We start from the raw sequence: 72,089 nt of genomic DNA on the forward strand, positions 1-72,089 counted from the left end.
ACATCGTAGAATGAATTCCAGGTGAGTGCAGCTGAAAATAGTGAGCCAATACTTTCATCCTTCTGCTCGCAGTAGGTTTCCCACTAGTCCTTGACGTGGGGGGCTGCTTTGGGAAGAGAAAAAACAATCTTTTCCCGACTCGAAAATTCATGAACAGAAAAATAACCCTCTAGCAGATTTAACCATTTATCTACGGCATCTGCGTCTATCTTACCCTTGAATATGGGGATTTCAAAATTAACTTGTACCTTAAAGGGTGTTGCGTTTCCAGAGTAGCTGTTGGAAGACGATGCGTCGCTTCTGGGTAGTTGCTGAAAGATCTGGGCAAAGTTGTCCATCATCGCGTTCCGTTGTCGCTCGAGGGCTTCTTCAAGCAAGATTTTGATAGGATCTCCTTCCCCCTCCTCTTTCTTTTCATCCACCATGGGAGGCCGTCGGGATTTGCAAGGCTAGTCTTGCAAAGGTTCGACCAGTTCAAGCCCTAACTCCTTATATCCCAACCTTGTTGGGGACATGCAAAGAAAAATAGAGAAAAGGAAGACCGCTCTAATACCACTGATCCAGATTTGAACAGGAATGCAACAAATTACAGAGATAACCATAAACACAGATATGCGACTGAAATAATACTTCATTTCATTAATGTAAAATACTGAAATATGCTTACAAACAGTAATGGAAATAAACTAGCGAGGGCGATGGTAGCTTATCTCTGAGAAGAGATGTGGTGGCTACCTGCCTCTGAACTGTCCTACAAAGACGTTCGAAGGCCTATTTGTTGTTGAGAAACAATGGAAAACCCTTAACATTCAAAAACCTAACCCTAGAAGATGAAACGCCAAATTGTGGGCCCCGTTTGGGTAAATTGGTACACCAACTTCCCGGGGTCGTAACTTTGGCATACGATCTTCGTTTGACACGTACAATAGCTCGTTAGAAAGATCTATACAAGCACTACCAAAAAACATCGTTTAGGGCCTCAAAACAGCTCCGGAAGTTCAGGACCTGAAAAATTGCTAAAAATAGTAAGTTGTGCTATAATTAAGGAAACTGAAAATGCTGAGAGAAACAATGTTGGGGGTCTAGGTGGACTTGGCAGGTGGCCACCAATATCCACCTAGATCAGGATTCGTTAAGGAATTGTAGTTCCTTGAGAGATGGCATGGATGTGTTCAGTTTCAAGATAGTATGCTTGGCACAAAAAGGTAAGGTAACCATTGTATTGCTATGTTTATTTATGCACTCACAATTTTGTGTTGATGGAAGTATGATGAAAGGGATTTCATGGAAAAGAGATTGTCATGAAAACTTGAAGAAGGCTTAAGTTGAGATTCCCTTTGGAAGCATTGGAAACCCATGGGGATTTAGTCATGGTGTTTGTTGGTAGTTTTATTTTTATGGTATTTACACTTTGTTTGTGACTGATTTATAGTTTTATTATGTCTAGCCCATGATCATACCACTTTGTTTGTGGTGTCAAATTTTTATTGGTTTTCATGGTTTTCTCTTATTTCTTCTGAATGTTGTCGTTATTGTTTTGATAGTCTTGGTAATTTGTTGGGAAAGAAGGAAGTTAATGGAGCTTGAGAGGAGCTGAATGAAATCCAATATGTGATGTAAGACCCAGATAAATCTTAGTAGATCTATAAGGGAAGTTGAAGGCAAGAATATGATAGCTAGTTGGATTGGTTTGGTCCATTGAGGTAAATGGACGATAATGAGAAAATCATGAGAAAGGTAATAGAAAGGGTAATGTAAATGGATTTGAGGTTTCATATGCCTTGGATATGTTGATAACTGTTGTTATTGATATTGTGCATGTGTTGCATGCATAAATGGAGTTCTTTTATCCTCAACCTTATGATATCTAGTAGTTATGTGTTGATCATGATTATGTTGATGTCTATATGTCTATACATCTATGTATGTATGTATGTATGTCATGTCTAACAAGGTGATTATCGATCATGATTAATAATGCTAATATGTATATCTATATATGTGTATGTATGTTGTTGTCTCATAAGGTTGTTAGGAATCATTCTTGTGGAGTAATGGTTGCTACAATGGTGGATGAGATGAAGAGGTTCCTAGTTTATGAGGAATCAAGTGGAAGACTAGTCATGACAAATATATGAGATCAGTATCATGTGGTTATGAGTTGATATTATGTGCTTATATCATGTCTATGTTATGGGTAGGCTATACGAAGGGATACATCATCGAAATGAAAGAAATGTGGTGTGCGGGATGTGGGGATAAGCATCAATGAGAGAGAGACACTAGAAGCATGGTTGCTTAGTAGAGACAATGTGGTTTTGGATGTGTGGTATTACTATGGTGCACACATTGTATATGTTGTACATGTTGCATCTATGATGTTGTTCACATGCAGTGTTGTGTATATATACCATGTGTACATGTTGTTCATTCACTTTTATGTATAGGGTTGTACATATGGTGTTGTACGAATATTTCATAATCAGTGTTGGGTATAGATGGCCATATGTACATGTTGCATATGTGGTGTTGTGTACATATTGTATTGTGTGAATGATGGATATGTGGTGCTGTTTGCATATGGTTTTGTGCACATGTTGGATATTTAGTCTTTTATACATAGGGTGCTATGTACTTATGGTGTTGTGTGCATGTTTTACATCTGGTACAATGTACATGTGGTGGTGTGTGCATGATTGTACATGTGGCCGTATGTGCATGTGGTGTTGTGTACATGTTGTACATGTGGTGTTGTATACATGGCATGCATATGGTGTTGTGTGCATGATTGTACATGTGGCACTATGTGCATTTCGTGATGTGTACATGTTGTACATATGGTCTTGTGCGCATGTGATGTTATGTACATGTCGTTGTTTGGTCAATTTAGTTTGTCCTAAATTGCTACATTAATTATCAATCCGGGAGTCATACACTGATGAAGTGTGGCCCACTATATGTGCAAGACAGCCTCTTTGTTATCTTTTTGTCATTTTCAATTTTTATTTTGTTTTGGGGGTTTTTATCTTTGTTTATCTCCTAATGTGAATGGAATTCGTATTCCTGAGTTTTAAGAATACTCTAGAAGGCAAGTATAGATATATATTTTAAGGCAATTCTGTCCTCTATAATGATTTCTAGAACTTAACACTTCAAAGGGTCTTAGAACATACTAGTGATGAAATTAATACATGAACAAGAATAACAATGTGCTACTATTTAAATCAAGCAAATAATGAACTACTGATCACGAAACCATTATCTCTGCTACTGTCTAAATACAGAAAAATGAATTAAGCTACTGCAGTCAAATACATAAAAAATTGCAATCTAGTAAAAGTAAAATCAATTCACATCATTCATATTCCAATACCTTGCCAGGTAGTCTAAGCTATGGCTTTCAAAGATAATGTCAGTGATATGAGCAAGTTGATGTCTAGTTGCAGAAAAGTAAAACCAAAATCGAATCACATCATTCATAATCTGATTCCTCGCCAGTTAGTCTAAGCTATGGCTTTTGGAGATAATCATCAATGATATGAGCAAGTAGATTTCTAATTGCAGAAAAGAAAAACTAAAATCAAATCACATCATTCATAATACAATTCCTCACCAGGTACTCTAAGCTATGGATTTCGGAGATAATCATCAATAATATGAGCAAGTTGATATCTAATTGTAGAAAAGTAAAACTAAAATCAAATCACATCAATCATGGTCTGATACCTCGCCAGGTAGTCTAAGCTATGGCTTTCAGAGATAACATCAATGACATGAGCAATATGATATCTAAACTAACTACTAGAGCAAGTGAACAAAACTGGAATCAAAGCATAACTAGAATTAAAAAAACTAAGAAAAGCAAAGCTAGTAGAGAGGCTAATTCCATGTCACTAGTTATTATGAAAATTGCATGAAAAATGCCCGAGCCTACTCTGTCCTAAAACATACACACACTGATCAGAATTAATACAAAGCTTGTAAAATCATAAACAAGAATGAAATAATTGATATCATAACAAATGAAATATATACACAGGTGGATAACTATGAAACATGTGAAATGGAAATAAGGAAACAATACATAAAAACTGCACAACAACAAGGAAATTGAAACCTCAGCGTACAGGGGCCCTCTGCGCAGCCTCGGTCAATAGGTTATCAATCCAAAATTATGCTCACACAATCATATAGAAACAGAGTCTTCTTTATATATCAAAACAGAGGAAGAAATCCTCCCATTGCCACAATGGAACTAGTGACACAACACAGTAACTTTAACAGCAAGATTACATTAAGATTACATTAACAAAGACTAACTCTATGCGTATAGAAACGTGTTATTTATAACAAAAACGTCATAATTGTTTTCCTATGAAACTATGTCAACAGAAGAAACGTAAAATACATCATCCATGGATTTAGCATAATGGTTGCCAAGATTATTAAATCTATCAACTGTGGTTGTTGGATTCGCATCGTGGGGCAGTCTATAGTTGTCAGCATGTCCCCTTTGACCACATCTTTCTTTGATGAATCCGGCTGAACCAATAGGACCTGATCCTTGTCCAGGTCATTCCTGATCTACACACGTGTCCCATTTTTCCTGATGACACCTGCAACTTGGAGTTTAACAAAAAAAACTGCGGAAAGTTGAATCAACTGCGGAAAGTGGCTGCATTCTGCAGCTCATGAGAAAAATCTAAGTCAAATAGCAAACACAAAAACATAGTAAGAAAACCACTTATGTGCTCTTTTAGAATCAATATGCAATGATTTTGATAGCTTATGAGGTTCCAGGTGAGGGGAAAAAGTCTAGGAAAGTGTGTGGCAGATATGTAGTTTAAGGACTCACCATACCCCCACTGTGAAGGTGTTGCATGTCCCCATGCAACCAAAACTTTGACCATCCTCCTTTTAGTTCATGTATTCTGAGACCTCTGCCAATACATCCAACCTTCTTCTCTTCTTTCTTGGGACCACTGTCATCCTTGGCTTCCTCATTAGACACCTGAATTTGAGGTTGATGAGAGTCCTGCTCAACCTCCTATTATTTTTCTTTAATTTTATGTTTTTCTTCTACCATAGCCCAAGATGAAATAGGGTGTTGTCATGAATAATCTTATCTAACATGCCCTGTTCTTTCAATGTTTCATTTTCTTTTTCGATGTGTCTATTTAAGACCTCCAGCTCAAAAGCTTCCTATTTTAGTGATTGAATTTGAGCTTCTTGAGCTATATTAGGCTGGGCAGATGAAGTGCCTTGGTCTGTGGTTGTTTTCTCCAAGGTCTCTATATAGTCATACATTTCTAGCTAGAATGGATCTATCTCAGGTGTAGTCTTCCTTGGGTTGTCCCCAAAATCTGGTTCAAAAGGACTGATTTCAAACTCCGGCCGAGAAGGACTATTTTCAAAATCTGGCTGAGGAATAGGAGTATGGTGTGGGCCACAACCAGGAGGGATTGTTGAAGGTTGTTCTGGTGTTTCCCCTCCTAAATCAATAAATTAGGGCCCTTTCATTTGTACCTTCCTTAGTTTTCCTTTAAGTCTGAAGCTCCTTCTTAAGTTTTGTGAACTAGTGTCTTCTTTCTCCACACTCTGTTTTTCTTTCCCTTTTCTCTTTATTGTAGCTGACTGTTCCTGAAGGTAAACTAGTGTTTCAGATAGTATTTTGTGGTCCTCTTCTGAGGAAGGTTTTGGGGTTTGATAGACAGCCTCAATATTTCTTTTCCCTTCTGATTTTCTTGGCTTCTTGCCCTCAGTTTTTTCCTTCCTACTTTTAGACAGTTTTTCTTCCCTACTAGTTTCTTTAACTATGTTAGTAGGAGTTTCCTGAATTCTATCACTTGTTTTCTTTCTTCTACTTCTCCTTGATGAGTTGCTTTTGGGGGTTTCTTGTGGATCTTGAAAGAAATTTCTAACTAAAAACTGCTCGCAGGTGTCCTTCTTTTCCTTTAATTGTCTTTCAATCAAAATTTTCATAAGGCCGTGATGATATAAATGGGGTTCTACATCCCCCAGATTCTTTTGGACGGGGATTGGAATTTTCTTTAGGCTATTTAACAAGAAATAGGGCAAATTAATTGTTTGGTTTTCTTGAAAATTCATCAACAAAGAAGTGTGGTACATGTACATTGACCCGAATCGTCCCTCAGAGGAAATGAATTTTTGGATTATCAATAATAGACTAGCCCATTTTTCTTCTAAAGCAGAGACAAGGATTCCATGATTAAAGATGGTTACATCCATACCTGGATTTCATGGGATAACCCTCCATGCTCTCTCGTCAAAGCTTTTATTTTTGAACCAACGTTCTCCCTCTTGTGGGAGTTTGGCTGCAGCTGCTATGGACGCCTCTATTACTGAGAATTTAAGGTCTCCTATCTCAGCTTCCATGCCATCAAAATCCCTTGCAAAAGTATTTGTAACTTCCTTGTTCTAGGCTCTGAATTTCTGAAGGAATTGTAGCCACCGTGCCTTCCTTACATGCTTTTTAATTGCAGATACCCTTCCATAAATTTGGGCCCTTCTGGCTCTTCCCTCAACAAAAGACCCATTCCTTCCTCCTACCTTAAACATGTCTACGTGGGTATTGGATGAACGGAGGTGAGAAAACTGGGTTAGCGGGGAATGGACAAGATTTATGGAGAAAAACTAGTGACTGTAAATGGAAAACAGAGAACAGGTAGTGGGAGTGAGCTCATGGAGTGGAGTGGAGGCTTATGTGAAGAGGGTAGGAATGAAAGTGTGACTTCAATAGAATAGTAGGGAGTAAAGTGAGCCCGATAGAGTTTTAAACTTGATGGCTATGAAGTAGACGTAAATATGCTCACGAAATGGCTGTGGAATTTGTGCGGCAGAGAAGGTTCGTGATCAAATCGACCATGTCCCCGTAATTACAGGTGGAGTTTCAAAGTACAGCCAAACACGAGTTAAATCCAGAGGCTTGATCATGAGGCCATTTGAAAAATAAATGCAAGGTTCGTGGAGGAATCATATAAAGTTTGTGGAACGGTTATGGACGCTATCGATGCCAATCATTGCATATAGTGGAGCCGTGGTTTCATAACTATATAAATTGTGCTCTAAATGCTATTTGAGATAAATCTTACTCATACCTTAGAATTTTTCTCACTTTTCGTCCCTTAATCTTTGATCAGCTGTTGATGCTTTTAGGTGCCTCATATATTCAAAATAGGTACTTGGTCACACTTGCATTTGATTTTCATCATCACTTAACTAGCATCTGACTGTCAGTGTTGAAAAATAGAGTCATGGCTGCGGAATCAGCTTCTAGCTGTGGAAACTAGGTTCAGCTGCAGAAACTGACACAATGATCATACGACTGAATGGAGATGGATAAATAATGACTGAATAAATGAAAATGGTCATAAAAGGAATTTTATTGGCGGAATGAGATGATGAAATGAAAATGAAATGGAGTGAAGTGAAATGAGGTGAAATGAATTGAAGTGAGATGTCATGAAACTATGAATATAATGAGAGAATATTTTTTTGGAAAATATAGGGTGTCAGGAGTTCCTGATTTTTGCCCTATATTTTCTGTATAAGACTTCCAATCAGTAATTGGTTTTCAGACTTATAAAGATTTTTATTTTTTTTGATATAAAAAAATAAAAGAAAAAAGGCTAGGCTGGTAGAGAAGAAGGATTCTTCTTCACCGGCCTTATTGCAGAACTATCTTGAAAGATTTTGACAAATTCCTCTTTTGAGAGTGGCTTATGATAGGTCTTTAACCTGTGTCCATTCACAATAAGAGGAGTTTGATGTTCATCAATGGTTTTGATTCTTACTGCTCAATTACTAAAGATTTTGTTATCTCGTATGGCCCAAGCCAATGAGTCTGAAATTTTCCTTTAAAATATTTAAACCTGGAATCAAATAGTAATGCCCAATCTCCTTCTTGAAACTATTTCTCCTTGATGTATTTTTCATGCCACTTAGCTCTTTGATATTGGACTAGATCAGTTCTTAGGATTTTCTCTTGTTTGATCTCATATAACTCATTCAACCACTCCATTCTATGCTTTCTGGCTTCTGATAGATCCATTCCCAACTGAACTGCCATCTTGAAAGTTTTGACTTGGAAGTCAATGGGGAGCAGGACTTCTTTCCCATTAACAAGTTCATAGGGAGAATGTCCTGTTGTATTTCAAAATGGGGAGCAGGACTTCTTTCCCATAAACAAGTTCATAGGGGGAATGTCCTGTTGTATTTCTCCATGTAGTTCTGTAGGCCCACAAGGCTTAAGGAATCCTTTCTGCCCAATCTCTTTTGTGTAGATGAACAGTCTTGGTGATGATGCCTTCAATAACTTTGTTTGTAGACTCCACTTGTCAATTTGCTTGCGGATGGTAAGGAGTAGATTTGCTGTGCTTTATTTTGTATTCTTCCATCATCTTTTCCTCCAGGTTGGATATAAATTAACTTCCATGATCTCTCACAATTTCTCTTGGGACACCAAAGCGAGTAAAAATATCGTCATAAAGAAAACTAACAACTGAATGCTCAGTAGCAGAAAATAATGCTTTGGCTTCTACTCATTTAGTGACATAATTAGTAGATACCAATATATACTTTATTTGTTTAGATGGTGGGTTAATAGGTCCAATGAAATCTAAAGCCCATTTTTCAAAGGGTTCGATGAGTACCAGTGGCTGCAATGGCATTTCATTTGAAAGGGTAGGTTTCCCTACTCTTTGGCAGCTGTCACAACTTTTGACATATTGTTTTGCATCTTTGAAGAGGGATGGCCAATAATATCCTAAAGAGAGGATTTTATAGGCTGTCATTTTGTCAGCAAAGTGTTCGCCGCATGGTTCATCATGATATGCTTTGAGGATATCATGCATTTCATCTCCTCTAACACATCTTCTGATCACAAGATCTGGCCCTGTTTTTAACAATTCGTTAGAAATCCATGAATATTTTGAACTCTCCTAAATAATCTTTCTTCTTTCACCAGGAAATAAATGTGGAGGTAGTTTCCCTGTAACCAAATAGTTAGCTATATCTACATACCAAGGGGTCTTAGTAGTTACTGCAAATAAATATTCATTAGTAAACTTATCCTCTATAGGAAAATCTTCTTTAGTATTCTGAATCCTAGACAAGAAATCAGCTATTGTATTTTGTTTCCCTGGTCTATCCAGCACAGTAATATTGAATTCCTGTAAAACTAGGATCCACCTTGTAACTCTTCCATTAGTAATAGGTTTATTCATTAGATATCTAATTGCAGAATGATCAGTATGGATAAAAGTTTCACATCCTGTTATATAATGTCTGAACTTATTGATTGCATGAACTGTTAGATGATCCAAAAATACTTTATTATCATAGGCTACAAAATTGAAATAAAATAATTATTAATTTAAGAAATTAAATTAATAATTATTCTAGAATGATTAATTATTTTAGAGACAATTAGAATTAGTATATTGTTGTAACAAGATATGACTCTCCAAATGAGTCGTATCTTAGGCTCTATTATAGGAGATTAGTTAGCTAGTTGGTTTGAATAGCATTTATTGTAAATGGACACTTGTAAGTGATCCATAATTAGAGGTAGTTAGGACATGGAGCTTATAAATAGCTCATTGCAAGAGTGTTTTGTTGTTCGGGTGTAAACTCTTGCAAATCAATTATGTAATTGTTTTTTCTGATTAATAAAATTACGTGTCTGAGGACACTTCTGCCATTATTGTGGTATCAGAGCTCCAGTAATGTTGCAGTGGATTTGAGGAGATTTCAGCTTAAAAAAGTCCTGGAAAACTCCATTCAATTGGCCAGCAAATCATTGGTATGGAAATTGTACAGTTTTGTTTAAAAGGAAAATAAATTTTATCATTGATTTTAGATTTTTTTTAAAAAATCTAAAATTCATTTTTTATTATAAAAAATTTGCCTCTGTATCTTGGAATTTTGTATGATTGTTTCAAATTGTTTGAGTAAATTGAAAAAAAAGAAAAAAAAGAGGACAACGCTAAAGTTTCTATTTGAACGAGGTTACTTTGAGTAATTGTAGTCGCTGGGCAGAAAGGATAAGTGGATCGCTGGGATTGTTCTAGCTCTTCCAGCAATCGAAAATTTCTTGGAACAACAACAGTTGCGTGGTTGGCTCATTCTTCTCACCTCTCTATTAGTGGTAAGCAGTAAGTACCAGTTTTATAGTTATTAGTTAACAACAACAATGAGCAACGACAGAGTCGCTTGTTATCAGCCGGGAAGAGGAAGACGATGAAAGCATTTGCAGGTGCAACCCCATTCTATGCTATTGCTCCACTTGCCAAGCAACAGCCCAAATATAAACCCTTCGCCCGCTGCTAATTTTCATTGCCAAATTATTAGTCTCTCCTCCTCATTCTTCATCGGCCATTCGGAAATGGACGTGCTCACACTACTCTAAAGGTAAAGGCTTTTCTGCAGCGTTCGAACAACTGCCCACAAGTTACCATCAAGGAGGCCTGAATCAACGATTTTTGTTTTTTAGGAAACGCTGGAACAAAAGCAGAGTTTTTTGAGGAAACCGTTGGTTCGTATAATTGAAGGTGAAACCGCTGGTCCGTATAATTGAAGGTGAAACCGTTGGTCCGTATAGCTGAAGGTGAAACCGCTGGTCCGTATAATTGAAGGTGAAACCGCTGGTTCGTATAATTGAAGGTGAAACCGCTGGTCCGTATAGCTGAAGTGCCACCGTCATCGTTGCAGATGACCTTTGCGCAACCGAGTTTGGAAAAATTCTTCCACACTCATTTTTCAAACTGGTGGCCCGTAGGCACTACCGTGAGAGCATAAAAATGTCACTTTTACATACATACATGTTTTAAAAACTTTAACGCTGGTTAAATTACTTTTATAAAGTAATTTAATAAAAAAAATATTAATTTGTTTTCATGGGGAGTATATAAAAGTGATTATAAAGGTTTTTTAATGGAGCGATAAGGTGTGAAGAAATTGGGGAGTATGTAAGGTGTGGAAAAATAAGGTGTGGAGAAAAGTGTTTTTTAAAAGCTTTGTAATAGAGTGATAAGTGAGGTTTTTAAAAGTATTTTTTTAAAGTCATGTCATGGAGGTTTTTAAAAGTATTTTTTTTTAAAGTCATGTCATGGAGTAATAAGGATGGTGTTGTGAAATTTATGAGTTTTGGAGTAATAAGGAGTTTTATTTGTAACTTGGAGAGATAAGGTGTGTTTGATAATTTGTTTTCAAGAAGCTATTTTTTTAATTGGGATCATCATATTTGTAACTCAAAGTAATTTTACTTTGAGGGTGGGTAAATTTTTTTTTACCAGATTGTGCAAAAGCACCCTTGTAAAAATCAAATTTTGAAAGTTGCCTTGTAAATATTTGAGAAATTGACTAGAGCCAAGTGCAAAACTCAGTCAATATTCTCCTGTTTTGATGACTATTCGAGGGTCAAGGCCAAGCCCCGATAGATCATGTTTTTTGCGTGGTGTGTTGTGTTGACTATTTTGTCCTTTCTGTTCTGCTTCTTGGTGCGTCTCTTCATCGCTAAAATGTCTAAGTTTATTAACTTATTTTCTGATTCCGACAAACTTGAGGGCACTAAATCTTATAAAAAGTGGCATCGTCTTATTGAAAGCACACTCATTTACAATGAATTATGGCAAGGAATATGTGATGGAGATGTAAAGCCGAATAAACCCACAGATGCAGATCCACTGGCAAAATGGGAAATCAAGAATGCTAAAGCCTTAGCTCTTATTAAATCGTCTGTAAATGATGAAATGTATGTACATATAGAGAATGCCACAGATGCATGGATTGCCTTGAAAACTTTTAAAGATCTCTTTGATACTCAGCCAGAATCAAAGAAGGTTGATCTACAGTTAAAATTGTTGCAACAAAAATTAACTGAAGATGGTGATATTCTTGAATATCTCTCCAGACTTAAGAATATTAAGCAGGAAATTATTAATGCTGGTTTTCCCGCAATTGATGATAGCTTTATGGTCACAATTGTAATTGCTGGGATTCCTTCTTCCTATACACATTTTTCAGAAACTTTACAAGTAACTGGGAAATTAGAAAAACTAAAGTTTGATGAACTTTGTGAAATGTTAAGTCAGCATGATAAAACTTTTGGGAAGAAGAAGAAAGTTGGTGAAGATGTTTTTCTCACAGAAGCCAGCACAAGTAAGTCTTCAGTAGATAGTTCTCGAGGAAGAGGCCGATGGAATCAGAATCAAGCAACACATAATCGAGGTCGAAGCCAAAGTAGAGGCAACAATTTTAACAGAGGAGGAAGAAATAATTTTCAAGGTAGAGGAAATAACCAAGGAAGAGGAAATTTTCAAGGACAAGGCTACAATAGTCAAGGTAGAGGACAATCTCCAAATATAGGTCAAAGCAGAGGCAGAGGACAATCTTCAGGACGAGGAAGAGACTTTAGTCAAATTGTGTGTCGAAGATGCAACAAAGTTGGCCATTATGCTGAAGATTGTCGAACTTCACTTAATAAAATTCCCAAGTTTCAGCAGCATTCATCACAATTTGCAAATGATCAAGATGAAGATACTTCAGAATATGTGTTTACTTCCTCACCAGCATCATAAATTTCATCTCATCTTAGAAGTGACTATGAAGATGCCTGGATCTTGGATTCCGGGACAACTCAGCACATGACTTGTCGACGTGATTTTTTCTGGAATTTTCAAGAATGCCAACTTAATTCAATTTTTCTTGTTGATGATACAAAACATACTCATGGAAAAGGAGTCGTAAAAGTTTTTCTCCCTGACATTGGAGAAAAATTGATTTCCAATGTATGTTATGTACCTAGTTTCAAGAAAAATTTTCTCTCTTTAGTCACGATTCGACAAGCAGGACATAAAGTTATTATGGAAGATGGTTTAGTGAAGATTAATTCAGTGAAACAAAACTTGAAAACAGTTATGACAGGTTATGAAGATGGAAAACTGTTACGGATGAAAGGGACAGTTATTCCAAGGCATTCTGATTTTGCAGGGGCAGTGACTATAGGTATTTCACCTATTAGACTATGGCATGTAAGATATGGACATTTGAATTTTGAGAGTCTTTCACAATTGCAGAAACAAGGAATGGTTAAAGGACTTCCCACATTCAAAAGGGAAAATGCAAAATGTGAAGCTTGCATTTATGTAAAACAAAACCAAGAAAGTTTTCCAACAAGTTCATGGCGAGCAAACAGGCAGCTACAACTAGTTCACAGTGATGTTTGTGGTCCACTACAAACTTCATTTGGTGGTTGCAAATATTTCTTACTATTCATTGATGATTTCAGCAGAATGACATGGGTTTACTTCTTGAAGAACAAGTCAGAAGCATTTGATAAGTTTAAAATTTTTTGCCAACTTGTTGAAAATGAAGTCACAGAAAAGATAGGTACTCTCAGGACGGATAATGGGGGAGAGTTCACTTCAAATGAATTCAAAACTTATTGCAGTGAAAATGGCATAAGATGACATCTCACTAATGTTTACACTCCACAGCAAAATGGAGTAGTCGAAAGAATGAACCGCACTTTGTTAAGAATAGCGAGATCCATGTTAACCTTCAAGAGGTTAAGTCCAACATATTGGGCGGAAGCAATACATACAGCTGTCTACTTAAGAAATAGATCTCCAACTGCTTCTTTAGATGGAATCACAGCTTATGAAGCTTGGTTTGGTTTCAAACCTCGAGTTAAACATCTTAGAGTTTTTGGGTCAGTGTGTTATGCCTTAGTTCCGAAAGAAAAACGAACTAAGCTTGACTCAAGAAGTTTAAAATGCACAATGATTGGCTATTCTGATGAGAAGAAAGGGTGTCGTCTTTTGACCAATGGAAAATTCATTGTGAGCAGGGATGTCATTTTTGATGAAACAGAGAGTAAGAGTGCTGAAGAAATTGAAAATCTTCTTCACAAATTAGAAACTAAGGGAAGTAAAAGAAATGGACAAATGCAAAGTCAACCAACTTCACCAAATTGGTATGAACTCGATTTTCCTTCCTCCGAAGATGAGTCATCCAGTCCATCTACATCAACAACATCATCCGGGTCTTCTAGCAGTTCATCCGCATCTCCAAGCAGTAGCAGTTCTTCAAACAGTGAGTCTCCACATTCTTCACCTGAACGATGTACATCAGTTTATATTAATCCTCTTTATAATGATGGGGACTTTACAGAAGCACAAAAAAGTGAGCATCAACTTCCGAAATGGGCAGTTCAACTTTTGAAAGATGTAAAGCCCGATGAATAGAATAAAACTGGCACTAGAAGGGCACATAGAAGTGAAGGCAACTTTGCCTTGATAGCAAATGATTTTACTGAACCTTCCACATACAAAGAGGCAGTAAAACATAAAGAATGGCAACAGGCTATGGTTGAAGAATATAAAGCAGTAATTGATAACAACACTTGGAAACTTGTTGAATGTACAACGAATGTTAAACCCATAGGATGAAAATGGGTTTACAGAATTAAGTATAATCAGAAGGGTGAACTTGACAAGTATAAAGCATGACTTGTCGCAAAAGGTTTTGCGCAGCAGGAAGGCATTGATTATGAAGAAACTTTTGCTCCAACAACTAAATGGAACACCATCCGATTAACACTTGCATTGGCCGCTCAAAAAGGATGGAAAGTTCATCAAATGGATGTGAAAAGTGCTTTTCTCAACGGGGATTTACAGGAGGACGTGTATATGACCCAACCGCCAGGTTTTGAAGTGGAAGGACAAGAACATAAAGTCTGCAAATTGATCAAGGCTTTATATGGGTTGAAACAAGCTCCCCGAGCCTGGTATGCCAGGATGGATGATTACCTTAAGAAAGTTGGTTTTCAGCGAAGTGAATCTGATGATACTTTATATGTGCGACAACAAGGCAAATATCTGGTAATTCTTGTTATGTATGTAGATGATTTGGTCATCACTGGCAATCATGATGATCATATTGCACAGGTAAAAAAGGAGTTACATGCAGGTTTTAAGATGACAGATTTGGGATTACTTCACTACTATCTTGGAGTTGAAGTCTTCCAACGTCCACATCATATTTTCATTTCTCAGAGTAAGTATGCCGCTGAGGTTCTTCAGCGATTTGGCATGCAAGATTGCAAGCCCGTTCTCACCCCCATGGAGCAAAACTTGAAACTTTCAAAATTTGAAGAGGGGGAAAGGTGGACAGTACAACTTACAGACAGTTGATTGGCAGCTTGATTTATTTGACAAATACTCATCCTGATCTATCTTATGCAGTCAGTATTCTTTCACGTTTTATGCAGGAACCACGAGATAGCCACTGGAATGCAGCCAAAAGAGTTCTTCGATATATCCAAGGAACAAAATATTTTGGTCTTCTTTACACAAAGACTAATAATTTTGTACTTGGTGGATATTCTGATGCCGACTTTGCTGGGAGTATTGATGATCGAGCATCAACATCAGGTTATTTAATGAATATGGGGTCAACAGCAGTATCTTGGAGTTGTAAAAAACAAGCTACAGTGGTCACTTATTCAGCAGAAGCAGAGTACATTTTAACATGGGAAGCAGCATGTGAAATTGTTTGGTTGCGCCGAATTTTGCAGGGCTTGGGCATTTCTCAGGGAGAAGCTACATAATTGTTCATTGACAGCCAGTCAGCCATCAAACTTGCCAAGAACCCAGTTTTTCATTCAAATACAAAGCATGTGGACACCAAGTATCATCATATCAGGTCTCTCATTGCCAAAGATGTCCTCAAACCAGTTTATTGTCCTTTCGAAGATCAGATCTCCGACATTTTCACCAAACCTCTTGGCAGAATAAAATTTACTAAGTTCAGGGATGAACTTGGTATCTATTGTAATGTATCTTTGGATCATAGGGGGGAATGTTAGATGATCCAAAAATACTTTATTATCATAGGCTATAAAATTGAAATAAAATAATTATTAATTTAAGAAATTAAATTAATAATTATTTTAGAATGATTAATTATTTTACAGACAATTAGAATTAGTATATTGTTGTAACAAGATATGAATCTCCAAATGAGTCGTATCTTAGGCTCTATTATAGGAGATTAGTTAGCTAGTTGGTTTGAATAGCATTTATTGTAAATGCGCACTTGTAAGTGATCCATAATTAGAGGTAGTTAGGACATGGAGCTTATAAATAGCTCATTGCAAGAGTGTTTTTTTGTTCGGGTGTAAACTCTTGCAAATCAATTATGTAATTGTTTTTTCTGATTAATAAAATTACGTGTAATAGCTAAGAATGCTTTTTCAGTCGTAGTATAGTTCGACTCAGTGGGAGTTAAATTTTTACTGCTATAGCAAATGGCATAAGGAACTAAATCTTTTTGACCCAACACAGCTCCTAAAGTTGTATCTGAAGCATCTGTAGAAATATGGAAAAGATGTTTCCAATTTGGTCCTCTCAAGATAGGCGCTTCAGATATTCTTGTTTTGAAAGTTTCAAACGTTGATTGGAAATCAGGATCCCATTTGAATTCACAGCCTTTTGTAAGCAATTTGAAGAGTGGAGATGCTATTTTAGTGAAGTTTTCTATAAATCTTATATAATATCCAGTAAATCCTAGAAAACTTCTAACATCTTTTTGACAATTTGGAATAGGCAATTTGGAGATGACTTCAACTTTTGATCTATCAACTTTAATCCCATCCCCTAAAATATGATGTCCTAAAACAATACCTTCAGTAAACATTATAAATAATTTTTCATGGCTTAATGAAAGGTTTGTCTCTTTACATCTTATAAGGACTTTTTCCAAATTTTCTAATGCCTCTTCAAATGAATCACCATAAACTGTAAAGTCATCCATATAAACCTCTACATAATCATGAATTAGATCAGAAACAATTCCTAGTACTACTCTTTGGAATGTTGCGGGTGCTTTACATAATCCGAAAGGAGCACTCGATAAGCAAAATTTCCCCATGGATAGGTAAATGTGGTCTTATCCTGATCCTCAGGTGCTACCTGAATTTGATTATAACCAGTAAAACCATACAGAAATGTAAGGTACATTTTTCCTGCTAATGTATCTAATACTTGATCGATAAAGGGCAAGGGAAAGTGATCCTTCAAAGTTGCTTTGTTCAATTCCCTGTAATCAATGCATACCCTCCATTTACCATTCTTTTTTAGTACTATAACCAAAGGATAAACCCATGGGCTCTCTAAAATTGGATAAATGAAGTTTACATTGAGTAGTTTTTGGAGCTCTTCTTTCACTATCTCCCTAAGATTTGGATTCATCCATCTCTGAGGTTGTCTGATTGGTCTACTGTTTTCCTCGATATAGATATGACGGATGCAATTCTTAGGGTCAATACCTTTCATATTAGTATACTCCCATGCAAAGGTAGTAGAATGTTTTTGCAAGATTTTGGTTAGCTATTCCTGTTGTGATTTTTCCAAATTTTTGTTGATATTCAATGTTTTACTTGGAAGAATCTCAATGGTAGAACTATTGAACTCTTCCATGGAGTAAAGAGACATTTTTCTTGATGATAATTACTCAATATCAGAATCTAACTGAAATTGTGTGTGGTCATATTCTGAAGGTGTTTCAAAATTTTCTAATGTGTTCAGAATTTGACTATCTTCGCTAATTTCAGAAATGGTAAAGACAGGTTGTATACTGTCCTCATCATCGACCCATTCATTGTCTCCTACTTCTATAACTGCTTTTGCTGGAGGATACAGATTGAATTTATTTGTCGAACTACCATAAAAAATATACATATCTCCATATCTACAACTAGCGAAAATTTTAAGAACCCCCTCTAAATTTATAAATATAATAAATGGGTGAATCTCCATGGTATATAGGAAAAATGGAAGGAAATTTTATCAATAATATAATATGTATATATAATTTTTTGACGAATCTCTCATGAGGCATGGCGAATATTTTACTCAATTATAAAATCTTGTAAGATCTTGGCGAGTCTTTCACTAAATAATAAAACTTTGTAAAGTCCTAGTGAATCTTAGCATAGGCTACATGCTGGTTTAATTCCCCCATTTAAATAGGCTACATTCCAAGTGAATACCATGGGTCAGTACCATGTGCCATTTTGGTGAATACCATGGGTCAATACCATGTGCCATTTTTATTTTTATTAATTCTAATATTAGGGTTAATAATGGTTTTCTGCATGGTATTAATAACAATCTAGTCCATGGTATTTTTTGCATAGTATTTTGGCCATAGGTTTAACCTAAATATAACCCATTTTTTGAGTGTTCGTAAATATAAGGTGACTTATGGAGTAAATATAAAAAAACGTTTTATTTGTTTACCATACCTCTCATTTATTTATATTTTTGTTAGTTTACCATACCTCTTTTACAAATATGGTATTTGGCCCATAGGATTCACTTAAATAAAACCTCTTTCTTGAGCCTTCGTAAATAGAACGATGGTTATGGACTAAATATAAAAAGAGGTTTTATTTATTTACGATACGTCTAGTTTATTTATATTTTTATTTATTTACCATACCAAGTAAGTATAAAAAGACGTTTTATTTATTTACCATACCTCCACTTTACTTATATTTTTATTTGTTTACACCCTTACATGTATATAAGGTGACATATGGAGTAAATATAAAAAATGTTTTATTTATTTACCATACCTCTCATTTATTTATATTTTTATTAATTTATCATACCTCTTTTATAAATATGTTATTTGGCCCATAGGATTCACTTAAATAAAACATATTCTTGAAAATGGGCGAATGGATTCACTTAAATAAAACCTATTCTTGAAAATGGGTGAATGGAAGGTTGTAAGTCCTAATTTCAAGGGCTAAATTTACCTTTTTTACCCTCTGCCTTAAAATAAGGTGGGCTATTTGAGGTGATTTGTAAAAATGTACTATGATACAAAATATTCGCCCACTAAAAATTTAAAACCCCTTAATTTCGCCAAAGAAGGTTGTAAGTCCTAATTTCAAGGGCTAAATTTACCTTTTTTACCCTCTCCCTTAAAATAAGGTGGCCTATTTGAGGTGATTTGTAAAATTGTACTATGATACAAAATATTCGCCCACTAAAAATTTAAAACCCCTTAATTTCGCCAAAGGGCGAACATTCGCCCCTAAAATTATCCTTGTCTACAACTAATGAAAGCATCAAATGTCGCTAGCCAAGGTCTTCCTAAGGTAAGTGGATGCCCTCCTAAATTACTCTTGGGAGTCAAAATCATGAAATCTACTGGATATTCCCAAGAATCTAAGGAGACTGAAATATCTTTTAATACACCATCTCATTTGATTATTGATCTACCTGCAAGTTGCAGTAAGGTGGGTGTAAAAGGAAGATTAGGTAGTTTAAGCTGCTCCATAGTCTGTCTACTCATAATTTTGATAGCATCCCCTAAGCCAATCAAAGTGTTTGGAATTTCTATCCCATTTATATGGGTCTTGACAATTGGACTACCTGGATCTGCATATTTCTGCATGGTAATTTCTCCCATCATGATATCTACAATTTTTCCTACCAGGTGGATTCTTCTTGTATCTCTTTGTTTCCTTCCTAGTCTTTTGACACTCAACTCCTTTATTGTTTTTTCTAGAATAGGAATCTCTCTAATGGCCTGTAGCAAGGGAATCTTGATGCAGACATTCTTTAGTTCATCTAGAAAATTGTAGTTAGGCAACAAGATTTGTTTTTCCACCCCTTTGTCAATTTGTAATCTTTCAGGGAAAGGAGGTGTGAATGAAGATGTAGGTTTATCAACTATAGGAGTTGTGGGGGTTGATTCTTGTTCTTTTTCTTTTTGAATGTTTGGGTTTTGAAGAGATGCTTCCTCAAAACCTTTATTGGTTTTAAGAGAATCCTCCTTAGAGGTATCTTGCTCTTGAACATCTATAGAAGGTTTTTCTAAAACTCTACCAGACTTGAGTTGTACATCATTGAGGGGAACAATCATATAGGTAGGAAATTGTTGTCCTTCTACCATGTAAGAATTTTGAGGATTTTTGTTATTGGGATTCAGCAATCACTGGGCTGGTAGTTGACTTGTATTTTTTTGAATTGGAAGCAAGAGTTGAGAATTTGGATTTTTTTGAGAATGTTGTTGTTGTGGAAATGGTAATAAAAGTTGTGGGTTTAGATTTGGAATTTGTGTATTATTTTTTATTTTGAAAAGATGGAGGATATTGATAAAATTGAGCAAATCTCCCATAAGGATTTTGCATCCCTTGTGCCCATGATTGGTATGAATTTTGAGATTGGGGCCAGGGTTGTTTCCAAGAATTCGAATTTGGTGGGTGCTAAAAGTTCATAGGATTGTTAAATCCTTGATTTTGTGGCCCCTGCCATGGTATTCTTGAAACAAAAAAAAGGGATTCTACTGAATTTGGAAGTTCTTGAAAGACAACTTTGAGCCCAAGAATTGAAGGACAATATTTGATCTCATGGCTTTCTGAGAAAATCACACATGTTTCTACAACTTTTGCATCCAAGGGACATTTCCTTAAAGCATGTTTCTTTCTACATTTTGGACAAAAGATAGCTAAGGCTTCGGCTTCTGCTTTCTATTTTTTTTGTATTTTAAGGGTGTCTAGTTGTTCACTAAGGCTCCCTAGAATATCAGTTTTGAACTCATCAAGAATATTTCCAATCTCTACCCTACTTACTGATCCAGTTGCAGACTTGTTTGCTCTAATAATAGAAGGATCTCTAGGCCCTTTTCTAGTTTTAGATTTTCCCCTTGAGAGATGGACACATAGTTCTGCTATGTCATTGAGTGGAAGTTGAGAAATATTTCCCTTCCCCGTCATGTTTAAAATATCTATCCATTCATCTCTAATGGCTTTTAATAGAACAAATTTCAAGGTTTCCTCATCTAAATTACTCATTTTTTCTCTCTTTAAGTTGTATTGAAATCTTCCAAGTAAATCCTCCAAGTTTTCATCTTCTTTTTGCATCATCTTGAATACCTCATCCTTATGATTGGTGGGCATGCAATAATCCAAGTATCTATCCAAAAATGTTTGTTTCATATCATTCCAAGTCCTAATAGATTGAGTGACTAATCCCATGAACCATTTCAAAGTAGCTCCTTTCAATGTTGAAGGAAACAGTTTGAGCTTTTGAGAGTCTTCCATATAGTCATAGGTTTGGCACAAGACTTCAAACACAAATAGAAATGTTTCAGGATCCTCACTTCGCAACCCATAAAAGTTTGGGAGGACACATGGTGAAATGTTTCTCATTGTTGTATGGGTTTCCTCATTGGCTATAGGGAATCCAAATGAGTTATCTCCATCCCTATTTCCCCCATTGTTACCTCTACCTCCTCCATTGTTTCATCTTCCTCTACCTCGACCCCCTCCTCCAAATCCATTTACTACTTCCTCTGTCATGATAGTTTCCTTAGAGTTCTCAGAGTCCTCTGGTTCTTCTATTAATGGTGAATGAGGAAGAATTTCTCCCTCCTCTTCTTCAGGTGGTTCTACTTCTTTGATTACAATATGTTCCCCTGTAGAAGTGAAGAAAGGTTCTTCCCCTAGGTCAAATTTAATGGATAGTGTGGGAGAGTCTCCTAATTCAGTTGCTGCCCCTTGAATTCCATGAATCCTAAGGCTGGGAGTGTGAGTTCGAGATGATGGAGGTGTATCCTGTTTATGCCTTGAAGTAGCTGGAGTTGTGAAAATCAAAATTTTGGCCTTGGCTATAAACCTTCCCTTAGAATCTCTTGCTCTATGCATGTCCTTTATTTTTATTTTTATTTTTTCAAGTCATGCTAATAATTCTCTTTCTGATCTTCTAGGTCACTCTAGGTGCAAGAAGAAAGCATAATCAAGAAATTATTGAACTAACAACTCTCTTTTTTGATCCTCCAAATCACACTAGGTGCAAGAGGAGAGCATACTTCAAGAGGTTATCATTTTTTCCCTTCTTTTATTTTTTTTAAGAGTTTGGCTACCTAGTTACACTTCCCCGGCAACGGCGCTAAAATGTTTGGTCAATTTAGTGTGTCCTAAATTGCTACATTAATTATCAATCTGGGAGTCGTAGACTGATGAAGTGTGGCGCACTATATGTGCAAGACAACCTCTCTCTTATAGTTTTGTCGTTTTCAATTTTTATTTCGTTTTGGGGGTTTTGATCTTCATTTACATCCTAATATGAAAGGAAATCCTATTCTTGAGTTTTAAGAATACTCTAGAAGGAAAGTATGGATACAGATTTTAAGGCAATTGTGTCCTCTATAATGATTTCCAGAACTTAACACTTCAGACGGTCTTAGAACATACTAGTGATGAAATTAATAATTGAACAAGAATAACAGTGTGCTGCTATTTAAATCAATCAAATAATGAACTACTGATCATGAAACCATTATCTCCGCTATTGTCTAAATACAGAAAAATGAATTAAGCTACTGCACTCAAATAAATAAAAAAATTGCAATCTGGTAAAAGTAAAATCAATTCACATCATTCATAGTCCAATACCTCGCCAGGTAGTCTAAGCTATGGCTTTCAAAGATAATGTCAATGATATGAGCAAGTTGATGTCTAATTGCAGAAAAGTAAAACTAAAATGAAATCACATCATTCATAATCCGATTCCTCGCCAGTTAGTCTAAGCTATGGCTTTCGAAGATAATCGTCAATGATATCAGCAAGTTGATGTGTAATTGCAGAAAAGTAAAACTAAAATCAAATCACATCATTCATAATCTGATTCCTTGCCAATTAGTCTAAGCTATGGCTTTCAGAGATAATCGTCAATTATATGAGCAATTTGATATCTAATTGTAGAAAAGTAAAACTAAAATCAAATCACATCAATCATGGTCTGATACCTCGCCAGGTAGTATAAGCTATGGCTTTCATAGATAACATCAATGATATGAGCAACCTGATATCTAAACTAACTACTAAAGCAAGTGAACAAAACTAGAATCAAAGCATAACTGGAATTAAAAAAACTAAGAAAAGCAAAGTCAGCAGAGAGGCTAATTCCATGTCACTAGTTATTACGAAAATTGCATGAAAAATGCCCGGGCCTACTCTAACCTGAAACATACACACACTGATCAGCATTAATACAAAGCTTTTAAAACCATAAACAAGAATGAAATGTTAACACCATAACAGATGAAATATATACACAGGTGGATAACTATGAAACATGTGCAATGGAAATAAGGAAAGAATACGTAAAAATTGTACATCAATAAGGAAAACGAAGCCTCATTGTACAGGGGCCCTCTGCATAGCCTCGGTCAACAGGCTATCAATCCAAAAAAAAAATCATGCAATCATATAGAAACAGAGTCTTCTTTATATATCGAAACAGAGGAAGAAATCCTCTCGTTACCATAGTGGAACTAGTGTCATGGCACAGTAACATTGACAACAAGTTTACATTAACAAAGAATAACTCTATGCATATAGAAACGTGTTATTTATAACAAAAACTTCATAACTGTTTTCCTATGAAACTACGTCAAGAGAAGGCACGTAAAAGATAACGTCCATAGATTTAGCATAATGGTTGTCGAGATTATTAAATCTATCAATTGTGGCTATTGTATTAGCATTGTGGGGCAATCTACAACTATCAATGTGTCCCCAGGGATCTAGGAACAACCATGAATCCTTCACGTGCTTGAAGACAGAGTCCTGTTGCTGTAGGATTCCTCTGTTTGACCACCGCTTGACCACCTTTGACCAAGACTTTCTTTGATGAATCTGGCTAAACCAATAGGACCTGATCCATGTACAGGTCATTCCTGATCTACCCACGTGTCCCGTTTTGCCTGATGACACCTGAAACTTGGAGTTTAACAAAAATAGCTGCGGAAAGTTGAATCAGCTGTGGAAAGTGGCTGCATATGAGAAAAATCTAAGTCAAACAACAAACACAAAAACATAGTCAGAAAACCACTTAAGTGCTCTTTTAGAATCAATATGCAATGATTTTGATAGCTTATGAGGTTCCAGGTGAGGGGAAAATGTCTAGGAAAGTGTGTAGAAGATATGCAGTTTCTGGACTCAACAGTCGTGCATATGGTGTTGAGTACATGTGGTTTCATGTACATGTCGTGTATGTTGTCATGTGTACATTGGGCATTTTGTACACATTGTACAGGTGGTACGATGTACATGTCGCATTGTGTACACATTTTCAGGTGGTTCCATGTACATGTGATGAAGTGCACACATTTTGCAGGTGGTGATTTGTACAGGTGGTATTGTGTAAGTGTTGTACATATGGTACTTGTGTACATGTCGTATTGTGTGCATGTCGTACATGTTGTTTTGCGAGCATGCAGTACTATTTATGTACATTGTGTAGGCATGGTACTGTGATATGTGTATTTTTTATGTTGTACTTTGTGTATGTGTCTGTATCGTGTGGCGTTGTACATTGGATATAGATGTATGTATTGTGTTATACATCGGGTGTAGGTGTATGTATTTTGTGTTGGTGTACACTAGGTGTAGGTGCATATATTGTGATGTGTTGTACGCTAGGTGTAGATGTATGTATTTTTTGGTGGTGTATGCCGGGTGTAGGTTCATGTATTGTGTTGTGTTGTACACTACGTGTAGGTGTACGTGTTGTTTTTCAGGTGTAGATGCATGTATTGCATGGTGTTGTATGTCGTGTGTGGTTCTATGATAGTTTGAGGAAAGGATATGGCTTGGTTTTCGGACCATCCCTTACGAGGACACTTTGCCCAGGGATGGACTACCTAGGATGGGGGTGCTAATGGACCTTGGAAGGTGTCTGACTACGTGGAAGGGGGTGACCAGATTTCCTAATGGAATCATATGCAAATTGGCAGTGTGTCATGGAAAAATGAGATGGTAAATTTTCACTGAGAGGACAAGTGTCATAGGATTGTAGCACCAGACATTAGATGCAGCTTTGAATTTGACAGCGGATTCTGTGCTTTCTCGGAAGGAGGTGAATCTGAGTACTAATTTTGAGGGTGGAGGTGTGAGCCTTTCGATTCCCTTGTTAATTGATATGGGCATTGTATCCTTTTTTTAATGGTTGAGAAAATGTTCATATGTGTATATGTGTGTATTATTCTAAATACTGTATCAAGTTGGATTTAAAAAGATCCATAGACAGTATGATTATTTTTTGGGTGAAAAGGGAGTTTACGTTTGTATATGTGGTTATTATTGTATATACCATAATGATTTGTTTTATAAATCTCTTGTAAATGATATGTTTGTCATGTTTTAGGAGATGGTGATTGCAAATACTGCAATAACCTGTGTTATAAAGAAGCATGGGCAATATGTTTCGTTATTAGTAGTATTATTGGTTATATGTGTTAGTGAACACCAAGGATGGTGTTCCCCCAAGGGCGAGGGTTTTGTAACAACCCTATTTAAAAATTCATGTAAAATATATAAGACCACATCTTGGAAATGGCAAGAAGAAATGCTAAAAATAGAAGTGCTAAAAATAGCACTACTATAAATAGGAGTTTGGGTACCAGTGTTGGATTGAGCAACAAGGAATCAAAAATCGAAGTGCTAAAAATAGATTTGCTATTTTTAGCAGTTCGGGATGGATTCCTATTTTAGTGAGTCCCTGGACTAAAATTGAGAAGAAAAAATCGAATTTGAACTTAACAACCGTTTGAAAATAAATTAATTAATTCACCATGAGTTAATTAGTTGTGAAAAAACAAACATGAAGTCTATGTGAGGACATGCAACAGTTTCTCTATTAATTGAGTAATTTATCCATCAGTTATAGAAATAAGGATCATTTCTAATTTGAGTTGTAATTAGTTGGCTCAGTTAACTGAGTTAACTCCAGTTAGGTTAATTTAAATAGTTTGTTTAAATTAATGTAAGTTTAGTTAGTTAATTCATGCCTACATATAACTGATGCACTTCATATAACTGAATATTCTCTCATGAATAACTCATGCATGTCAGTTCAGACAAATAACCAGTTGAGATCAGATGGAGGGACGGTGTATTATCAGTTGCTAGGATATTCCTTGGTGAATATTCATTGCATGTAGAAGGATTTCTTTCCAAGAGAATTGCATTGTTACTTCTTCTTGTTCAGTGAGTGTGATGAGGCCAATTCACCCATGTGGCTTCACTTGACCCCAAGAAAAATTGCAAAAAGAAATAGGGGCTTGGAGGAAATGAGGAGGATATATACCTGTCTATTAAGTATGTGAGCTTCATTGTTTGATTACAGAGAGAGCATGATAGAATTTGAGCTGATTATTTTTGTAACTTGGACAAGATTTCCACTCGTGTGATAATACAGAGTTGGGGTTCTATGCTTAAGATTTCCCCTGGTTATATCTTTTTTGTTATGTGTGATTGATTTCTTCTTATCAGTTATATGTATTCAATTGATCTTTCTCAATTCGATTAGGCTTCCACATAATTCTTTATACAAGTAGATCAAGTATTTTTCTTTAGTATATTGCATTAACAAGTGATCTATAGCTAGGAATTTCTAGATGGCATTAGAGCGAGGTTTTGTAGAAAAATTTCTACATGGTATCAGAGAAAAGGTGATCAAGCAAGAACAATATACAGGAAGGGATAAATTTGAAGTTTGTGTCTCCTGAATATAGAAATTGAGTTCTTATCACATCTCTATTTAGCCTGTGGAGTTCAATGGTTTAGGACTTGAGTATGCCCTTGATGGAAGCTTGAATTATATAGCCTAGAAGGATCACATGGAGGTACTATTAGAGGATAACGGTATAAAGGACTTCATTGATCAAGAAATCTGCAAGCCAACTGATGCTACTAAATTGGCAGAATGGAAGAAATGAGTGACTACAGCAAGGAGACTCCTTCTTGAGGGAGTTCGAGATCACATAGTCTCGAGTCTCCATGGGAAGGCGACACTATTTTCAATGTGGAAAACATTGAAAGATCTATATCAGAATAATAGTGATCAGAGGAAGCTGGCACTGAATGACAAGCTTCTAAAAATCAAGTGTGAAAAAGGCGACACAATCTCTATGTATCTGTTCAAGCTCACCACATGTAGGGATGAGCTTGGAAGTGTAGGTATCGCAACAACTGATGATGACATGGTGAGTCTTGCACTCCTCGGTATTCCTAAGGGCTGGCATAGCTACCAGGACTCGGTTAATGGAAGAGAGAAACTGCCAGATTGGGAATGACTTTGGTCAGATCTAATGCAGGAGGAGATAAGAAGAAGCACCAGAGATGGTTCTTCATCCATGGAGGATGAAGAAAATTTCACCTTATCGAGTAAGGTGAAGAATTCGAAGGAGAAGGACTCTCATTTCATATCCAGTTCTTCCCATGGTGGGAAGGAGTTTGACAAATAGAAAGTGTCATGCTTTCGTTGTCATGAGGTGGGCGATTTTGCTATAAATTGTCCATTGAGGAAATCCAACAAGGGATCTGTGAAATGATCAGAAGGTGAGGCACTAGCCTCATAATTCGAGTTGGATTTCACACTGTTTGCATGCATGGTTTCATCCATGGTGGGAAGTGGTTGGCTTCTTGACAGTGGAGCTTCTTTCTAAATGACCAGCGACAAGAGTTTGTTTAGTACTTTGGAGGAGAAATATCTCTAGATACTCATAGTGATGGTTAATGATGAAAATTATAGTGTCTCAGGTGTAGGCATGGTTGTTTTTCAGAAGGAGCATGGAGCTCGCATTACCTTGATTGATGTCAAGTATGTACCAAGAATGAAGAGAAATTTTATGTCGATCATCCTTCGACATATCACCACTAGACAAGTGAAGCAGATCAGTTCACGGGTCAAGAACTTGTATGGTCTTAAGTTTCAAGATGCATGCAAAGCCTTGAGGAGCAAGGCAAATGATGGAGACTTGGAGGTTGAGAGGGATCACATGCATCCATACCTTCAGGTAGGAGGTGGGGCGATGTGGAGTGATCATCCCAAGAAGGCTAGAATAGGGGCAGGATCCTTGAGGTACCCAACCTCTTTGATTAAACATTGCTACATGAGCCCTGAAGAGGAGTAGGGGGACTAGCTGAGTGGGTAGAGACAGATGCAGATGGAGCAGCAGAGAGAGATACAGTGCAAGAGTCCCAGGAGTGTGTAGAGCTAGCAGGCTGCAACAATGTGAGAGGCACAAGAGTGTTGCGCCAATGCAGGATGGCACATAGAGGTGTGCAATGGTGTGTGATGCATGTAGTGTTGCAGTAGCTTAGAGGTTAGATATGGAGCACCTGTCAACAACAAGTAGAGCATGAGAATTAGAGTATGTTTGTAGCCCAATAGAGAGGTTAGTTGGGAGATTTTTTGTTTCTAGAGTTGCTAGAGAAACCACACTTGGGAGAAGTGTTGCATGTAGAACATTCGAAAGGTACAGGATCATGCTCGAGTTGAATTCCTTTCTTGTTGAGAGGGAGAATTGAAAATGGCAACAAGGAATTCTAAAAATAGAAGTGCTAAAAATAGCACTGCTATAAATAGAAGTTTGGGTACCAGTGTTGGATTGAGCAACAAGGAATGAAAAATGGAAGTGCTAAAATTAGCATTGCTATTTTTAGCAGTTCGGGATGGATTCCAATTTTAGTCAGTTGCTGGACTAAAATTTAGAAGTAAAATTCGAATTTGAAGTGAAGAGCTATTTGAAAATAAATTAATTAATTCACCATGAGTTAATTAGTTGTGAAAAATCAAACATGAAGTCTATGTGAGGACATGCAACATTTTTTCTATTAATTGAGGAATTTATCCATCAGTTAAAGAGATAAGGATGAGTTCTAATTTGAGTTGTAATTAGTTGGCTTAGTTAACTGAACCAAGTCCAGTTAGATTGATTAAAAAAGTTTGTTTAAATTAATGTAAGTTCAGTTAGTTAATGCATGCTTGCATATAACTGTTGCACTTCAGATAACTAAATATTCTCTCATGAATAACTCATGCATGTCAGTTCAGACAGAGACCCAGTTGAGATTAGATGGAGGGACAGTGTACTATCAGTTGCTATGATATTCCTCTGCGAATATTCCGTACATGCAGAAGGATTTCTTTCCAAGAGAATTGCGTTGTTACTTCTTCTTGTTCAGTGAGTGTGATGAGGCGAGTTCACACATGTGGCTTCACTGGACACCAAGAAAAATTGCACAAAGAAATAGGGGCTTGGAGAACTTGAGGAGGATATATATTTGTCTCTTTAGTCTATGAGCTTCATTGTTTGATTACAGAGACCGCAAGATAGCTTTTGAGCTGGTTCTTTTTGTAACTTGGAGAAGATTTCCACTTGTATGATAATACAGAGTTGGGGTTTTATGCTTAGCCTTTCCCCTGGTTATATCTTCTGTGTTATGTGTGATTGATTTCTTCTTATCAGTTATATGTGTTCAATTGATCTTGCTCAATTCGATTAAGCTTCTGCCTAATTGTTTGTAGAAGTAGATCAAGCATTTTTCTTTAGTATATTGCACTATCAGGTGATCTACAGATGGGAATTTCTACACCACAGTCATGGAACACATGTTCGAAGATGATTGTTGGAAAAAACATCCTAGTGGGTGTTCATTTCAGTTATTATGGCTAAAGGAAATTGTAAAAGGAAATAGCTAAGGCTTTGGAAGGGCATGAGGATCATTTATTTATGAAAATAATGGAAATTAGGATAAAAGGAAGTATTTTCTATTCTCTCTGTCATACTCTTGGATACTTAGAGTTTTCTTGGAGCACTCTTGGAGGAGTGTGCCATACTCAGAATTTTGGAGAAAGAAGGCAAAGGAAGAGCATGAAATTTCAAAAGGACATCAAGATCAACAACTATAATAGTTTTTTATTGTAGGGACCGAGTTGCATGTATGCTTTCCTAACTTTTTTTACATGCATGGCATCTGAATGTGGATTATTTGTCATGTTATGTCACTAGCATGGAGTATTTCTTGGATTGAATATGGATTTGCCTAGCCTTGCTATTTCCTAGATAGTCATGGTGTTGTGGATTTATTTCTCTATTTTTCTAGTTGGTTCTCATGTTTCGTTAAGCTTGGGCTAAGTTACTAGTTCATGGAGCCTTAGTAGGATAAACTCTGTGGAGCGCTGTAACAAGTTGGGTTCAGTTACTAGCCTTCGAGCCTTGGTGGGATTTTCCTACATTTAATAAAAGATAATTTCTCTTTATTTTGTACTTATTTATATCTGGATTTAATGGTTGTTGTCTCAGTGTTATTTTCATTTTTTATGTTGTTTATAAGCATGGTTAATTGACATGTTCATGTCATCGTTATTCCATGTATTTAATTGTAATTGTTAGAATGATGGATGCACGACCTAATTTTTTTCATGATAGTTCATGGGAGGAGGTGGTGATCCTTATCTTCATGTATCATAATATTTTTTAATCCTTCATTGTCTATCTTGTATCCTAGACCTATAGATTGAATTGATTCCAAGCGTTTGACAGAATGTCAGTCCCGATGGGGGCTGGTGAAGCCTAGTCCTAGATTTAGTTTCTTGTTTATTAGACATTTCATCATGTGTTTAATTTATTCCACAAGTCACAACAAGTTCTGGGTAGTTTCCATATTTTTTGGCTTTGAAAGATGCCTTTAATCTTGTGGTTTCTACACAAGTCTACTAGAAATAGTCCCTGGAGGCATGGATGCAAGATTGTATGAGAGTCCAGAGGTTTAATAGCTTAAAAACTCAGTGGGACCCATGTTCATGATACCTAAGTGGTTGGGATGGATCATGAGAGTGTTGTGGTTGATGTGGAAGTTATGTTTGATGTGTTTCCCTCGATTCAACTTCCTTAAGGTAGCTTAGGAGGTTGAATCATATCATAGTAGCCTGTTGTCACATGTTTGCCTAGGTTGGATGATTAGTTGGGTAGCCGTGGGAGGAGGGTGTTACAACAAGTGTTTTTTTTAAACCTATGTAATGTTAAATACTCTCCAAACTTTAGCTGTGGATCCCAACACCTAATCTCATATTGAATAGAGCTGATTTTTAGGGAATGGAACTAGGTGTAAACTTAACAATCTCTACATTGAGTAATTTTTTTATTTTTGAGTGAGATAATGACATTCTTGATACAATCAGAAATGACATTAATAGAATAAATATTATAGTTTAATTCCCATGTTAATAGTAATACAAAGACTATAAGAGGAATAATTATAATAGAGAAAAGGTTAGTTTTTCAATTAAGAACCAAAAGTTGTATCAATGCCAAAGAAGTCTTGAGAACCTAAAGAGAGGTCCATTGAAAATTGAAGGACTAAAAATATTAAGAAATTAAAGAGTCTCTTCAAAAATTGGAGGACTAAACAAAATAACATTTAAAACATGAACACAGTTGAAGTGAAATTGATTGTTAAACAAAAAATAATAAATCAATTGAATATAAAATTTTCTTTAATTCTATATAAACAAGAACAATATTATTAGAGAAGGGATATGAATTTGATGTATGTGAAAATTTTGGAATTTGAGTAAGATAAAGAAATGAGTTTATATTTCACTCAAGGAAGAGAAATACACTTATTTTGATTGGTTTTAACATTCATATTAAACTGAAGAAGTGAGAGTCACCCTCCACCCAACCATTCACATAGCTATATTGCACTCTTTCTTGCAATTTTTTCCCCTAAGATGAATCCAATGCGTGGAGGAAATGCTTTTTTCATGGTACAAAAACATTCGAAACAAGGTAGATTACATACCCACCAGTCTCCTTCATCTACAAAAACTCATTTTTCAACCCATTCACAATATGGCCACTACAATTTCATAGAGTTCACCCTATAGTTTCTTTTTTATTCCCTTTTAGTCATGTTTTTCCACCACCAATTTCTCTAGTTTCATCTCTCCAACGCTACCCTCTTATGTTATTTTTCTTTTATCACCCCCCTTCCACCCACACACTCCTTCACATGAAAATTATCTCAGTTACTCTTTGAGCCACATTGAAAAAATAAGAAACCTCCAAATTTTTACGTGGGTTATGCTCATGGAGATATTTGGTAGTCTAATTGCCATATCAATATTTTTTCTAACTATATGAGGTAAATAGGAAGACCTCCCAAATTACTTATTACAATTTTCCCCTCAGACATAGAGATCTATGTTGTTTATGCTCTTCCTCATCTTTAACATATAATGAAATTAAAAATGAATATTTACATCATAAAATGTCTATCAAAGTATCCATGCTACACTACAAGAAAAAAGGTCATTGGTGACAGTCATTCATGACAATTCTAGTGACGATCTTTTAATAACCACCACCAACAATATTTTTGGTTACTTTTTGTGACGGCCAATAAATTTTCATCATCATTGATCATTCGAATGAGTTTTTGATGATGCTTCATGCATGTGACATACCTTTAAGGCCCGCCACCAATATCACATATGGTGACAATCTTTAGAAAATCATTGTTGTAAGTGTATATAATGATGGTCCTTTTAGGTTTGTCACTATAGCCATTTTCAATGAAACTTTTTGTGAGGTTCGTTAAAGGATGGTCACTAATTCTATCTTTGGAGACACTTTTGGTGAGGGTCGTTAAACACTAATTCCCTCTTTAGTCACACTTCTAGTGATGATATTTTATTGACCATCAACAACTCTTTTTGGTTACTTTTGGTGGCGGTCAAAAAATGTTCGTCATCATTGATCATTCTAATGACTTTTTGATGACGCTATGTACTTGTTACTATATTTTTTGTCAAAAGATAACAATTTATGGCCATTGTTGTGGATTATTTTTCATTATGTGTCCAAGGTCATAGTGGTTATAATAGTTAGTCAATTTGTTAAGAAGTAATTAGTGTGTATCATTTCCCTCAAGTCATAAGAACATAGTTTTCCTATGAGTCAACACATGATTCATCTCTATTTGGTTTATTATCTAGAAAATTTCCTTTAAATAAAGTTCCACTAGTGTGTGTAGGAACTATATTATTTAATACATAATAAAGCTATGCCAATTCTATTAATGAGAGAGACCTAGCACTCCTCAACACTCATGGCACACCTTAACATGCTTTGGAACAATACAATAGCATTCCTTGGATCCTTGCACGTCTTGGAAAATCTTTGTACCTGGAACATATTTATACTTAGAACATCTTTCCATGAGTAGGATGCCAAAGTACGTGTTGGCATGCCCTAGCATAACATAGGACTCTCTTCTCATGTGTTGGAATGCCCTATAGTCCCTAGCATGCCTTGGAACACCTTGGCATAATATTGCATTGACAAACATTAACACTTGGCACATATTGACACTTGGAATGTATTGGAACATATTATTAGTGTGCCTAGCATGCCCCTTTTGAGAAAGATAATGTCCTGACTTATGAACCCGCTTATGTGTTCATTTCCTTACATTTTAGCTTGGTTACTCCATTTTTCACCTTGAAATTCCTTGACACCTATTGGCATACTCTGGCGCCCTACACATCCTGGCATGCCTTGGCTTTATTTGGCACATGTTAGCACACCCGAGAGCTACCTAAAACACTCTAGCACTTCTTGACATTCCCTGATATTCCCTGGCATGCCATACTCGTGCTCAGAATACCTTGTCACTCCCTCCTTGGTATGAGAGCTAATACTCATTGACACTCCCCGACACACCCGCATATTCATTCTCTTCAATGAATTTTGACCTAGTGCTCCCTTGTGTTGTCCTAGTACTCCATAACACTCCCGAGCATGCATTGGCACTCTCTAGCACAACTTAGCACTATTCGATATGCTCTGCCACTTCATATCATGCATCACACTCCCTCACACACATTGGCACTTGGCACGTGTTGGCACTTGGAAAGTCTTGGCATGTTTGGCATGCACTCATATGACTTGTTATTCTTTGGTATGGTTTAATATTAAAGTTATTTGAGGTCAATTATTAGAAAATAGATGAGAAGAAAAGGAGGAATATTTGGCACTTAGAATGCAATGACACTTGGCACTTGGCACCTATTGGAACCTAGTGTCCGTGTGCCTAACATGCCCCTCACAGAGAACGTAAATTGATGACTTATTAACCGTATTATGTTCTCATTTCCTTGTAGTTTAACTTTTTCCTCCCTTTTGTTGCCTTGAAAATCCCTGGTATGCATTGCCACACCCTTGTACATCTTGGCATGCCTTAACACTTGGCACATCTTAGCTTCTTTGACATGCCTTCATACTATCTGGCACATATTAGCATGCGCTAACATTCCATAACACACCTTGGCATCCATGACCTCACAACTAGCATTACATTTTTCCATAAGTAGGGAACCACACTAGCATTCACTAGAACAATTTGCACTCCCTAGTTTCATTCCCTCTGTTATCCTCCACAATGTCTAAGGCTGATGAGGAGATCGACACAGGTAGCCATAGACCAAGATTTTATTTTCGTAGGTAGCCCTACTAAACGAGAGAGGGCTCTCTCTATGAATTGCAGTTAAGAAATAACTGGAATGTAAAGGATTTTAGGCTAGATAGCTAGGCTCACGTGGGTTTTGGGATTTAGGGTTTTGTTGCTAGATAAGGGAGAAAAACTAGGTAGCTAGGTCAGAGGATCAAAGGGTTACAAAAGATATAAAAGAGCAAGGTAGCATTACTTTTGTGATGGCTCTTAGGGTTTTTCGGTGTAGTGTAGTGTTTAGAAGAAGCGAAAGTTATTACTGAGCATGAAACATGAATTCATTAAGCAAGAAAGGAAGTAACGATAATGATTTTTCCATCAAAATAAAACTTTATGAAAAGAATTTTGTTTATAAAATGTAATGAAAACCATTGATAAATTGATGATTGGAAAGAGAATATTAATATCATTCATATAAAGTTATAGCAAAGAAAAAATAACATCACAAACTTACTACACATGAATTCCTAGACAATAGTTACAAAGTGTGTCATTTCATTTCCATAAGATATCCAAGTACAAGCTACAATAGTACTCTCCTCTTAAAACCAACCTTTTCTATCACTGAGAAACTAATACATAAAGACCAAAACAAAATCTCCCCACTCTCATGGATCGAATCCATGACTAGAGGAAATGTTCCATGAGGTGTTCTAACCAAACCATAATGCCTAGTGAACTTAAAAACAACTTCTACAATTAACTTTGACTCAAACCTCTCTCATAAATCAGGTCCAATTTACATAAAAACAGCTTAAAAAGGCTAACCACCCATTATTTACATTTAATTTTAACCCTCACATTCATCTACTTCACAAAAAATTACACACTGAACATTTTAGAAAAAACTTAGAAATTTGTATGTGTGTAGGGAGCTGTTGGAAGCTATTTTTGAGTTCCATGCTAAAGTCAGAATGCAGATGGGAAGGCTTTTCCGAAAATATGGGAGAGTTTATATGTCTCTAGAGTATTTGTGCACTCAAAATTACCCATTTTGGCTAATATATGACCATTCTTCCAACGTGGTGTCAGTAAGTGCGCAATAAAATGGAAAAAGAGGGGCATAATGGTGATTTTTTGCCTCTTTTTTTGCAAATTTATCCAAAAATGAGCCCCACAACAAAGTGGGAAAATCCGTTTTCAGAGTGGATCATAAGCATTCCATAAATGATCAGTTTTCCATCATTTAGAGCCCTGAGGAAGATGCTGGTTGCACTCCTAGATAGAAAATTGCCAAAAATTGACAAAATAGAAACCTCCAAATTTTTACACAAGCAAGGATCCTCAAGTTATTTAGTAGTTTAATTAACTATTACAAGATTTCATAGGCACATCCACATCTATAATAGTTATCGTCTTCCTCAACTTTAGCATATAATAAAATTAAAGCAAAAATTTACCTTAGAAAAATGCTATGTGAGTGTCCATACTAGCTATATTGGATATCAATTTTAATTATATATGCACAAGTGTGGGGTTAATTCAATGATCTTTTTAAAGTGATGTAAATTTTTTTTGTGACACTAGAATTGGTCAATGGTACATGGATAGTATTTTGGGCATTAAAATTAAAAATAGTAGGTTAGATTTAATTGAAGGAAAATAAATTTCTAACGACATGACTATTGATTCATATTTATTTAATAAAAATTAAAGATACTATGTTAGATTTAATTGAAGTAGAATAACCTTCTAATCACATGGCCATTGATTCAAGTTTGTTTATTTGTCACCTTAGAATTGCTCAGAAGTATTAAGTGAATTTTAGTTCGAGTGAAATTTTAAGGTAACATACTCGATGTATCAGATCATTTTCAGATCATTTTCTTTGTTTTTTTATCATTTAAGACGGGAAACCAAAATGACAATCAATTCCCCATTGTTCAGCATATGCTTGAGATATTGCATATTGATTCGAATTTTGCTATCTATTCTATTTGGGTGACGAAATAGGTAGAAACCGCGCGTTAAGTCATCGATACAATAAATATCCCGATTCTGTAGAAATATATATGCGTGAAATATTGAAAAGAGTGTTCGGGACTTGGAGGATACTAAACATCTCCCTTTATCCATTATAAACTCTCTACGGTACTCACTATAACAATTTTAAAAATAAAATAAATAAAGATGATTTGAATATTTCAATTTTAAAATTCTGCAGCGTCACATTTCTAGTTTCAAAAGTGTAATATAGGAAGCATTTTTTAATTCAGACTTACTAAACTCCTCGCAACCATAATTTTTAACACCATCATCCTTGTTGAATATCCACCACGCATACCTAGCCGACAGACCGTGAGCAAGATTCGAATATTGTAGGGCAACAAGGAGTATATCGTGCTCGTTTATTTCCCAACAGTTAAATCTGTGAAGCAGATGTACACCTTGCAGAAGCTTATCTGAGAGCTTGGGGAGTTTGAATGGATCAATTTGTTGAGTGTGCTCACTTTTCCGGCACTCGATTTGCTTCCATCCACGCGTCAAATCATCCATAGCATAAATATTGCCGATGGGTTGGTCATCATAAGAATACACATTTTCTGGGGCGTGAGATATTGCATACAGTGTTCCGGACTTGGAGGATATCATACATCTCCCTCTATCCACTATAACCAGTTTCAGATTTTGGTGTGTTGGAAATCCATATCTGGGATAAAAACTCATGAATCGCTGAGCGAAAGTCGTGTTTTCATCACCTCCAATTACCCACATGTTCCTGTGAAGATCGAAGTGCATAGGAACGACTTGGGTAGCATCATCAGTGCGTCGGAATAGCCAGCTATTAATATCTACAAAATACAACTTTCCTTTCCACGGGATGGGTGTATGATATTCGTTGAACCACGTCGCTGGACACTCGGGAAGGAGTGACCATCTTTCAGTGTTTACGTCTAACGACAACATGAATGCACCAATTGTGGTCACCAAAAACACTATCAGCCGATTCCCGACTATTGCCTTCTTAATCCAATTCAAGCGCTCCCATGGGAGTTGTTGAAGTATCGTGGGAGTATCCAAAGCACGGAAAGCCCTATCAGAATTATGCTCTGCATTTAGAATGTAACACAAGGGATGCCGCCCTTTAAACTGATTCCAGAAGATAATTTTATGCCCGATCGCTTCCACAAAGGATAAAACAATGGGGTTTCGGCTGCTGAATTCTGTCGGCATCTGATGCGTTAACGCCGTGAACTCACGATGAGGGAAGGGTGACATCCTCTTGTCTCGGATGGCACAATCGATAAATTTCATTTCACTCATGTTTCGATAATTCAGCTTCGGAATCACACGGAACAGCAGACTGCAGTTTCTTGGGGACGGAGGGGCTGAGTCAACCAGATGTCGAAGTCTATTTACAATAAGTCCGGACCTGGCGTTGGCAATGGCGATCCGCAGACGGCTGTGAAGAGATGGAATAATTCGATGGCTTATAAGATCGTCATTCATAAGATTGAAACCTTCCATGGCTGTTGAACTGCCACTGATTTCTCTAAATCTTGCAGGCAGCAGGTCAAAAATCTCTTCTGGCTCGTGGTCATCATCTTTCCCATTGTCCATGTGAAAGGGTTCCATGTTATCACTCGTAAATTATTCCGTTATGTTCACAATTTTGTTGTACAAATATTCTCGAAGATGGATGCGAGCGAGTAGCACGAAATATATCAAGATTCTCAAAATTGCTTATGGTCGAGTCTTGTGAAATATATCCTTAATTTATATAGGGTTTTGGAGTCCGGCTCCGTTTGTGGGCGCGTCTTTTCAATGGCCCTTTTACTAAGAAATTGGTAAAAAGGTCAAATTTAAAGAATTTAGGTTATAACTCTTGTTTTGCTCTTTTAAATGGCACATTCCAAATGAGATATCTAAAATGTAGTCCTTCAGTATGCTAGACCTTTCCAATAATCTATTACTGTTCTCTATTCCATTCCTAAACCGTGCGAAATTTGAGAGATCTCACTATTATAAATATGATGAATGTATAGCTTAATGGAATGATGTATTTTCAATGTCAAAAATACAAAAATCTTACTGTATGATGAACGTATAACTTAATACAACGATTTATTTTGAAGGTCAAAAGTACAAAATTCTTACTATTATAAGTATTGTAAATAACTTAATGGAATAATATATTTAAAATTTTAAAATCATAGATTTTTGAATTTGGAGGCTCTCTTTCAATTTCTTAATCAATTCTCTTGTAGATAGAGAGCTTCCTTGTATTATCTTTGTGTGTAAAGAAGAACTAGTGCGTATGTGATTACAACAATGGAATGAAGTTAGCTCTATTATGTTGACTAAAATCTATTATAGTGGATCTATTCACTTTTATAAATAATTTGAGTTTAAGAAACAATAAGCTAAATATGATATATTCCTCTAGAGGTTTGCAATGCCAAAGCTTTTAGTGAGATTGAAAAACCTTTCTTGCAAGGGGCATTAGAAACACCTTCACCAATTATAAGAACCTCACACAACATATATTAACAAATAATATGGTAAGTGGTAGAATTCCAAACCATGTAGGGGAGCCTCCATTGATGGTTTTGGATGTGGATAGGAACAACTTCACAAGCCCAAACCTGTAAAAAATATGGAATTGAAGCACCCTCATGGAGTTAGAGTTCTTCTCGGATGCCTCTTCATGGAGAGCTAAGTTACTAAATTTGAGATAAAAATCTTTGAGTAGAGAGATTCCAACATAACTGTGCAATATTTCAAACCTCTACTACTTGGACCTACACAACCATACATTCAATCAGATTCATAGTAGAAGCAACTAGTCCCCACTGCAATCTATTATTCTTAGATTTAATCAAACAAGACTGAAAAAGTATATCTGAGGAATGCATAGCCTCAGGGAGAGCACCTGGCAACAATGTAGAAGCATGGAGAAAGCATGAGTTTGACTAGCAACATCAACATGGTGTGATCAAGATCCTACTAGCTTGATGAGGTCCACATGATCAACAAGAACGAAATAAGGTATAATTACCTCAGGGGAAGTTATCCATCCATTAGGGTTTCAAGGATTTCATGTTATTTCTATGATGTTTTTCACTCATGTCTTTTATTGTTGATGTGTTCATTATATTTATGAGTGAAAGGGAGTTTTACTTCATCATTATAAGCACCCTTGAATGCAGTGATGTAGTAGTCATGTACTTACATTGTTGATCACTGTCACCATCAAGTTGTTGGTTGAGTAGCCCTTGCTTGGGAGAGTGAATCACCTAGTTTGGCGTGCATTTCATTGAGTCTATGTCACCCATGTAAATCACTCTTGTGTGTGATATACAACAATGTACCTTGTTGTTTATATCACTTGAGTTTATTAGTTGTGTAGTCACTTGGTTTGGGCATGCACGGAAAAGAGCAATGAGTCTTCCCATAATCATTCATGTCCATTGGTTGCTGATAAGAATGCATAAATATCAGCCACATCTTAGCCATGTATGGGCTTCCAATATCATTTATATAGCCTTGTATTTTCATTGGAGACAATCACCTTGAATGTGTTGCAGCCATGAGTGGGCTTATGAATGTCATTACAACAACATTGTACTTCATTTTTATAGCCATGTAATATTCTTATGAAGTATTGTACTTTCAGTTGGTCATAGATGGTGGAAGTATTGGTCTAGTTTATGGCCCCCGTGCATTTTGCAAGGAGGAAATCGAAACATTAAATCCTCTTGAAAAGCAACATGGATGAGATGTTTACAACCCCTAGTATATGTTCAGGGGAAGCATGCTCAACATGCAAAAGTGCATGGTGTTTGAATCAAGGAATATTGGTTGCATGCCAAAATATTTTCTTTGGTTCCTCATGACTATTTTGCAATGATGTTGGAAGCTAATCTTGTTTCATTACAAACATTGTTGGTATCAACCTTACCTATTGGTATTAGTGTGATACATTCAGTAGTGTCATAATGGTGTTTTCGGATAGATTAGCCCACCTTTTTCCATTGATGTCAAAGGGGAGAGTGAGGTAGCCACCAAACTGAGAGTGAAGACCACACAAATAGAACTGAAGAAGATCAATATGAGTGTGTTGTTGAAGATTTCCATTAATGCCAAAGGGGGAGAATGTTGGAAGCACGGTGTTGGAATTGGTGTCAACAATGGAGCTAGTTCATAAGATTTGCATTGATGTCAGCCACTGATGGAGTAGTTGCATGATAATTAGATGTTTTATTGAGTTTTGTAGAGGTTACACAGGTTTTGGAGGTGCCTCGAAAGATGATGATGAAGGTGGAACAAGTTCTGAGGATAGGAAATTTAATTTTGTAAGAGTTGGAGTAGTGACATGGTCTCCTAATGCTCATAGAGCGGAACATTCCTAGTGCTATAGTATACTTATATTATGCTTGTTCATATCACTTCATGACACCAGTTACGTGTGAACCACACTTTCATCTAGCAACCAAAACGAGATCCATGAGCCTTAGATCACAGAATTTTCCCATGGATTTGGTAGAAATATCGATTGAGGTGGTTTGCAACATTTTAGCTAATTTGGTCTCTAATGAATGGTCTCAATGCATTTATGTTGAGTGATCATTGTTAGTGGGTGGAATTGGTCTCAATAAAGTGTTATGTTATATTTCTAATTGTGCACCCATCTCATCATACCTTGTTATGTTCCAAGCGATTGTAGATTTGGTTCTTGTATGCATTGAGGTAGTGGAAAGATTTGGTGGTTGATTGAGTGATAGTTAATTGTGGAGAATTATCAATTGTATTCATTACATGGATCTGATAATGGACATGTTCATTAAGATCCAAATTAATTATTGTGCTTTGGATCATATAGAGTTATAGAGTTGTGTTGTGAGTCGTGAGTTGTGAGGTCTCTTAAGCGTTTACTATTGAGAGGGTTCGAGAGGATAAATTCATTGTTGATCTTGAATGGTGTTTGTAGTTAGTTGATGAACATAGATTCTATAGTGGGTCTAATATGAAAATAGGATGAAACAAGGCCCATGGTCATTTGAGTTTGTTGCAAGTTGATCCAATATGAAACATTGTGAAACGTGAACCATAAGAGCTTGAAATATGGGACCTTGAATGGACGAGTGGTGGATATCTAGCAAGTGGTCCCTTGTTGATACATGGTATAGTGGTTTCCTTCGAGTTATGGCATGAGAAATTGGGAGTGGTGTCTTTTGTCCAACGGTGGCAAGAAAAAATATTTGTTCTTTGGGAATCTTGTGTTCAAAATGAAGTAAGAAAATATAGTTTTGACTCTTCCTATGTCAAACTATATTAAAGTTTTAATCTCAACTTGAGGAGAATACCTGGAGTTAGTTAACTAAGGTGGTATGGCTCTTGTTACTTATTTAACTCAATAAATTCGAGTTTGAGACACTTGAGTTCATATCTACATGATTGATTATTAATTTGTAGAAAAAAAATTCAATTAATTTGAGTTATTGTGAGTGTAACAGGTTCTCATTGTGAGAAGAACTAGTGGAGGTCAAGTTGTGGGTGTGTAACTTTTTTCACACTGAGTGATCATCTAGTTAACCGATGAATCAACCCAACATAATTGTTGCATGCAAACAATTCGAGTTACCCAATCTGGATTGAAGTTCAAGGGAAGTGTACTATCAATTGTAAATTATTCCAAGTTGTACACGTCACACATAGAGTCAGAGAAGGACCTAGAGAAATTGTGGAATCTAGATTGAGTAATTTCCTAAATAATGCGGCTAATTCCTTAAGGAATGATGCAAGGAAAGAGGAGCTTGCAGGCTCAAAATTTTGGCTAAGTATTTGCTAAGGCAAGTCATTCAGGTATAGGATAGGAGATACATGTGTAGGCTAAGCTCAAGCTTGAGCAGAGCATATTGCCTTAATCCAGATTGTTTGATTAATGCAATACATATAGTGAGCCTTTTTGAGTAGTTTCTTTCCCTTAGATAAATCTTTTTGTATATGTGTTGAATCTTGATACATGTCAATGATTTGCATTATTGATCATGAGTTTATTTACATAGATCATTAGAGTAGCTTCAAGCCTTGTGATTTAGTAAATTTCATGAGAAAATTTGAATGTACACATTAATTTTTACATGGTATGAGAGCTATATTCACAGTAGAGAAGACAATTCCAAGTTTTCATTATAGGATGTTGAAATATCAAGATCAATGTTACAAGGAGGTTTGAGTATTCTTTGGAAGGAACCACAAATTTCGTGGCATTGAAGATCAAACTAGAGGCATTATTGGATGATAATGGGCTGCTAGAATACATCACTATAGATCTATCAAAACTCTTAATATCGGATGCCAAAGATATTGCTCAGTCCAAGAAGGATGTTGTTTAAGTGAGGCGGATCATATTGGACAGAGTTTGGGATCATATTGTCTCGCATATCCAGAGGAAAGAGACTATGTTCGGATGTGAAAAACATTGATGGAGTTGGTTGAGAATAATAGTGACCACATGAAGCTAGCACTCAAGGACAAGATTCAAAGTATTAAGATGAAAAAAATGAAACAATTTCACATTACCTGAGCAGGTTTACGGAGTGTCATAATGAACTTAGCAGGGTCGCATTTACTAGCCCTAAATAATATCTAGTAGCTTTATCCCTCTTGAGCCTCCGCAACAGGTGGCATATATATTAAGATTTGGTAAATGGTACAAAGAAACTACCAAGATGGGTGGGATTATGGTCCAATCTAGTGCAGAAACAAATAAGGAAGAGAAAGAGATACAAGACTTGATCCAAGGGTGAGGATGAAAAGAACTATGCCTTGAATGGTAAAGAAAAGAAATGGAAAGGGAAGAAATCTCAATCCAAACTAGAATCTGGTCATGGGGGAAGAAGGAATACTTTTCCAAAATCAAGTGTTTTTACTGTTATGTATTTTGATACTATTATATGAAATGTCCACACAAGAAAGCAAGATAGAATACTAGAGGAGGAGAAGTGGGTGAAGCCTTGTTTTCATAGTTTGAACTTCATTTTACCCTCATTACATGCATAGAGAGAACAATGATGGGTAGTGCAAGGTATCTCAATAGTGGTGCCTCATTCCAAATGATGGGAAAGAAAGAATTTTTCACTGACATGGAGCAGAAGTATCTCCATATTCACATCGAGATAGGAAATGATCAAAGGTATATCACTACTAGCATTGGTACCATTACTTTTTAGAGGGATTTTGGCTCCCCTCTCATGTATGTACCAGGTCTGAAGAAGAATCTAGTTTACGTCGTGGTGTTCGAATATGGTGTCTATGATCGAGAGGCCTTCTTGAGACAAATCAACACATTTCAGGTGAATAAGATCGAGGTTATAGCGAATAAAATATACAAATTAGATGTGTAAGAATTTGCAACGTTGATAAAAAAAGGAGGTAAGGTGTTGAGAAAGTTATAGCATAAAAGACTTCGTCATTTGCATAACAATGATTTGAATATCATGCAAAATATTTCTATAGGTCTCCCCAATGGAGCACTCGAGTGGTGGGATCCATGAAAAGGGTGTACATTGGTGAAGTACACGAAATCCACCTTCAATGACTGGGATAGCAGGGCATATGAAATATTTTAAAGGAGCCACTCTAATGTCTGTGGACCTTTCTCAACAACCTCCACTATGAAGCATAGGTATTATGTGATATTTGTAGATGATTTCTCACGAAAGTGTTGGATATACTTCAAGTAGAAGAAAGACCAACCATTCTCCAAATTTGTTGAGTTTAAAGCACTTGTTGAGAAAGAAACAAGTAGGAAAGTGAAGTCTCTAAGGAGTGATAACAATGGTGAGTATATGTCAAATGAGTTTAAAATTTTTTGTGCAAAGGAAGGCATTCGAGGGGGGTTGATAGCACCTCATAGCCCACAATAGATTGGGGTGAATGAGAGGAAGAGAAAAGGTATAATGGGAGCATCACGGGTGATGTTTCATGACCAAAGCCTACCTCTATGCTTATGGGTTGAAGCATGCAACACAACAATCTATTTGCGTAACAAGATTCTTCATAGGATTATTGCCATGAATACATGAAAGGAACCTTTTTCAAGGAAGAAACTAGATGTGTTACACCTCAAGATATTGGGATCATCAGTTTACTATCATGTTTCTAAGGAAGCAAGGAAAAATCTAGAGATGACGATAAAGTTGGGCATATTTATTGGGTATGTTAGGTTCCTATACCAATAGGAGTCATAATTTTTGAATGGTTGAGATCAAATCTGTAATATGTACATACCTTGCTTTCTACAAATTCTTTCTATATTCAAACGATAAAATAAATTAAAAAAAGGTAAGGAGGGTATATCCTAAAAGAAAAATCAAATGACAAAAAGAATAAAAATTGTCAAAAAGGAAAAAAAATTGAACTCCAAGAAAAGAAAAGACCATGAAAGTGTGCAAGTCAAAATTCCACTACTATTTACTTTTTGATGCAGAATAATTGATGTGTGCAACTTGTTACCCTTGCTGCAATCCATGAATAGGCAAAATGTTTAAACTTGACTATTTCATGTTTTCAATTTCATGCTTATAGATAGATAATAAAATCTAACCAAGCAGTTTAATCTTGGCAGATAATTAGATTAGGTAGAGTAAATAAAAGGAGCTCAACTGTTTAATCTGAGCCCTTGGATGTAATAAGGTTAGATTTAGATAGATTTCTATTGTAAAAGAAAAGAAGATGTTTTGATAAAGGGTTTGCGAGCTTAAGTGCACCTTAATAAAGAGAAGTAAAAATGGTAGGATGCATAGGTGGGTAAGTAGAAAGATGGTTGCAGAATTGTGATCATTGTTAGATAAGAGCAAATTTTTCACCTTCATCACTAAATTTCTAAGTATGGATGAAAATTGAGCATGTATCAAAGTTCACAAAGTCAATTGATTAACCTCCCTCATTTAGTACATTTGTTCACTTAACTAATTTCCAAGAAAGGTCTTAAGTACCTAAAATTTTAAGTCAAAGGGGCTCAGTGCATTTCTCTGACTCCTAGAGGGACCAGACCCTCAGCCCAATGACTTATACATCCTAAAGTACTAAAATTCTCCTCATAAACATTTTTCCATCTGTCTCTATCTTCATGCTTGAAAATATTTTTAATTTCCTAGAATAATTCTCAAACTATTATGAGATATTTTGTAATATTATTTATATAAATAATTCACATTTTGAAGTAATTAGGGTGGATTCAAAGACATTTCTGTAGACTTTTCTTATCAAGTTAAGGAGATTTTGTAATCAAGATTGGTTTGGCTTGCTAGATCATGGAATAAAGTTAATGACATTTCACACGATTCATGTGCATAGTGGAAATCAAATAAGTATTATCTCTCATGTTTATTACTATTTTCTCTTCATGTTTATAAATAATCACGTGTTTCAATGAAATCAGAATGGTAAACTAGGAATGGTATTTCAAAATTAGCTTTAAAGCTCTCTGTCTTGATTATTTTCCTTCTTTATGTTTTCTGCTAAACTATCTTAGTCTAGGAATTCTTAATTGCTCCCTTACCTCCATAGTTTTGCCCCTTAGATCCATAGTAAAAGATTATTAGTTTCCCTTTTCTATTGATCTCCTTTTTTTCTTCATCTTGATCCTGGTTTAAGGATTCTTCATTACCCTTTCACCTTGGTTAGGACTACCTCATCCATTTGAGCCTATATATTTTCCTTTTATTGTGCTAGCCTACCCTTTGAACTCCTCCTTTAGTAATTGATCTAATCCAGTTAAGCCACTCTTTGATTGACTCCATATCCCAATGGCTTGAGATCTTGCTCTATACCACCCAATCAAAATCAAAACCTTATGAGCACTAAGATATAGCCTAAAATCCCACCAAAACAAAGATAAATTATAAAGAGAGAGCCCGCTCTAGAGTTAGGTTGGCTAGAACCCGAATCTAAAATACTAGGTTTGTGGTTACCTCAGATTATTCCTTCTTTTTATAACTCCTAGGGAAGACATATGAGGGATAACATAGTGGAGACCATAATGGGGAATCAAAGCCCCAGTCTTAATAAACCTTTGAGAAATTTCAAATTTTTATTTCAAGCCTCTTAAAGTGTTTATTAGAGGTTATTTCTAAAATTTCATAAAAACAAAAATAATGAGAAAAAACTTGAGATCTGGGTTCAAGGAGAACTTACTATTCAAGGGCCAACCCTAATCCGAATCCTCCCCCTGTGTTTTACAATCCCAACCTTATTTTGAGAATAGCCAGAAGACAAGAGAGTTTAGTAAGCCCAATACCTTTGATCAAAGTAGATTCCTGCCTTGATGAGTGGCTCTTTTTAGAAGATCTCCCTTTTGACGAGTAATTTGACCTCTCCTTATTCAGAACCAAGTCTGAAAGTGCACTTGATGACCTAGTTCTTGATCCTGAATTCATTAAAGAGCTTGAGGTCCAAAAGGAAAACCAGTCAATCTATCAGTACCTTCTAAATTCCCCTTAGTCATCCCTCACTGCTGATAAGATCCTTGGAATTTCTGAAACTGCTTCAACTTCCTTTAGTTCACCATTATTCCCTCACATCTCTGAAGTTCATTCTATCCCTCCATTCATACCTTCACTTCCCCTTCAACCTATCACTACCCATAAACCACCCAGTAACCCCAATTCCTCATCAAACACTGGAACATCCCCTATTAACCCAACTCCAGTTCTCAATCCTGCCCAACCTAGAGCCATGGCAAACAGATATGTGCCCCTTGTGTTACCTACCCCACTAGGTGCCATACCACAAGATTACTGGAGTAAAATCATCTTATTTGATGTCATTGGATCCTACACAACACAACAACACACAAGGGAATGATAGATCATTTCGAATTGCATGCAATTGACATTGGAGATGTCCAAATGAGAATTTTTTCCCAAATTATAGCTGGAGAAGTGAGAACATGGTTTCGAGCTCTGCCTAACAATAGTATAAATACTTTAGAAGTTTTTTACCAACAATTTTTAAATATATGGGAAAAGAAAAAGAACCATCTTCAAATTTTGTCTGAATATGAAAACATCAAGAGGGGACCAAATGAAACAGTTCAAGATTACTGTAATAGATTTAACAGTCTGTATAATGCAATACAATCTAATCTTAGACCCCCACCTGGCTTAGCTCTGATAAAGTTTCCAGATGGGTTTGAAACTTATATGGCTTTTCAACTTAGAGAGAGGAGCCCCCCAACACTAGAAGATATTCAAAGTGCAGCAGTTAGTGTAGAATCTGATCTGCTGGCAAAAAGAGCTAGGGTTGGGAACGAAAGGAGAGCACCCTCAAAAAATGGGCCTCATCAAAATATTGGACCCCCTTTCCAAGAGAACTATGTTGAAACTTTCCATCGAGAAGACTCTGAGCAAGACACCCAAATTAATTTAATGGTATTAAATAACGAGGGCATTGTCTTTATGACTCAAGATGATCAAGAATTACACATGCTTCATCAGTTCTAGACTCAGACTAGAGAATCATTTGACTACAAGAAAGGGTATGATTCTGCTATCTTCAAAGTGCATAAATAGTACAATTTGAGGAGAAAAAAGAACACTGATGCTCCGGACCAAAACAAGAAAGTAGTACCAAATCAGCTTAAGAAAATTAAAGCAGCTCCAGTTATAAAAACTCTCCAAATCCTTTCTAAATCCAATCAAAATCCTCCCAGTCCCACCATTGAAAATGAAACCAATGACCAACCTTCCAATAAGAAACCCTCCACTTCAGTTCCCTCCAAGGAAACATAAAAAAAACCTCTACAAATTATATTAGAAAATCCTCTCAAAAAGACTCCAAACACTGAAAAAGAAGAAGAAACTACTCCAAACCCTACTGTTAAAGTTCCAAATGTTCAAAAAGAGAAATCCCCTTTGCCTTTCAATTTGGGAGTAGAGGTGGCCAAACTGAAAATCTCAGCTCCTTTAACAGAACTGATTAAACATGAAACTTACAAACTCAAAAAGCAAATCTTTAAACTTTGTTGAGAATGAAGACTCTATGAACTTATTTGACGATTAGCTTGAGTTAATTTTTGATCCTGATGTTAATGGAAAACCGGTGGAAGGAGGTATACCACCCTTCTACATTAGCCTTAACATTCACGATAAAATCCTACACAATGCTATGCTAGACTTTGGGGCTTCACACAATCAATCTGTTATGGAGAAGCTTAACTTGTATATCACTACACCTTACAAGGACCTGCTTTCATTTGATTGAAGCCAAGTTAAGTGCCTAGGACTTATTAAAGACCTGCATGTTTCCCTAGTGCAGTACCCAGCTAAGACCATTCTTATGGACATAGTTGTTGTTGATATACCACCTAAATATGGCATGTTCTTGTCTAGATCGTGGGGTGCTAAACTCCAAGGATCTCTTCAACTTGACATGTTTTATGTTACCATATCAGTCTTTCAACATCCTAAAAAACTGTATAGAAAGACTTTGATGAAGTATGTAGTAAGTAGCCAGGAAAGGCCACAAAACTTTCCTATATATCCAATGCATTCTGACATCGATTATTTCATTCTTTTTAATGCTGAAACAAATCAAGAAAATACTTCAAATTGCATTATTTCAAAACCAAAAGAAATTGCAGTAGCAAAAGAAAATCAAATTGTCCAAATTCAAGAAATTTCAGATAATAAAATTTGACCTAGATACTTTAATCAAAGAATATTTTGTTCCCCCACACAATAAAAATTATGAGCATGAAATTCTTTTGCATCTTGAATTCGATGCGTCAATAAGAAAACTAGGTGAAGGAGTAGGAATATGGATTTACATCTTAGAAAATGATCACTTAGAGGGACATGCCTACAGATTGAACCTCAAATGTACTAACATCATGGCCGAGTATGAAGCACTTCTTTTAGGTGTTAAATTAGCCAAAAATTTAGGATCCATAAGAGTATCTATTATGGGAGATTCTGAGTTGGTTATAAAACAAATCAACACTGTTTATATGACTAGGGATCCTAGGTTAGGATTCTATAGAGGAACAGTTGTAGAAATACTAAATACCTTTTTAGAAACCAAGCTTATTGTTATTCTAAGAAAACACAATATGCAAGCTCATAGCCTAGCTATGTTTGCTAGTAATTGCAAGTTACCTTTTCAACCTAACCATTAGTACACCGTTAAGGTTAGACATAGAACTGCTATCCCTGACAACTTAAAGAACTGGCAAGTATTCAATAACGATCAACAAATAAACAATTTTCTAACTTTAGATGAAGAATTTGTAAATAGCAACAGAGATACTGACATAACATTAGATCTTGATTACACTCATAAAATAGAAATTAACAAATTAGAAGATGAAAATATAGATAGATTCTATCCCACAAAGTTTACAAAATCAGACGTTCAAAACCTAAAGCAAATTCAAATTGATGAGATAATTGACGAAGACTCTTAAATCATCAATCTTAAAGATAATTTTTTTCCCAAAGGATTAAATCCTTTAGAGGACTTGTTTAATTCAAATGATGTCCCCAGAAAGTTGAAAATGGAGCCCTTAAAATCTGACATAGAGGAGTGCAACATAGGCTCAGAGGAAGATCCCAAAATGATAAAACTGTCAAAGTCTTTACCTCCTCATAAAAAAGTGAAATATATAGAACTGCTAAAGGAATTCCAAGATGCTTTTTCTTGGAGTTATGAGGACCTTAAGTCCTATGACACCAGCATAAGACAACACACCATCCCTTTAAAAGATACCCAGTAACCTTTCAGGCAAAAGCTTAGAAGGATTAATCCACTTTTATTGCCTTCTATTGAAAAGGAAATCAAAAGAATGTACGAAGACAAGATCATTGCACCAATTAGATTCTCTGATTGGGTTTCCAATTTAGTACCCACTGGAAAGAAAACTAGAGAAATTAGACTATGTGTTGACCTTAGGAATCTCAATAAAGTTTCACTCAAAGATAATTATCCCCTTCCCAAAATGGATCACATATTGTAGAGGGTAGTAGGTTCAACTAGAATCTCAATGTTAGATGAGTTCTCATGTTATAACTAGATATTAGTCCACTCATATGACTAGGCAAACACTGCTTTCACCACTCCTTAGAGCACTTTCATGTATGTGAATATGCCTTTTGGGTTAAAGAATGTAGGGGCCACCTTTCAAAGAGCAATTAACATAGCCTTTTCTAATGAAATCCATGACTTCCTTGTAATATACCTAGATGATATCACTGTATTCTCTAAATCAGATTAGCAACACCTGGATCATCTAACGCAGGTCTTCACCAAGTGTAGGAAATATGGAATTTCTATGAATCCTTAAAAGTCATTGTTTGGATTGGTAAGGAAAATTGTTGGGCCACATAATCTCTAAAGATGGTATCTGGATAGACCCTGCAAGTATTGAAGCCATTTTACAGATACCACATATAAGGAGCATCAGATAACTACAAGCCTTTTTAGGTAAAATAAACCTTCTGATAAGATTTATTTCTAGCTTACCTGAACTAATTAGATTATTAAATAACATGTTAAAGAAAGATTCGACTATTAAATGAAAACTTGAGGCTAAAAGGCCTTTCGAATAAATCAAGCTATCCTTAACATAGACACCAGTCCTAATCAATCCAATGTTTGATAGGGATTTCATCATATTCTCTTTCGCTTTAGAAGACACAATTGCTGCAGTCTTACTGCAGAAGAATGATCAGGGTTTTGAACAACCTATAGCTTTCATTAGCAAATCCCTGAGAGATGCACCTTTAAAGTACAATATAATGGAAAATCAAACTTTTTCTTTAGTCAAAGCCATCAAAGATTTTAGAGTTTACATCCTATATACACATGTAATAGCTTAGTTTCCCAACCTTGTAGTCAAAGACATCCCAACACAGGATGGCCAAGATGGGAAGAGAGGGAAATGGATAGCTACTATATTTGAATATGGTTTAGAAATTAAACCTACGAAATTGGTCAAAGGCCAAGGTTTAGCCAAACTTATGGTTGAATCGAACTGTCAGGCCCTATACATTAATTTTATTGCAGAATTGGATAACGAAGAGGAGATGGCGACTCCACAGGTCAGCCAAGATTTCATAAATTACCATGGTATGCTGACATTATATACATTCTACAAAATCTTCAAGCTTCTCCTGAGTTATCCACGAGTAAAAGTAGGTTCTTAAAAATGAAATATTTGAAGTTTTGCATAATTGACAATGCTTTATTTTGGAAAAATCATGAACAAATCCTTCTCAAATGTTTGTTAAAGGAAGAATCTGACAAAATATTAGAATAATTTCATGCAGGAGACTATGGGGGACATCTTTACTAGAAAACCATAGTTGGGAAGATCCTAAGAGCTACTTTTTACTGGTTTAGTTTGTTTTCTGATGTAAAGAAATTTGTAACTTCCTGTCATAAATGTTAGATTTTTGAAGGAAAAAGAAAACTTTTACCATTACCTTTGAAACCAATATCTACCGAAACACCATTTCAACAGTGGGGTCATGGCTTCATTTGTGAAATCTATCCCCCCTCTCCTACCCAACATAGATGGATCTTGATTGCTACATATTATTTTACAAAGTGGATAGAAGTCGTACCCTCCACACAGGCCATTGATATTGTCATAATAGGTTTCCTTGAGGCCAAAATTCTGTCCAAATTCAGTTGCCCAACCAAAATCATCACAAACAATGCAGCAACTTTCAAATCAAAGAGGATGATTCATTTCTGCAACAAATATCATATAACTTTGCATCATTCCACAGCCTACTATCCCCAAGATTAGCAGAGTCTTCAGACAAGAGTTTAGTGAATATCATAAAAAAACTATTGGATCATAATAAGAAAACCTGGAACAAGAAATTAGTAAATGCCTTGTGGGTAGATAGGTTGACCACAAAGGAATCCATTGGTACCAGCCCTTATCAGCTAGTGTATGGAATGGAGGTTTTTTTTCCATCTTCCTTGGGGATACCAGTGATGAAATTACTCCAAGAAGTGCAGGTTGAGTCAAATAATATTCAAAGGAGAATTAATCAAACAATTCATTTGCAGCAGACCAAGGAAGAAGTGTATATCAGATCCCAAATAATGCAGGAAAGAATTAAGAAAGATTTTGAAAAAATGACTAAGGTAGAAGATTTCTATCTAGGAGATAAAGTTTTAAAATGGGACTCAAGAAGAGAGGATAATGGTAAACATAGGAAGTTTGACTTTCTATGGAAAGGCCCTTATATCATTTATGCTTTTAGGGGTAATAATGATTTTTTCCTCAAAGAATTTGATGGTGGAGAAGTAGAAGGAGGACCAGTTAATGGTTGAATGCTTAAGCACTACATAGACCCTAGTCACTAATTTCACTAATCACTTATACGTATTCTATTTTTAAAAGTTTAAGTGTTGATTGGATGGTAATTTTTGGAGTTGAAGCCCGAGCAGAAGGCCCTAAGCCTCAAAAGTTTCACTGTCATAAATAGCGATAATAAAGGAAAGGAAAAACTTGCAGAAGTTAAATCACAACTACTCAGAAGGCCATTGATCTACTAGTTCTTGACATTTCACCAAGAAATGTCATCCCCAAGCGGAGCCACTGTTTGGTTCCTATACCAATAGGAGACATAATTTTTGAATGGATGATATCAAATCTATAATATGTACATACCTTCACTTTCTGCAAATGTTTTCCATATTCAAACAATAAAAAAAATAAAAGAATGTAAAGAGGGTATGTCCTAAAATAAAAATCAAAAGAAAAAAAGAATAAAAAATGTCAATAAAGATAAAAAGAAAATGAACCCCAAGAGAAGAAAAGACCATGAAAGTGTGAAAGTAAAAATGCCACTACTATTTACTTTTTGATGCAGAATAATTGATGTGTGTAGCTTGTTACCCTTGCCATAATCCATGAATAGTCAAAATGTTTAAACTTTACTATTTCATGTTTTCAATTTCATGCTTATAGATAGAGAATAAAATCTGACCAAACTTTTTAATCTTGGCAGATAATTAGATTAGGTAGAGTAAATAAAAGGAGCTCAATTGTTTAATCAGAGCCTTTGGATGTAATAAGGTTAGATTTAGATAGATTTCTATTGTAAAATAAAAGAAGATGTTTTGATAAAGGGTTTGCCAGCTTAAGTGCACCATAATAAAGAGAAGTAAAAATGATAGGATTAGTAGGTGGGTAAGTAGAAATATGGTTGTAGAATTGTGATGATTGTTAGCTAACAGCATATTTTTCACCTTCATCACTAAAGTTCTAAGTATGGATGAAAATTGAGCATGTATTAAAATTCACAAAGTCAATTGATTAACCTCCCTCCTTCAGTACATTTTTTCACTTAACTAATTTCCAAGAAAGGTCTTAAGTACCTAAAATTTTAAGTCAAAGACGCTTAGAGAATTTCTCTAACTTTTGGAGGGGCCAAACCATCAGCCCAATGACTTATAGGTCCTAAAGTACTAAAATTCTCCTCATAAACATTGTCCCCCTTCAATTCACTCATATTCCCCAACAAATCCCCTTTCCTAAAGAGAAACATCATTTTCCTAAGGAAAAGTCATTTTCCCCCTAATAAACCCCTTTCTCTAAGGGTAAAACATTAGAAAAGTGACCACCCCTATGGAAAAACCTCTTTTTTGACAAAACCCGAAAGAACACTTCAAGCCTAAGTATAATGTGTTATGTCAAATAACAAACAAATAAACAAAATACACTATACTTGGCGCTTTATTCATTGCCCCCCAACATCATATTAATTTGTAACTTGATATATATTAAATCCCAAAATGCAATAAAACCCTTCTCTTGTAGTTATAAAATAAAAACCCCTACATTAATAAAAACCCTATCCTAATAAAAGAGATTAATCAACTAATCTAGGGTTTATTAATAATCAAACTCTGCCAATGAAATCACCCCCGACGCCCTAACCACACCATAATACCTGATTAACTTAATCTTGCCACTTTTAAGAATCCGTCGGGCCCCTCCATTATACTTAGTAACAAAACCCCGTCCCGATCACCGTGCGATATTCCCCTTTTGATCTGATGGTTGATGCTCATATTGAGTGGTGTCCAAAGGTTGAAATTTACCCGTCTGATATGGGTGGTTTCACTTTTGGCTCCATCGCTACGTGGTGCCCCATGAATGCCATCGGGCAGTTTCCCCTCAAAACCACCCTAGCCCAAAAGCAGTGCGATCAAAAACCACTTACCACCTCTCACTAGATGACAAAACGTCGCATCCCCCACTAAACGTCAAACATAACTTTCGCCCATGTACCCGTCAAATTCAGTTGACCTTGTAAACAAAACTAAAAAACTCATTGCTTTTTGTTTTATCGTAAAAATAAGACACTAAAACTTCCATGCAAGCTACAGTTTACATGCAACCACCAACCCACATCCAATTTCCAACTTGCAGAAGCTGGTGAAACTTCCCATCCACTCTTCAGTCACATATGTGTCCTGTAAATCGCGCGTAGTCGCCCATCAACTTGTTCGGAGACAAAACCGGGTATTTACCTAAAATCACTAAGAAATCCCTTCTCATTCGTAAAACGTGTTACTCAATTGCTTGAATTATTAAGTAATTAGGTGGAAAAATTTCCCAGCAACCCCAAACTTCTCTGAATTGAACCAATTTTCCCCTAATTCAATAAAAAACCATGTTTCCCCATTCTTGAATCCACGAGAAGCAAAAATGGCCACTCCAGTTGCAATCAATGTCAGATAAATTACCACTACCCACTTGGATTTAGATCATCTCCCCTTGGCGAATAAATAATTCCAAATTAAGGACACCACTGTCGAAGAATCCCCATTGAAATTACACTGTAGATACAAAGACCAGTATTTGAACTAGGCAGACAAAATAGGTCTTTCGGAATCAAATTTTCCTAAGTACCAATTCCCTAGAGTCCATATCTTCCCTAAAATTGTCCACTTTTGCCATATGAACTACAATCCCAACCAAAGAGCAGTGATGACTCCCGACCATACTGTGTTATTCACCATCACTACTAAATCTATCAATGCAATGTTGTAGTTGTAACCAACTCAAAACCTGACCCCCACTTCGATTGGAGACATGCTTGACAGATTCCCTAGAATTACCTCCATCAACCTTGCTCAATTATTCCAGACCTTCATTATGGAAGAAAAACACATACCAAAGGATCCTCACCCATACATGTCAATGATATCTAGTATTTTGGGCTATACTATCGGTGAATATGTTGATGATATTATCATATCCTTCATGTCAGTTTACACTCCTGGAGAACCCCCTTCCATCATGTTTGATTATTCCAAATTCATTACAGATAAGATGCATGATAAATTCATGAGGATGGAGAATGAAAGAGTATTCAAGTACTCATCAATTTTGTACCACCTTTTCCTGTACTATCAGCATGATAAATTTCCATTCACACTTCAAAAGATTGATACTAGAGGCAACCCTAGATCAGTAGTCTTCTAGACCCCATTGGTCCACAAATATGACTCTCCATATACTTATGCAGATTTCTTAGATCTTTTTGTGCACCCAGTGACAACCATGTTGTTAGGAAGTCCTCCCCTAACATCAGTGGAGATATCAGGAGGGTCCTACAGTTGTCTAAACAACACAAAGTGGGAGATTGTTATTTATACCAAAATCACACTAAAATCAAGATATATGGTTGTGAATTGGCACCATAGAAACTACCAAGATACCTCCCCATCACATTGTTTTCCTTGGAGAACTATAGGAAAATAATTAATTCATATGAGGTACGTTTTGTAAAGGCCAAGAAGAAAACTCAACTTATAATAAAAGACCGACTAGGCCCCTTTGTATGCAATAGTAGAGAAGCTAGAAAGGAAGCAGATGAAATCCTTCAAAGGCTCTGACTGAAAGAAAGCTTGATATGAAAATATGATCCCTCTGACTTCATCTGCAATAGAAGCATAAAAAACAGATTGTCTCGCTACATCCACCAAAGAATTCCTGAGATAAAAAAATATGCAAATAACCTAGAATGGGTGGAGAACACTTTAGTAGACAAAGATAACACAGAAGTTGTTGTCGATAATGTGTTGATTGATCTAGAAAGGAGACTTGATGAAGGTTCCTTTGTACATGTACCAGGAGAATCCCTACCCTAGAGGGAAACACAAGAACATAGTGAGCAACAAGCAAAAGAAGGACTTCTAGAGCAAGAAGAGTTAGAGCAACTAGACATATCAGAAGAACTAACTTAAACCAGACAACCAGAACCAATTATGAGTACTCCTCCTATTATACAAACTCCTTTAAATGAGGAGAAGAATCCCAAAAGAGATAGGGAGGAGGCCACTCCTTTTGGCAGACCTATTGCACAAACATATGTCAAGAGGCAAAGGTTAAATCCTTTTTCAAAACAAGAGTTCATAGATGAAATAGCTGGGAAAGTAGGTTTAGCAAGGTCAGAAAGCAGGCAGGCCACTCCCTCTGGAGGAACACAAGAACCTTCCACCACACATACTCAAATGCTAGAAAGACAACAGAGTGTGGAAGTATCCTCTTTCAGGGCTCCAACTGGCCAAGACTAGGACATTAGAGAGAAGTACAAATAAATAAAGGCCAGAAATGAAAGATTGAAGGCTCAGAGCTATGCATAATACCTCAAAATGGCTCCCACCAATCAAACAAGGCTAATTTCAACCTTTGATGTAAAATAAGGTAATATGAAAATAAGTTTCATGAACCCTACCACACAGTAGCACAAGTATATAGTTGATTACTTGAAGACAAATTTTGAGGTGCTACCGAAGGATATACATCCTATCAATGAAATAGAATTGCACAAACAGACAAAAGAAATGGTATATTCCACATTGACCAACAAGGCAATTGCAGCACATCAACTACAAAATTCGTTGAATAATATGTCAGCGTAATTCCAACAAGAAAAGACCTATTCATAGGCCAAGGATACAAGGATAAAGTCCTTAGAGGATTTAGTCATAGAGTTGGGCCATGATCCCAAGGATGTAAAGGCCATAGCAAGGCTTATCGAAAAGAAAAATGATGAGATAGTTGCTTTGAAGAAACAACTCAAAATTCCTCATATACATCATCCACGAAGAACTGAAGTACTAGAAACTTAGAAGGAACGGGAAGAGCTTATGGACTTAGTCCTTAAGCTAAATGATCAATTAAAAGAAATAGAGAAAGAGCTAGACTACGTAATTCAGTCTAAGCAGAGTGAGTTGGATACCACTCCACAGACTGTCATTCCCACAGTATCTATAGCAATCCCTTCTACATTGGCTACTCCCTTAGCACCAATAGTTCCACCAGCTACAACCATGCCAATCACAGGTACATCTATAAGTGGAGGTACATCTACAGAGAAGACAGATGAATTAGTGAAAGCCATGGAAGAAATGACTATCTAGGCTACAAAGCTTAAAACACTTAAAGAAAAAGTGTCAAGCTTGGAAACTGACTCCAGGATTGCACAGATAAAGTAGAAAGAAGAATCCCAGAAGAATCAAAGAATGCATGAAAGGATAAAATTCCTTGAAAAATACTTGACCTTACAACAACCACTAGGAAAAATAAAGGAGATATTTTGGTCCAACATCGTTGACTCTGTCAATGATGTTTGGCCATCAATACAAGCAATTTTTGAGCAGACTGAACTGGTGAAAGTGGCCACCGAAGCGTTTCAAAAGATAAGAGGAGATCTGGGAGGCCAGCCTTAGGAGGCCAACCAACTGATAAAGATCTTGAACAATAAGAAAAGGTATCAGCTGGATGAACTGGGCATATAAGATAAAACAGGGACCATCATAGAAATCAAGAAGGTTGTTACTAAAACAAACCTTATGTTCAATTTCGAGAATAAATGCCAAAGCACGTAAGCTGATATTGATAATTTCATGGCAAAATTTGAAATTTTTAGGGAAAAACGCCTTCCTAGTCCTATGGTCATCCATGACAAGATTGTCACCCAAGAGGACTGTGGATATTCTGAACATGCTGGCCAAGGACCAAGCTAGTACCTCGGGGGTGAAAACTTTACCCATAGGAAAGGTTTTGTATGATAATCTGGAAAATCTGTTCTTCCTAGAGCATGAAGTAAAGCATTTGTTCATAAATAAACATTTTTTTTCCAAGTACACTGAAGCTGACGAGATATACCGAAAGATGTTGAAGGCAAATTTACTTGAAGATGAATGGTGGCCAAAATTAATAGATTTACTATAAAATTACTGCAGTAAATCCATATAGTAGCCAGGTAAAATAGGGTCAAAGTGTAGCAGGTAAAGAGTATCAGTAGGTTGAAGACATAAAGTGATTCCAGCGCATAGATATTAGTCAAATGAAAGAGCCAAATGCAAACTACAACAGCTAGCACAATCTTAATAAAAGGGACAACAAGAAATAAATTTTCCATCTGTCCTTATCTTCATGCTTGAAGATATTTTTAATTTCCTAAAATAATTCTCAAACTGTTATGAGATATTTTGTAATATTATTTGTATAAATACTTCATATTTCAAAGTAATTAGGGTGGATTCAAAGACATTTTTGTAGACTTTTATTATCAAGTTAAGGAGCTTTTGTAATCAAGATTGGTTTAGCTTGTTGGATCATGGAATAAAGTTAAAGACGTGTGCACAATGGAAATCAAATAAGTATTATCTCTCATGTGTATTATTGTTTTCTCTTCATGTTTATAAATAATCACATGTATTTAAATGAAATATGAATGGTAAACTAGGAATGATATTTCAAAATTAGCTTTAAAGCTCTTTATCTTGACTATTTACCTTCCTTATGTTTTGTACTAAACCACCTTAGTCTGGGAATTCTTAATTGCTCCCTTACTTCTATAGTTTCCCCCCTTAGATGCATAGTAAGGATTCTTAGTTGCCCTTTGCGAAAGATCACCTTATGTTCTTCATCATGATCCCGGTTTAAGGATTCTTCATTGCCCTTTAACCCTGGTTAAGACTATCTCATGCATTTGAACGTGTAGATTTTCCTTTTGTTGTGCTATCTTTCTTTGTGAACTCCTCCTTTAGTAATTGGTGTGATCTAGTTAAGACACTCTCTGGTAGACTCCATAGCCAAATGGCTTGAAGGCTTGCTCTATCCATCTATTCCCAGAATTCCACCACCCAATCAAAATCAAAAACTTATGAGCACTAAGAACTAGCCTAAAATACGACAAAAACAAAGTTAAATTATAAATAGATAGCCCTCTCTGGACTTAGGCTGGCTAGAACTCAAGTCTAAAGATTAGGTTTGGGGTTACCTCAGATTATCCTTTCTTTTTATAACTTCTAGGGAAGACTTCTGAGTGATAATAGGGTACACAGATACACCTCACAACTATTGAGTTTACTTTACATCACTTAGGATGATAGTGTTAAGACGGGATGTGAATTTTAATCATGAAAATGCAATGACATGTTCTCTTGAGAGGGAGATTTAGCTAGAGTGTGATAAAAAAAAATTTGCTCCAAAGGGAGAACCTTAAGTGGAGGAGAGGGTGGAGACATCCACTCAGGTAGAGACATCTAGAGAAGAAAGGAAGTGGACCAGGGAAGCTGATAGATTATTTTAGGATGCTACAAAGAATGTGGGAGCACCCACATCACAACTTAGGCAAAGGAGGTCACCAGATCGATACACTCACTACATGGCTCTCATGAGTGAGATCATATAGATAAAGCCATCCTCATTCAAGGAAGGTGTAGAGAGACTAGTATGGGTTGATGTTGTGGTAGAGGAATATAATTCCATTCTTAGAAACAATGTTTGGGAAGTGCTCCCAAGATTAATATATAAATCTATGGTGGGTTCAAGATGGTTTTACGAGGTAAAACATGCACCCAACGGAAGCATAGAGAAACACAAGGTCAAATTTGTGGCCAAGAGGTTCTCTTAGATGGATGGAGATGAAAATGAGGAGACCTTTGCTCCAGTAGAATGGTACTTATCCATCATGTCAATTATAGAACTATCAGCATGGATAGGGTGGAATATCCACCAGATGGATGTGAAGACAACGTTTCTCAATGGAGTTATTGAGGAAGAGGTGTATATTGAGCAGCCAAATGGGTTTGAGAATTTCAACATAGAGTCATATGTGTGCAGGCTCAAAGGAGCATTGTATGGGCTCAAATAAGCACCTTGTGCTTAGTAGACTAAGATGGAAAATTATCTCACTAGTTTGTGCTTCACCAAAAGTGAAGCAGATGGAAACCTTTGTCACATTATGCTAGAAGTTAAATTATTTATTATTGTGTTATATGTCGATGAATTGATCCTTAATGGTGATGAGCAGTTGATCATATATTACAAGGTGGATCTTGCAAGAGAGTTCGAGATGAAGGACATGGGCCTCATGCACTACTCCCATGGTTTAGAAGTATGGAAAGGAGATGGGGAAGTGTTTGTCTCTCATGGAAAGTATTCCAGCAAGATCCTGGGGAGGTTGTTGATGGAGTGTAGAAAACCCATGTACAGTCCTTTAGCAGGTAACTAGAGGAAAAAGGATGTCACTTAAGCTGAGGAACTAAAGGCTACCATTTACACGTAGCTTGTGGGTTCAATCATATATTTGTTGAACACACAACCATACATTTGTTATGCAGTTAACCAACTCAGCCACGCCATGGTTAGGCAAACCAAATTGTATTGGAAGGTAGTAAAGAATTTTTTGAGATACCTCAAAGGCACTAGTCGATTTGGTATTTTGTATAGATGAATATAGATAGTGAATTTGCAAGGCTTCACAAATACTGATTAGATAGGGAGTCCATTATATAGGAAGAGCACTTAAGTAGGAATTTTTTGTGTTGGGTCGACAACAATTTCTTGTTACAACTAGAAGGAGATATTTGTGGCATTCATCTCAATAGAACTAGAGTACATGGTTACAAGTCAAGCAATATGTGAGGCTATATGGATGAGAAATATTCTTGTTGGGTTATTTGGTCAAAATATGGATCCTACAGTGATTTACTATGACAATCCGAGTTCTATCAAACTCTCTAAGAATCTAATATTTATTGTTCTTTCCATGCATATAGGCATATGTTATCACCATCTACGAGATTTTTTGCAGAGGTGAATTATGTTGTTGCGGTACATTTTGACAGAGGAACAAGATGTAGATATTTTGATAAAGGCCTTGTCAAGAGGAAAATTAGAGTTCCATAGAAACATGATTTGGGTATATGATAATCCCTCTCTTGTTGACTAGGAGTGTTGAAAATTTTGCAAGAAATTAGTTTTTTTACTTTTCCTTGGTCAAACTATATTAAAATTCAAATTTCAATCGTAGCAAAACACTTGGAGGATGTTAACTTAGGTGACATGGATCTTTCACTCGTTTAACTTAGTAAATTCAAGTTGAAGAAATTTGAGTTTTGTTCTACATGATTGATTTCTACTTTGTAGCAATCTATTTCAGTTAATTTTAGTTATTTTCTGTGTAAATAGTTCTCTCTCAGATGAACTAGTCGAGGTCAAGTTGTGGATGGGTAACTTATTTCACACTGTGTGATCATCTAGTTAACTAATCAATTAACCCAAAATAATTTTTTCATGTAGAGAATTTGAGTTACCCATTTCATATTGGAGCTGAAGGGTAGCGTATTATCAGTTGTAAACTATTACAAGTTGTACAGGTCATGCATGCAGTTTAGACAAAGACCAACAGGAATTGTGCAATCCATATTGAGGAAATTATTGAATAACAGGGGATAATTCCTTGAGGATCAATGCAAGGAAATATGGGTTTGGAGGCCCAAAATTTTAGCTAAGTATTGGGCAAGGTTAATCATTGAGGAAAAGGATAGGAGATATAGGTGCAAGTTGAGCTCAAGCTTTAGCAGAGCATATTGTATTGATTAAGATTCTTTGATTAATGCAATACATATAGTAATAGGTTTTAAACATTTTCTTTCCCCTAGATAAATCTCTTTGTATATGTCTTGAATCCTCATGCATGTTAATGATTTGTGTTCTAAATCATGAATTTACTTCCGCATATCAGTGGAGTGGCTTCAAGTCTTGTTATTTAATAAATTTCATGTGCATTTCTTAATCTACACATTAATTTCTACATCTTGTAGGTAGTTTCTCCAATAGGTAGAGACCTCCATAGTTGAGGGAATCGTGGCCTGCAAAGTTTAGGAAGTGGTGGCTTCCATTAGGTAGTGGCATGGAGTGGGTGATTTATCACATGATATCAAGTTGTGGCTTACAAACTAGTGGTGACCAGTGATTATGTAAAAGAATATTTGATTAATAAGAGGAAGAGTGGTGCATAGCAAAGTAGATAGTGGCTTTTCTCCTGCAAGCGTTTCCATGTTACATTCTATGTCTTCATTTGTTCATGTGTGGATGGATTCTTTTATGTGTTGATTCTCTCATGTATATGCTAATTGATATGATACTCATCGTTCATGTTTATATTTAGATCTATTATTTTAATGTGTTTCTAATTTGATCCATCCACATAATACTAATTCACCAACCCCTCTTATTATTGTCAAGTTTCCAAAAATTGGTGTTAAAGGAGGGGCTTTCACTAGTAGCTTACCTACTAGAAAGAAGAATTAGGAAATATTGATATTTGTTTTTAAGATAGATTGTCAAGCAGTCTCCCTTCTCACTATTGCAAAATTTAAGGTATGGGATAAAAAAGTGAAATCATAAATTTTAGATTATGGATTTTCTGTTTGGAATTTAATTTTTGAAGGACATGGTTTAAACCTTACCCCAAAAAACATGATGTAGCATAATTCTCAATGAGGATGTGTTATATACGAGAATCTACATGATATGAAATCGGCTAAAGGAACATGGGTAATTGGTTTTTTATTTATTTTAGCATCTATCTGGGAAGGAATTTTGTTTATAAAAGATCATGTCAGCTGCTCATTAAAATTTCGTTAGCGCATATTCATGAAAAATAACTTTCCAACGACATATGGTAGCTTGGAAAACTCCATACTCATAACAAGTTACGGAACTTTGAAGTCTGGTAGAGTTGAAAATCCTTGTGGTTCCACACAAAATAATAAAAGTTGAAAACATGAAGTTTCCCATCAGTTAATGTAAAAATTAAAAACACGCCATAGAACTTTAATTTCAGAACCTTTAGGATTAAGAGACACAGACCCATGGTTCATATCTACCATGAATGAGAAAATATTTGAAAGGTTATGGACAAATTTCTATCATGTTATGACATTTCTAATTTGAAAGATTCACAAATCTTCATGTGGAGGTGTTAGTCTCCTATACCAATAGGGTTTCATTTTTCATGATTGACAGTGGAAGTGCCAAAAATGTTCATCTTTGATGTTACAAAGGTTCCATATTTTGTGTAAGAAATAGACAGTTAAAAAATGAAAAGAGGGTATGCCTTAAAATAATAATCAAAAGGCAAGAAAATGAATTGGTCAGAAAGAATAATTGAAATGAACCCCAAAGAAAGACCAGGAAAGTGGCTAACCAAAATGCCACTGCTATCTTGATAGGTGGCCCAACAGTTCAAACTGGACCATGCCATGTTTTAAATTGCTTGTTCTAGACTAGAGAATGAATACATGTCCAAACAATTCAAGCCTGGCAAATGAGTAGCTACATAGAGAAAGGAAGGAGCCCAACTGCTTAATTTGGGCCCTTGGAAGATATAAGGGTAGATTTAGATAGGAGGGTAGCCGAAAGAAAAGAGGATTATCAGGGTTTGTAAGGCTAACTGCACCCATCCAAAACAAGAAAAAATGTTAGGTCTATTAAGCAGGGTAGGTAGTTGGAAGTTGCAGAAGCAAGGTCTGACCACATGATATATTGAGAATCATATCTTATCTCATCAATAAGAAAAGGGCAAGAACAATGGTCCATGGGGAAAACTATCAAAGCATGTCTAACTTCCCTCATTCCTTTCAAAAGGTTTCTTACTAACATCCCCTTGAGGACTTAAGGATCTGCCTAAATAGTCCTCCTTGCATTTGTCCCTTGAGAAAGTCATGCCAAGTTGTGACCTTCTTCTTCAAAAAGAAGCCACATTTATTGTGTAAAGCCCTCACTTCATACTTCATCCATTTCTGGTTTCTAAGTTTCAATTCTCAAGCTCAATTTCCCCCACACACTGCACCTTACATACCCATATTAACTATTAACCCTATTAAATAGCTCCCTAGTTACATCCCCACCCCTATTTTCTACAAAAAACTATATAAAATTCCCAAAAAACATGTTAACTATCCCGCCCCCTTAGCATTATAGGTAAGTAACATGGTTATGGGAGACATTAGTCCATCTGGGGCTATAGTCAACCCTTCTGCATCCTTACCTCGGAATTAGTCTAAACCCCTGGTTAAGATTAATAGCCTATACCTAAACCCCCACTCCCCTAAACCCTTGAAAGTTACCCCGCAGTCTAAACCCAATCTTAAATGTTTAAATGTTTTTATTAAAAATTGTGGCACAATGACCCGCATTAATCCGACCCCCAAAAACCCACCCGAGCTAAAGTTTCAAACCCGTGCCACAAAATATTATTTAAAATAATGGGCGGGTCCCGCTCTGAAACCTGCACGCCACGTCGGAGGCCCTGCCAGCCGTCAATCTCCCACCGCGCCCGATCCAATGGTGCGAGGGTGTTTTGAGTTGCCAACATGCCAGGCTTTAACGTCCGGGGGATGGGCGGTTTTGCCGCCGTACCCCTGCCACATCTTGACAGCCCGGGGTGTTCGGAGGCCTCCCCCACGAAACTGCTTCTGCTCAAAGGTGGTGCGGGGAAACCGAAAACCGCCATCCAGAAACTGCCCTGCGCCCATAACGTCAGCATTCCAGTCACCGTGACGTCATACCTGGTCCCCGTCGCTGCCCCACGTTGTCCTTCAGCACCCACGTTGTGCCACCGTGTCTCGCCATGTCATCATCCCAGTCAGCATCCATGTCACCCATCTGTACCCGGGGCTCGTTGATGACGTCATGCTGACGTCATCATGGGAAAGCACCAAAAGCGCGTATGCACCAAATATTTTGTTAAAAACGCTGAAAGTGACCATTTTTGGTCATTTTCATTGTACAATTGCGGCTGCGCTGCTCTGCTGGTCACTCCCGATTGCCTCCAGATTTCAAATTTCATCACTTTGGATGCCGCCACCTGCATAGTCGACGTCAATCTTCGCCCTTCAATCAACTCGACCACCCTCGGCGTTAGCTAATCCAGGTATTTTCCAAACTCAACCTGTTTGCGCATGTTCTTCCCGTTCTCTGCAATTTTTTCCGCTAAATTGCCTACAAAACTCCTAAATTTAATGGTGTTGTCCTATAAATGTTGGCCTAAATAATCTAAGGCACCCCCTGTTTAAGAGATCCACGCATTGTTCATAATTTCACTGTCACAGAATCGTTTTCAGGCTTGAATTTTTGATATAGTCTCACACCTGCCGAGCATTGTTCCCTTTTGCCATGTTTCGATTCAAGCTCTCAGTGCATTAAGCTGCAATCCTTTTCTCCTCTACATTTTCCCTCACTGTCTCTAAATTCTAAGAGTTCACCAAAAGAAACCAAAGCTCAAATCAAACTCTGCAAATTGTTCTTTTCAATATAGCAACTTTGGCTTCAGCTAGACTCATTCTGCCACTCCTCTTCAAATCCTCATAAGCTATCATCTTCAGCATGTTATATGCAAAAACTTCATTATAAAGATAACACCTGAAAGTTCTATAATGGCTACACCATCAGCTCTTAGTGTCACTCCTATGAATCCACCAAAAAAGGAGCTTGAACCCATGCCTCTTGCTGCGAAAATATTGCCTTATCCAAGATCTTGTTGGTGACAGAAACCACTTGCAGACCTTCTGCCAGTTGAGAAATAGCTATCTAAGTAACAATGACACATATGGTATATGGGAATCCAATCTGCCTTATTATTTCCTCACATCTGTTAATATTTTTCCAGAGATCATCCGCTTATATGTTCAGAACTATGATCCAACGCAAAGAAGTGTTAAGTCTCCATCTAGGAGCATACTTTTCCACATTAATCCTGACTCCATCAACCAAATGCTCAATTTCAAGCAGAATCGGCTATTGTTTCCCTTCTCCATGAACTATTTGCTGGATGCAGGCTCCAAACTCTCCAGTCCTGACATTGAAAAGATCACCAAGGCATTCATGAGGGGAGACCGCCAGCCTACAGGGACACCTCCTTTCTTATATGTCCATTTCAATGAGGTAGGCAAGCTCCTAGTTGATATGATCTCTTATGTGTTGGGCTTCAAAACCAGTGAGCACATTGATGAAACATTGTTGGTATTATTAGTTGCATATAGTCCAGGCCAGCCCTCTGCTTACAAGTATAACTTTGCCAAGTTTATAGCCAATAAAATACATGACCAACTATTGAAAGTGGATAGGGAGGGAGTATTTAAGTATTCATCATATATCTACCACTTATTCATGTATTACCAGTCTGAAAGCTTCCAATGCCCCATCAAGAAATTGGATTCTAGGGGTGAAAAGAGGTCTGTCATCTTATGGTCATCAGTTTTCCATGAAGTTCAAAACTCTCCATATTCTTACTGTGAGTTTGTCGACCAATTTGTTTACAGAGTCTCTTGCCCCTTAATGAGATCCCCTCCTCCCAGACTGTCATTTGAGATTCAGAAGACCTTGCAGTTGTCCAAGAGCTATAAAATAGGTGATTGGTACCTATATCAAAACCATACTGTCATCAGAATTTATGGCTGTGAGCTCTGTCCTTATAGGCTTCCAAGGTATATACCAATGATATTGTTTGCCTTGGAATACTATAGGCAACTCATTAGTTTTGAGATCACCCACTTTCATAGTGCCAAAAAGAAACCCCACCTCAAATTCAAAGACCATCTAGGCCCCTTCATCATGAACAAGAAAGAAGGTTGGAAAGATGCTGATCAAATTCTCAAGGACAAATATAAACTAAAGAGGAGCTTCTAGTGGGTCCCTTATGACCCGGAAGGTTTTATCAGTGCTAGAAGAGTTAAGTAGAGGCTGCTAGGTTATGACCACTGTAAATATCCACAAATTGAGCAGTATTCCAACCAAGATGAGTGGTTGCAAGGTACATTAGTTGAGGAATTAACTCAAGAGGAACTAATGGAGAAAAATGTCAAGGATTTAGAAACACTATTGACTTGGATTTTTTGCAGCAGGTAACATTCAAGCTACCACATCAAATTGGAGAAGGCACGTCCACTACTGCAGCCACACCAGCCGCGCAGGGACCATCTACATCAGCAACAGGTACAACAAAGGGCAAGGGAATAATGGGTGCATAAGAGGAAGTGGTCACAAATCAGCCTGCCTCTTCAATAGGGCAACATCAAGAATAGACTCCCCCACAACAAACAGAAGCACCAATAGTGCCTGCCTTGCAGACTCCTGCACATGAGGAAAGAGGCAGAAAATGAGACCGATATGAGTCCACACCTGATAGTGGGTCCACTCAGCAACCCGAAGCCAAGAGGCAAATGGTTGATTCTCCAGTTGTGAAATAAATCAGTGAAGAAATCCTTGGAAGCCCAAGGAAAGATAAAGAAGACAGTCAGCAAACAACCACAAGCTCTTTTCAACAGGAGCGGGAAAGACAGCATGGCATGGAGGTGTCCTCCTCCACTCAGCAAAGCAAGAAGCCATCTAGCACCAAGGCCACCTTTAAAGAAATTAAGGCACAGAATGAGATGCTAAGAGTGCAATTATATGACCAATTTCTCAAGGCAACACCGGCCAAACAAGAAAGGATGATGGCAGCATATGACATCAAAGAGGAAAAGATGATCCTCACCCATTTTAAACCCAAAGTAAAGCAGCCTCAATCAGCTGTAGATTATGTCAGAACAAAGTTGGAGGTTATGGCAAAGGACATTCACCCCATGTATCAAATAGAACTCCATTAGAAAACAGGGGAATGGTCTATGCCACATTGGTAGACAAGGCCACAATGACCCATGAGTTAAAGGAATATATGAGGAACACTAATACTCAGCTTGATTTAGAAAGAATGTCCTCCACAGCAAAAGACAACAAAATCAAAACATTGGAGGACATTATCGTGGACTTAGGAAATGATCCTAAGGATCCTAAGGGTGTGAGGGCCCTTATGAAGAAAAAGGATGATGATATTGCTGCATTGAAAAAGAGATCGAGATTGCTTCCTACTCAGCACCCTCAAATAGGAGAATTTCAAAAAGAGAAGAAGCTGAGGATCAATTTGATTTGATGATGAAACTAAACCAAAGATAATTGATTTGGAAGAGGAATTGGAGAGAGCACTGCAAGACAAACAGGGAGATTCAACCTCCCAACCTCCTCAAACTGCCCCAACCACTGTAGAAACTACAGAAGCAGCAGTAACACCTCCAATGGCTACAACAACTTCAGATGCGGAAGTGGAAACAACAACAGTCCCCAAGTCCAGCATAAGCATGGATGAATTGAAAAAAGCTACCAAAAACAAATTTGGAAGTTGGCTCCTAAAAAGAAAACTAGGTATACCAGGTCAAATCCTGACCCTAATCCTCCAGTTGTTTTTGACAATCCTAATTTAATTCCTAAGGTTCTTAGGAAGCAAGAGGAACAAGAAGATACTGCTAATTTCATCCCTGAGGCAGTTCAGCAAAGTTATATCCAAACCCCTGCTAAACCATCATTTCATCCTCACATAACCCCTTCTTCTCCCTCTTCCTCATCCACCTCTCACAACACATTCTTCACACCTTCATCCACGGTACAAACTGCCATTGTTGTCCCTGTTCTTCATGTTGTTCCCTTCCTTCATGTAGTCCCATTGATCCCTATAAATATGGCGAATCATTATGCCCCTCTACAACTACCTAGCAATCCTGGGGCTATGCCTGATGACTAACAAAGTAAGATCACTTACTGTGATGGTACCGGCACATATATGGCCTTACAACATACCAAGAAAATGCAAGACTACTTTGAAAACTATGAGATAGACGATGATGATGTGAGAATGAAAATTTTTGTCCAAAGATTAATAGGTGAAGTAAGAACTTGGTTCAGAGCACTTGCTGCAAATTCCATAGCCGATTCGGGTGCTCTTTATCAATCCTTCTTGAACAGATGGGAAAAGAAAGAAGACCCACTACGTATTTTATCTGAGTATGACACCATAAGGAGAGGTCCACAAGAAACTGTCCCAGATTATTGTTCCAGATTCAACAATGTTTACAATGCCATCCCTCGACCTCCACCCAATTTAGCCTTAATCAAATTCCCGGATGGATTTGATTCTGATATGGCATATCAACTAAGGGAAAGAGCCCCTGCAACCTTAGCAGACATGCAAAACATAGTTGTCAGTGTATAGGCAAACCTTATTGCTAAAAGAAATCGGGAAAGAGCTAAAATAAGAACCACTTTTAAGGAAGAACCCTCAACATTTGAGCAAAAGCTAGATGCAATCATCAAAGGCATGGACAGAATTAGGGATAGGGTAGAAACCATAGAAAGAAAATCATCATGGGAAGGTCAACCAAGTACTGCTAGAAACCCAAATTTTAGAAAGAATCAAAATCCAAATTCTGGAAGGGCTGATCCCAACCAGCACATTAGACCCCCTTTTCAAGAAAATTATGTTGAGGCCTCAACATCTAGTGAACTTACCGAGGATCCTCACATCAACCTAATGGGCCTGGATAGCGAACATCAAGTCTTTCTAACACAGGAAGATCAAGAGGCCTATAATTGCAATCAATTTCAAACCAAATCAGGAGAGTCTTTTGACTTTAGGGAAGGCTATGATGCAGTGGTTTATGAGGTACATAAACAGTATAAACTAAGGAGTATAACCCATGAACCCTTCAAACCAAAGGACAATAAACAGCCAAAAAAGACTAAGGATAAAACTGTTCTTCCAGAATTCCCTGATAAAACAGACCCACATCCAAGAGAAGTCACTATGGAGGATATATCAGATGCACAGCACTATGGAAACCGACCATCCCCATCCCACCCCTCAAAAGCAAGTTCAAACAGCATCCCTGAAAATAAATCTAGGACTGATTTCATTCAAAATCATACCAATCATGAAGAAAGGATTAACTGCACTTAATGCCAAGACTCAAATGGAAAAGCCCTTTAACTTAGAAACATAAATAAGTAAGCTAAAGATAGTTTTCCCTCTCTCTGAATTAGCCAAACATCAAGTGTATAGATAGCAGATTAATAGGTCACTCCAAATATCAGACAATAAGGATGTTGTGAATGTTCTAGATGATCAACCCGAGTTATTGTTTGGTCCTGAGGCTAACGGAAAGACAACCAATGGAGGGGTTCCACCCTTCTATGTTAGTTTAAACATTCATGATAAGGTATTACACAACGCAATGTTTGATTCTGGGGCCTCACACAACTTAATGCCCAAATCTGTAATGGAAAAACTAGACCTAGATATCACAAGACCTTACAAAGATCTATTCTCATTTGATTCAAGCCAAGTCAAGTGCTTAGGCTTAATTAAAGATCTGTGTGTCTCCCTGGTCCAATACCCAACCGAAACAATTTTGATGGATGTGGTGGTAGCTGACATTCCACCTAAGTACGGTACGCTCTTGTCCAGATCTTGGGGAGCCAAACTCCAAGGATCTTTACAACTAGACATGTCCTACGCCACCATTTCAGTCTTTGGACAGCCAAAGAGATTATACTGTGAAACATTAATGAAATATGTGGTGATTAGTCAAGAGAAGACCCAAAAAATCCCTATCTATTCAATACATTTCGACATAGATTCATTTATTTTGTATAACGCTGACATGTGCGGCAAAGCTTATCCTAAACTATTAGTGGCAGCATAGAAAGAGGGATTGAATGAACAATTTGCCTCTCAAGACCAAAATACTTTTGATATAATTGATACAACAAAGTAGAATTATGCATGAAATGACTTGCAAGAAACCAATATGCCCATGATCCAACTTTCTAAGAGTCTCAATGCAAAACTTGACCATGAAACCTTATGGTATTTAGAATTTGATGGCTCTGTAAACATGTTAGGAGCTGGGGCATGAGTCTGGATTCACAACATGCAGAATGACCAGGCTGAAGGTCATGCATATAGGTTAAACTTTCGATGCACAAACAATATGGCTGAGTATGAAGCCCTTTTGTTAGGACTCAAACTCATAAAAAATTTAAGTGCAACCAAAGTTTCAATCTTAGGAGATTCAGATATGATCATACAACAGATGAAAGGAAACTTTATCACAAATGATCTAAGGTTAAGAGCTTATAAGGAAGCAGCTATCCAAGTACTTGACATCTTCTTAGAGTATCAGCTAACCAAAATTTCCAGAAAGCTCAATTTACATGCTCATAGCTTGGCAACCTTTGCCAGTACTTGCAAACTACCTTTCAGACCGAATCACAATTTCATTGCTGAAATCAAACATAGGCCTGCAGCCCCGAATAACATCAAGAATTGGCAAGTCTTTGAGAGTGAAACACAGATAAATAACTTCCTTACTCTAAAAGAATAATTTTTCGGCATCAACATTGACACTAGCATTATGGATGATCAACCGCAAACATACACAATCAAGCAGAATATATCAGTTGAAACAGCTACTCTTGTTTTGCACCCTACTATCTTTAGTAACGAAAATATAGAGGAGCTGAAGCAAACAG

This window comes from Pinus tabuliformis, chromosome 3_1 (genome assembly GCF_031772625.1).
Source record: "Pinus tabuliformis cultivar Carrire ecotype Pingquan chromosome 3_1, CPIR1, whole genome shotgun sequence".
In the NCBI taxonomy this organism is placed as follows: domain Eukaryota; kingdom Viridiplantae; phylum Streptophyta; class Pinopsida; order Pinales; family Pinaceae; genus Pinus; species Pinus tabuliformis.